The 72,089-nt window shown below is 41.9% G+C and overlaps 1 protein-coding gene across 2 annotated transcripts; it reads right to left on the reverse strand.

The window, feature by feature from the left end:
• Positions 1-7,382: 7,382 nt before the first annotated feature.
• LRRN1 (leucine rich repeat neuronal 1) lies at positions 7,383-35,855 on the reverse strand. Of its 2 annotated transcripts, none has more exons than XM_053378144.1 (2): positions 35,406-35,855; positions 7,383-10,455 (listed from the first exon to the last, which is right to left on the reverse strand). In XM_053378144.1, exon 2 carries the CDS (start codon positions 10,266-10,268, stop codon positions 8,118-8,120), a length of 2,151 nt encoding a protein of 716 aa, XP_053234119.1. In that variant the 5' UTR covers positions 10,269-10,455; positions 35,406-35,855; the 3' UTR covers positions 7,383-8,117. The 2 variants fall into 2 exon arrangements, with proteins under 2 accessions (XP_053234119.1, XP_053234120.1); XM_053378145.1 differs by lacking the exon at positions 35,406-35,855 and adding an exon at positions 33,792-33,811.
• Positions 35,856-72,089: the final 36,234 nt, after the last annotated feature.

The raw sequence follows: 72,089 nt of genomic DNA on the forward strand, positions 1-72,089 counted from the left end.
CAAATTCCACTGTCGAACAGCTCTTACTGTCAGGAAGTTCTTCCTAATGTTTAGGTGGAATCTTCTTTCTTGTAGTTTGGATCCATTGCTCCGTGTCCGCTTCTCTGGAGCAGCAGAAAACAACCTTTCTCCCTCCTCTATGTGACATCCTTTTATATATTTGAACATGGCTATCATATCACCCCTTAACCTCCTCTTCTCCAGGCTAAACATGCCCAGCTCCCTTAGCCGTTCCTCATAAGGCATCGTTTCCAGGCCTTTGACCATTTTGGTTGCCCTCCTCTGGACACGTTCCAGTTTGTCAATGTCCTTCTTGAACTGTGGTGCCCAGAACTGGACACAGTACTCCAGGTGAGGTCTGACCAGAGCAGAATACAGTGGCACTATTACTTCCCTTGATCTAGATGCTATACTCCTATTGATGCAGCCCAGAATTGCATTGGCTTTTTTAGCTGCCGCATCACACTGTTGGCTCATGTCAAGTTTGTGGTGAATTTTAACAGGGAGAAATGTAAAGTATTGCACTTGGGCAAAAAAAATGAGAGGCACAAATACAAGATGGGTGACACCTGGCTTGAGAGCACTACATGTGAAAAGGATCTAGGAGTCTTGGTTGACCACAAACTTGACATGAGCCAACAGTGTGACGCGGCAGCTAAAAAAGCTGCGACTGCAGCTGTTCCCTCACCCTCCATCTTGAGAAGGTGTTGTTGGGGGTGACTACAGCGGTCCTCCATCATAAAAAGCGTGAAGACAGGACAAATAAATCCCCCCAAATAAACCTATATCTCCCCCAACAAATGTTTGAGACTAGCTCCCCTAAATCTAAAAGATGGATCAAACTGCGCGCACCGCTAGGCGCGCGCCGCTGCCCTACAAGCTCTGACAAGCTCCTCCCACAGCTAATCACCTACCTCAACAGAAGCCCTGCCCCCTCTGACCTTTGCACAGAGAAAGCAGCTAATCAGCCACAAGAAACTCACACAAGAAAACCCTTTTTGTTCCTTCTTCAGCTGCTGCCCTACAAGCTCTCAATTATATGGGCTCTTTCTGTGATTATCACAAAAATATCCACATTTTTTTTTTACCAAGAATCTAACTTAGTGCAGGAAGCTGCCAAAAATTCTAGGACAGGACAGCTAAACTTGTAGGAAACATCAACTTCAAATACAGTTAGATGATGGACCATGGTACACCACCACATGTAGAAGTCAGCTTTTTCTTGCTCTATGTGGAAGCTGTCATCAAATGGCAAAATGTTCACAACTGTGGGTTAAAAGGCACCTAATTACATGGATGTTGCTGAACTACAACTCTCACCAACCCCAGCAAGTATGGCCAATGGTGAACTCTAGTTCAGAAACATCTGGTGAGCCAAAGGTTCAGTACACCTGCCTTAGCCCACACTTCTCAGTGGTTCTGCTCCACACTGTCCCTGAGTGATTTTGCCTGGTCAGAATGCATCCTTGAACTGTGAAAATGCTTCTTGTTTGCCTGGAAGGAGATCTGATGTTTGCACAGCTGGAATGTAACTTGCGGTACAAAGGTAACATTGCTCCACTTTCGCCACTTGCCTACCCACCGGATAACGTGGTCCTCTGCCTGAAAACATCTTCCCATCTCTGCTCTAGCACTTTCATACAGATGAAGGGCTGAATCAGGCTTGTGCCCATGTATATGTTCAGAGGAAAGTGGAGCCCACAGGGATACAAGCTCTGTTAGTTTTCTCAGCACAGACTACAGTACTGCAAAAGGCCAGACACTACTGTCACTCTGTGTAGACTGAACACATGGTCAGTTAGCACAGTCCTGTTCTCTCCTCACCTGATCAGCAATGAGACTAGGTAATCTGAAAATGATTTTGACTGTACATCAGATGAGCATGAAAGGCCTCACCAACATACAGTTAATGCTATTTTTGCAATGAGACTGTAGCTTTGCTTATTGGGTAGTGAACGAGAAGGTGGCAGATTTAGGCAGTAACAGAAAGTGGTTTATTGCATTATCTCTTGTACACACACACAGTTGCACACCCCTCCATATGGTGGCTGTTCTATATGAAGCAGCCTCAATCTTCAAAAGTTACTTCTACAGCTGCTTTTCTGCTCAGCATTTAACCGCCAGTTTCGATAGCCGTGTGTTGAAGTTCATTACTTTTACAGATGGGAAGGAAAGCCAGGCTTTTAATTGGGCATCACAATAAGTGAACAAAATTGCATTGGGCCTCATCTTCTTCAGTGCATCAAATTACATTGCACAGGAAAAACTAGAGTGGCATTAAGGGAGATAGCTTTCATTTACTCATGGCAGAAAAAGAAGTCAGCAAGATAGATTATAGTGAAGGTTGAAATTAAAATTCCACTTGCTGAGTTGCTTGTGCTTGATCTGAATCATACTGACATAATCATCAGTGGCCCTGGTCTCCAAGGGAGAGCTCTTGCAAAAAGAGGAAGGAAGTTGTTGAAGGATTAGAAGGGAAACAATCCAAAACAAAATATAAATAAGTCATTAACGAGAATCTTTTTGTGCCTTGTGCTGTCCTGCTGAGCTGCCAAACTAGGAGTTTCAGAGCTATGCTTGGGGTTTTTTTGGGGGGGGGGGTTATCAAAGCCTTTAGAAGCAAGGCAGGTTATTCTACATATGCTTAAAGTAGGGTTGCAATATTTCACAAAGTAAAAACCAGGACACCCCCAAAGTTGTTGAGCCAAAAAACCGCCCCAAAATGCATTTTTTCAATTTACTTGCCTAAAAGCACCGCCTTCGTTATTGGTGGATGCAGACAAAGCCTTCGACAGTGTGGCCTGGAACTTTCTGGTTCACACTGTGGAAAGTCTGAAACTTGGGAACAAAATTTTGAATGGTATTAAAGCGATTTATGAAAACCAGAAAGCTAAGTTAATAATTAACAATGAAATAACTGAAGAATTCCAAATTGAAAGAATCACCAGACAAGGATGTCCTCTATCCCCACTTTTGTTCATTGTGACACTGGAAACACTCCTAATAGTGATAAGAAAGGACTTAAAAATTAAGGGGATTAGTCTAGGTAACAGACTATATAAAGTTAAAGCATTTGTGGATGATGTAATTATTACTACAAAAAATCCAGAAGAAAGTATACAAGAAGCCTTAAAGAAAATGACTGAGTACAGAGGAGTATCGGGCTTCAAGTTAAATAAAGAAAAATCTAAATTATTAACGAAAAATATTGGGGTAAAGGAATAGGAAGAATTGGAAAGGGTAACAGGCCATAAAATCACCATGAAAGCTAAGTATTTGGGGATCTGGATTACAAATAAAAATGCCAATTTGTACAAGAATAATTATGTGAAGAAGTGGAAGGAAATAAAAGGATATTTAAATATTTAAATGGGATAAATTGAACTTGTCTTTATGGGGTAGGATATCCTTGATAAAAATGTCAATTCTCCCAAAAATGCTCTTTCTTTTCCAGGCAATCCCAATAAGTATTGGGACAAAATGTTTTAAAGGCTGGTAAAAGGATCTTTCTAATTTTATTTGGCAGGGTAAGAATCTAAGAGTAAGGTTCAAAGTACTGATGGAGCCCAGAGAAAGGGGCGGGTTCACGGTCCCAGACCTCAAGATGTATTTTGAGGCTGCATGCATGACATGGCTGAAAGATTGGATGTTACTGACAGATACGGAAATCCTAGACCTGGAGGACTGGGACAAAGTTTTCGGGAGGCATGGCTACCTGGGTCATGATAAAATAAAACACATAGAGGCTTTACTAATCATTTGGTGAGAAAGGCCCTATTCGAAGTTTGGGAAAGAAATAAAACAATAGTAACAGCCAAAACTCCCTGGTGGCTATTGCCTATAGAGTCATCAGCCATGCATAGAGTTCATATGAAATACAGTTGGCTAACATATAGGGAACTCGTAGAAGAGATATAGGATTGTCCGACAGTGAAGAAGTTTGAAGAATTAAAAGGGTGGGGGGGGGTGAATTGGTTAGAATATTTCCAATTAAAACAATATTTGAGAAGGATAATAAACTTAAGGGGTTTGATAAAAAAATCTTGGTATGGGAAAAGGAAATCAAATACAACAACCAACAGACTCTGTCAAAAATATGTAAATTGTTACAAAATGGGAAAATAGAAAAGGAGGAAAAAGGTGACACTATTAAAAAATGGGAACAAGATCTGGGCCACTCAATTGAATATAATGAATGGGAAAGACTGTGGACAAAAAATATAAATTTCACAGCATGTCACCTAATAAGAGAGAACTATATGAAAATGCATCATAGGTGGTACCTGGCGCCAGAAAGGCTGGCAAAAATGAATAAAACATATACTAATAAGTGCTGGGGATGTAAGAAACAAAAAGGAATCTTCTACCATATGTGGTGGACATGCCCCGAAACTGGGAAATTTTGGAGCATGATTCACAAAGAAATAAAAGAAAATACTAAGAATATCATATAGTAAAAGGCCAGAGGCATTCCTTTTAGGAATTTTAAACAATATTCCAAAAGACAAAACTAAATTTTTCTTATATGTCACGTCTGCAACAAGAATCCTGGTAATTAAGTATTGGAAAGGGAATCAGTTACCCACTAGGGGTGAATGGTTATGTAAGCTTTCAGAATATTTAGAATTAGCCAAACTGAGATATAATAAGACAAAAACCAAAAAGTGAAGTGAAAAAGGAATGGGAGTGCCTAAACGAATACCTTAAAAGCCAAGGTTCGAGGACAGAAATCTGGCTAAGTCTGGAATAACCTTGTGAAGTGAAAGGATAAGAAAGAGGGATTTATATCTAGATGCTAGGATAGAGATAAGGAAAACAGGAAGATACAATGAGAGGTAAATGAGGTGCTGTGGGGTTGGTGGAAGTCAATGTTTGTTTTCCTTTTTAGTGTTAATATTATTAATTTGTAAGATCTGGATTTGTTTTTCATATGCTTGTTTTTGTGTTTTGTGTATTCTTATTTTTCATTTTATTTTTGTAGTTGTGTGGAAAATACTAATAAAATTTACTAATAATAATAAAAAAGCACCGCCTTTCGGATATTCCCCCCTACGTCAATTCCACCTTTGAAATCCTGGTAATGTCTGTAAAAATCCAGACGTATGGCAGCCCTAGCTTAAAGGCACTCTCTTGTAATTATTAATCCACATGGTTGAGACATGAGAACATAAGAGCCAACTTGCACAAGCCAATGGCCCATCTAATTCAGCATGATATTCTCACGGTAGCCACTCAGATGCCTATGGGAAGCCCCAAAGCAACAGCACTATCCCACTCCTGCAGTTTCCAGCCATTGGTATTCAGGAGCACACTCCCTCCAACAGTGAAGGTAGAACATAATCAGCAGGGTTGGTAGCCATCTGGATTTATCTAATCCTCTTCTAAAGCCATCCAAGTAGATCACCACCACTACTGCATGTGGGAGTGGATTTCATAGTTCAACTATGTGAAGAAGTACTTTCTTTTGTCTGCCTCAAATCTTCCATCATTGAGTTTCATTGAATGGCCACACAGTTTAGTACTGTTATGAATTTGTGGTGTTAAAACTGGGACCAGATCCGTGTGTTTTAAGACACTTCTAAATCCCTGGAAATAGTAAGTGTTAGAATTCAAGGCTTCTAATTCTGGGAAATGGCCAGACCACTATAATCTCTGAATCCAGCAAAGTGTTAGAATCCAATCAAGCCTTGGGCTGTTAAATAGAGTGATAGACTACTTCAATCCCTCAATTCAGCTAGCCTCCTGGTTGATGAGCCATTAAAAAGACAAAGCATCAAAGAGCTCGTGAGAGATGGCAAATGGGTGGATAAAGCCAGAGTTTAGAGTAGAGAGTCAGAAGCAATCCGAGTTGGAATCTTAGGTTAGGAAGGAGTTATGTGACTGGGAAATGAAAAGCAGTAGGCAGAGCATGATGTTTCATGTCTGTTTGGATCCAAGGCTACACCCATGGCTGAAGCAAGACTTTCTTGGAGTGTTAATGCCATGAACCCCTCCATTGTAGGCTCAGGTTGTACAGGGTTAGTCCTTTAAAAGAGGCCCCGTGGATACAGAGTACACATGTTCCACAGTGTCTCTTTTAAAAGACTCACCCTGTATATATGGGTGAATAGATTCAGGTAGGTAGCCATGTTTGTCTGATGCAGTTGACATATATATAAAAATTGTCCGGTAGGACCTTAGAGACCAACTAAGTTTGTTCTTGGTATAAGCTTTCGTGTATCTGAAGAAGTGTGCATGCACACAAAAGCTTATACCAGGAACAAACTTAGTTGGTCTCTAAGGTGCTACTGGACAATTTTTTATATTTTTAAAATATATTTCATATGTGTAAATAGTTAGACCTTAAGAGGGGTATGAGGGTATGGCAGCGGTGGTCTTGCACATAAGTTTTATGCATAGTACTGACAACAGTACGAGGGGGGTAGGCAAGAATTAAGAGCTTTTGGTGTTTAAAATCACACCTACTGTTTCACTCTCAATATATGAAAGCACACTATCTCTATCTATTGAACTAATTTCCTTTTGTTGCAAAGGCAGTTGCACCTGCACTCTTAATCTCTCTCTTTGACAAGCTGCCTAAAATGTTCAAAGCCCTAATTCTTTGGATTTTGTGCCTTCAAATCATGTTTTCATGTAACTGGAATAGGAGAGACAGAAAAAGGGGGAAAGCTTTCAGCAGCATCTGCTGAATATCCTGATATATCACATCAATGTTGCACATAACCTCTGGTTTCTCGCTCACATCAGAAATAACTCTTTATGTAAGAGCAAAATACAAGCTTCTAGCTAAAGCTTCCCTTTAGCGCAGAGTTACTGGTATATCAACATTTTAGGAGAAGAATAACTTGTGTTACCGCAGGAGAGCAATGGAGGAAAATTTGGATCACACCTAAATGTATACATGTTGTATTGTCCTACAGAGCAATCCTAAGCCCATTTACTTAGTAGTCTGTCCCATTGAGCTTCATGGGCATTAAGCAACCCGCGATAGCTTGACTTCCTTAAGAGAATGAAAGATACCATTTGTTCCAGTTGGAATGTAGTTCATACACTACAGAAAGAAAAACACTACACATGCTTTTGATGTGACTGTAACATAACAAGTTGTGCATTCAACATACAAAGTTTTTTTCTTCCAATGAAATACCCATCCATAGATTGTTGGTTTGGTTGTTTTTTGTTTGTTTAATATATAAACCAACTGTGACTAAAACTCACATTTGATAAAATAGATTTTTTAGGAAAAAAATGAAATCTAATTTGACCCAGAGACCCACAATTTTATATAAGATTGGATATATTTTATGTCAAAACATAATCACCCATTAAAGCTGGTGATGCAACTAAAAAGATACATTATTGCGATTGTTCTAAAAAAAATAAACAGAACAAAAACTATAATTTATTATACTTCTGTCTTCATTCTATGCCAGGTGTTGGTGGATTACACAGAAAAAAATTAAGTTTTCTTTAAAAGTTTCTACTAAATATAATAAAAGAGCAATTAACATTTAGTTTGTTACATTGAAAAAGTGTACACACTTAATTGCTTTGTTAGCTTTACCTAAGTCTCTTCAGCTATAAAAAAAGAAAAAAACCTGTTGTTCATAGTCAAAAAACATTCAAATCAGTTGATACAACATTACAGTACAGCCAACTAACATTGTTCAAAATCTTGTCATTTTATCTCAAGTAAAAGAGTCCTTAGACCAGATTATGACAAAGCTGGTTTAATGTATTTTCAAGTTGGTCGAGTTAAGATTTTGCAGGACACTGTACTTTCTGTTGATGGCTTCAGAAGAAAGGGGTCATGCGACTTGTAAATCAAAGGGCAATCCCAGCCTTCCATTCCCCACCCCGCAATCGTTAGAACAGCATTGTTAAATTAAGCAGAACTAAAAAAAATTGGAAGCTAAGTGAAGCTGCCATTTGTGTGTGTCAAAACAATTGCGATACGCTATACTAAAAACATTTTGAAATATCCACCTGTCCTCACCACTCTGCCACAAAACCAGCAAAGTCAAAAAAATACAAAAGTCTTCAAACTTGTCACTTTTGCAGAATAAAGCAAAAAAGTCTTTGTGCTCCTTACTACCAGAAGCAAAATACCATCTGAGTTACCACATATAATAGCTTCTGGACGTGTCCACTTGAGTTGGCTTGGTTTCTGCAGTGCCCTCCTTGTCTTTTTCACTGTCACCTTCCCAGAGGTTAATAAGTGGAGGATAGAGTTCATTCAGAGGGATGGAGGAGGTCTTTTGCATATATTTTTTCAGTGAATGGTGGTAGTTTTTCCTCTTAAACCTCTTAGCAACATAGACAGAAACAGAGGCAAGACTAATAACAGCAAACATGGATCCCATGACTGCAGCCAGAGCTGTGCTTGTTTCTTGGTCAGTAATCTCAAGGGAAAACGCTGCATTTTTTGTTGTAACGTTAACACAGGACTTTTGAGTTTGCTGATGGATGTTAGATACAGTGAGACAGACTTCGTAATCTGTGGAAGGTTGCAAGTGTGTGAGGTTGTATTCATGCACATCCACCGGGACCCTAGCAGTATAGGTAATGTGAGGATTATCAATCTTCATTGTAGCGGATGACCATTTCAAGTTGGACGTCATTACGTTAGAGTTAACCTTCCAAGACACCAAGATTGAGTGAGATTCTGCTTGTTTGACATATATTTTCAGAACTTGAGTACCGTCCAGCAGTGTTCCATTCACTCTAATTGTAGCTACTCTTGTATCTGCTCCTTCTATGTTTTGAGCCACACATGTGTACCTTCCTGAATCCTCCGTCTGAATATTTGATATTTCCAGAGTCCCTTCACTGCTAAGCTTGTATTTGTCCGAAAGGGTTTCAGCAGTTATTTTATTCCCAAGTGGAGTTACCCAATAAATTTCAGGTTCTGGCTCTGCCATAGCCCGACAATCCAAGAAGACAGTCATGCCGATGTCCAAATTCAAATGATTTGGAAATGTGTCATGAGAAATCATTGGAAGACATTGCTCACTGGAATCCTGTATTAACACCTCCTTGACTTGCTGCCCTCTGTATTCTGGTGGCATAGCACAGAACATTGATAAGGGCTCCATGAAACGGATATTAGTCTTGTTTGAGTTTATCCAGTGGATGACACAGTCACACCTGAGGGGATTACTGTGAATGCTGATCTCACGCAAGTTTGGCAGGGATTCCACTGTTTTTTGGTAGACTGCATTCAAGGCATTATTGTTAAGCATCAGGCTTTCCAGAGCAGGAACATCCCGAAATGCTAAACGATGTATATAAGATAACTTTGGGTTGTTCGTTGCTTCAAGCTTGGTAAGTTCAGGAAGATTGTCTAGTGCATACCTGTCAACAGAGACCAGCTCTCCCATATTGTTGATTCCAAGTTCTTTCAACCGAAGCATGTTTTTGAAGTCTCCTTCTTGGATTTTGTGGATTGGGTTTTTGTTAAGATCCAAAAATTTTAAATTTGGAACTTTCTCAAGTGCAAGCTGAGGAACTTTAACTAATCTGTTGTCATAAAAGGAGAGACTTTCAAGACTATCCAAGCCTACTAGAGCATTTCCAGGGATGTCAGTCAGGTACATACCAGCCAGAACCAGACTTCTTAAATTTGAGAGTGGCTTGAAATTCATATCCAATATCCCAATCACAGGATTTTCCCCAATCATCAGAATTTCCAAGTTGGGTGTAGAATCAAACCAGCGACTGTCAATAACTTTTAATTTGTTGGAATTAAGATGAAGTCTTAAAAGGTTCTTCAAGCCTGAGAATGCATTTGCAGAAATGGTACTGATTTGGTTATGGTTTATATAAAGTTCCTGAAGATTGCACAGATCCTGTAAGCAGTAATCTGTCATCTCCGTGATCTGATTCTCCTCCAGATGTAAAGTAGTGAGCTGAGTAAGATTTGACAGCCCCACATCTTTTATACTAGTAAAATTATTCTGTGAAAAATCCAGTTCTGTTAAATTGAAAAGCTGTTGGAGCTCATCAGTGGTCTTGGCAATGTTGTTGCTTTGCAAGAGAAGAACTTGAGTATCACTGGAAAGATTACTGGGGATTTTTGTTAAACGAAGATCATTGCAGTCAACTGTTGTAGCTTCTCTATAGGTCGACTGGGGTGTAAACCACGGCCTTATTTCACAGACACACAATTGTGGACATTCATTATTCGGTATGGAAGATGCACTAAATTGATTTATGAGTAATCCCAGAACCAAATGGCAAACCCTTAATGTAAAATTAATCCCAGCCATAGCGGTTTCCTAGTAGGTTCTTCTGGTTTACTACTTGCAAGTACTAGTAGATCAAATGCTTAGGCATTCAAAAGATGGAAGATGTTCTTGTTATTTTCTTGTGAACAGTTAGCGATTCAATGTCTCTTCTCCAAGCCTCGTTCTTTCACTCTACGGAAGCTATGTTCTTCAATATATTGGGATACATCTGAAAAGAAACAAACAGATATGAAATGCATGCCATGTATTTCCTAAATTAAAGCCTTCTGTCTTCTGGAGACTTTATTTTCAGTACACTATCATTAGAGCTTTTCTATATGCAGCCAATATTGATTTAATGAACTTCTAAAAATGCCTGACTATTACAAATGTTCAAAATTGCCATTCAAATATTCAGTGGTTTGCTCTTAATCATAAGCAGAACGGACAACATTTGGATTGGAGTTCAATGTCGTAAAATATTTCCCCAACAATGGTATTTCACTGGTGTCTCTCCCCACACCGATTCTGGTCCCTCTTGACTTTGTTTACTCATGTAAACTGAACTGCTTCTAACTGCATAGGACGTCAATTTTGAGTAGTCTCCAGTGACGTGATTGGGGAAAGGGGTTGTAATTCAGTAACAACAGAGCATCTGCCTTGCATGCTAAAGTTCCCAGGTTCAACTCCCAGCATCTTTTGGTAGGGCTGGGAGAGACTCCTGTCTGAAACCCTGAAGGGCCACTGCCTGTCAGGGCAGACAGTGCTGAACTATATGGACCAATGGTCTGACTTATTATGAGCAGCTTCCGGTGCTAATGTTGTGCTTGCTTGAGCGGCCAAATGTTAACATATGGAGATGCATCAGATATATAACAACATGGAAGTTTCTATGGAGCTACTGGACCATGGATAAAGGAACCTCTGGTCCTCCAGTTGTTGCGGGACTTTAACTCTTCACCATCCCAGCCAGCAAAGCCAGTAGTCAGGGGTGATGCGAGTTGCAGTCTGACAACATCTGGAGGGCCAGAGTTTGCCCATCCCTCTACTAATCCATAGTTATGTATTTCCAATCGACGAACACACACACAGTTAATAAATACTGTACGAATGAGGGATGCCCACTGACAAGATTTCCTTCCAACCCAATTCAGAGCATTAGAAAACAGTCTGCCTTGGTCCTAGTGCTTCATAGGGTGCCCAATTCAGCTTAGGGTCCATATCTCCATTTCCCTGCCTATTCATTCCGGGAAATCAAAAGACGGCAATAACTTTGTCAGGAGTGGATAACATTTACAGGAGTAGTATTCCTCCACAGTGGATAAAGACAGCCCAATTACAGGCAAATAGGTCCAGGACCCTGTTTATGCCAAGGACCTTTAAATGTGAATGATATTATCTATAACTTCTTTATTTTTAGGTAGAAATGGATAGATTTTGCAGCCACTCACATCTTCAGAGGGAATGAATCCCGCAAAATTTCAGCTGGAGTGGTTCTCCCATTGCAGTTTTGTGTTGGTTAAAAAAAAAGGAATCACTTGATCTCCCCATACATTTTGTGGGCAAATGGTCTGAAAACTTCAGACATGAGAGATGTGCCCCCTGGGTAAAGAACCTACCAAACTGCAGGCAAATAAGCCTAGTGGGGTTTGTGCTAGGCACCTTCAAAGCTGATTTTGGGGAGGATTCATTTTCTGGGTGAAATCATTTGCTCTGAATACATGCCTGATCTGTCAATCACATCTGATTTTCCCTCTGCTTTCTTCCCACTTTGCTGCTTGCTGTGACTTCCCAACAACATCCCACGTGGGTGTGATTCTCTGTACAGTAAACTGCAAGAAATTACTATTGCTTTGAGCAAACAATTGTCTGCAGCATTTTGATGTCTGGATCATCAAACTTGTGTAACTTTTTACAGATCCCTCTTCATTTCTAGCAAGACCAAAGTCCCTCCAAGGCACTGTCTCAGGATTCAATATTTGTCCAGATGTGATGCACACTCTATGTACGTTGCATGTACACAATATTTGTGGTAGACTTAAACTGGCTATTTTGTTTCTACCCAAAAAGGAAATCAGCATCATTTTGCGAATTCAGTGCGCTCTCTCTCTCTCTCTCCCTCTCATCATCTAAGCCAATTCTCAAGGGTTCCATATTCAACCACTCCCCACTGTACATGCAGAGAAATTCATCTCATAAATATGAATGGGAAGCTTCTATAGATGTTGGGCGCTAGATGACTCCTAATAACTCTGTTAATCCACAAAGTATTTTTCTTCCTTTCAGATATCATTCACTAGTTTACAGTAATTGATTCCATAAATATAACTTCTATTCAGCAAGGAGAATGATTGTTCTCAATTACGTGCTTAAAACTGCTCTGGCTATATCTGTTTATGGAGACTTATCTTATACAAAGCCTATAGTAAAACATATAAAACACAGCAAGGTTCAGGATAAGCCGCAAATTCAAATCGATTCTGGTGTTAATATTTATATCCTATCAACTGCATAGCACATATTGTGCAACTGTACATTTCTGGCTTCAGCAAACAGAATAGCAATTATTAAGCATTTACTTATTTTTATGTCAATAATCTGAATACCACTTAATCACAGTCTTCTCTAAGCAGTGTACAGGAGACCCAAATGAGTTAAAACTAAGCCTGCTGGAATAAAAATAAGTATTCAGTAAGTACCAGAAGTTCAGCAGGGAGGGAGCCTATCTGTCCTGAACCGAAAGGGAGTTCCACAAAAATGGGCCCACTCTGAATGTGTGGCTCCTTTTGTTTCTTAAAATAAGTGATCTCTTACAGAAGGAAAATGTAATTTTCTTTTAACTGGGAAAATGTTCTTTATGAATAATGTGCATGCTAGTTTTCTCTCTCTCTCTCTAAACAATGGCTAGAAGTGATTGATTGTACATATCTATTAATGAAAGTATGTTTTAGTTTTAACACAGTAAATTGCAATTGCTTTCACATGCCATGCTCCATTTTAATTTTTGCACTCAGGTGAACTGCAGTTCAGACTGGAGTGCAAAAGCAGTTTAGAAGGAGGAGAGTAAGTCAGAAATTGTGAGAGAGAGGAAAAGAAAGAAAAAAGAACTGAACTCTACGCTGGACTTTTGCGTACTTTTATAAGTGCACTTTTCGCCTTTTAATGTATTAAGTCTCTGGTCTGTAGTCTGAAATAAAAATCTAGATGCCAGTTTACCTAGCCAACTCTCATTTAGCAATGAGTCTATAGGAAGGAGGCCAGGTTTCACAAATATACTGCACGACAGATATGGCACCAATGGAAAACTTCTGCTCAGGATGATGCTGATCTGTGGCAGACTGCATTATGTTGTTTTTGTTATTTGTATACCACCTTTCATTTGAAGATCACAGGGTGGTTCATAACATAAAAATACAAAACGAGAACACAAAATGCATAATAAAACAAAAACAAAACATCTCCCACAAACACATTTTAAGGGACATAGAATGTTTAATCAGCTAAAGGCCTGAAACGTTCTTGTCTATCGCCTAAAGATATGTAATGAAGGCACCAGGCGAGTCTCTCTGGGGAGAGCATTCCGCAAACAGGGATCCAATGCAGAAAAGGCCTGTTCTTGTGTTGCCACCCTCCAGGTCTCTTATGCAAGGGGGCACAAAGAAGGGCCTCAGATGGTGACTGCAGGGTCCAAATCAGTTCATATGGGTAAAGGCAGACCTTGAAATAAGGATTTTGAAGGCAAGTGCATGCCTATAACGGTAGGCAGTGGTTCAAAGTGGATTAAAACACTGCTCCGTTGCAGAGTTGTTGCAAAAATCAAATGGGAAAGTGATGCTGCTCTCTACTGTCCAAAAAGTGGTTTCATATTACTAGGAATCTCATGGTATAAATAATAATTACAACTCTGGCTCAATGCGAGTAGTGATCTTCATAATGTAAATCTCATTTGACAGGAGGACAGGAGGGAGGAATACTTGGCCCCAACACTCATTGCTGACTTCATGGGGGGGGGGGGAAGATTGATAAAATCTGGAATGTGATCAACCAGATGCCACAAACAAGACACAAGTGCAACAGCATTCTTGTCACTTGTGATTCCTGGCAACTGGTATAAGAGGCACGCTGCCTCTCAGTCATCTTAGCAAGTAGCCACAGATATCCTTATCTGCCATGAGATTATCTAATCATCTTTTAAAGCTATCGCATCTTGTTTGAGCAAATTCCAGTGCACTGTTGTGAAGAAGTACTTCCTTTCGTCTGTCCTGAAGACCATTGAATGGTCCAGGGTTCTAGTATTATGAGAGAGAAAGACACCCCCACCCACCTTCCCTACCCCATAATTTTACACACCCAAATCATGTCCCCTCTTGCTCACATTTCTCTAAACTAAAAATACCCAAGCGCTGCAGCCTAAGAGAACTACCCTTAAGAGAATTGCTCCAGCCCCTTCATTATTTTCATTTCCCTTTTCTGAAGCCTTTCCAACTTTAAAATATCTTTTTGGAGGAGCTGTACACAGTATTCCAAGTGTGGCCACACATGTACAATGGCACTGGCAGTTTTATTTGTAACCTTTTCCCTAATGATCCTGAACACGCAATTCATCTTTTTCACACAGCTGCTGCACACTGCGTTGACATCTTCACTATGTTATCTAGGAAGACCCTAACATTTCATTCCTCGTCAGCCACCACTTCACTCACAAGTGTATGTGTGAAATTTCAATGTTTTTGCTCCAATGTGCATCTTTTTACACTTGCTTACAGTGAAGTCTGCTTGCCATTTTACTGCTCATTTACCCAGTTCTTTAAACATTTTCAGGTGGATGCCATCCAGACCCAGTGATCTACCAATTTTTAATTTGTCAATGAGACCTAGAACTTCGTCTTTTGCCACTTCTATTTTTGTTCCTAAGGCTCTCCTCTTGCAGAAGTTAGCTCAGGTAGATCTGCCCTACATCCTCTGCTGTGAAGACAGATGCAAAAGATTTCATTCAGCTCCTCCAAAATCTCCTTTAGCACACCTTTGACTGCCCTGTCATCCAAAAGTCCATCTGCCTCTTCCTATCCAGCTTCCTGCCTCTAATGTATTTTTTTTAATGGTTAGTCATTCATATGTTCTTAACAGTGTGCTCTTTGAATTCTTTTTAAAGTATCCCTTATTGTTTATTGAAAAGTCTTTTCCAATGTCTATGTTCTTTAATTACAGCAGGAACTGGTTTCTAACTGAACAAATACGAAGTTGAAGACTTCTCTGCTACTAAAACTTTGTCTTACCCCTGGTTGCTCTCAGGATGGTAGCTTTCAGGGACTAATTTATGTTTGCATATAAATGGTTGTGTCTTTCATTTTGTGGTACTGTTGAGTTGCCTCACTTCCTCTGCATTATCGGAAATTAATGGAGAACCCAAGGAAGGAGTGGTCATGATCAGTGAGCTAGCAAGGATGGATTATTATTATTATTATTATTATTATTATTATTATTATTATTATTAATTTATTTATACCCCGCCCATCCAGCTGGGTTTCCCCAGCCACTCTTGGTGGCTCCTAACCAAATATTAAAAACACAATACAACATTAAACATAAAAAACTTCCCTACCTCTATACATTTCCCCCCATATAGACACTAAATGATAATATTAATGAATACTATATGGCAAGTTTCAAACAACTGAAGTGGGCCATCATACAGTTAGATTTTGGCCACAAAATTATTTCCAAAGCAATTGTTTTGCTAGTTACCCATCTTTGGGAGAAATTTAAAGAAACTAGATAATCAACTGCTACTAACCTCTCTCTCTCTTCCCCTGTACACACCACCAACCCCTAACCTGAATTAGAGCTTTGTAATTTGTTTTTACAGAACACGCAGTCATAATAAAGAGTCAAAACCATCCATACAATACATTATCAGCACACAAGTCCTGAGGGTTGCTGAGATTCTCAGTACAGGTACACACACAGGACCTGCCTGTGAATGGCAAGAAAGAAATAGGTCATTTCAAAACAGAAGAAACAACATAATCACAACTCCATGCAACATTCTACACAAATCCAGTCACTGAAACCACTCTTCGATTGCCACTTGCTCACACTTTGATTACACTAAATTAAAATACAAATATCAAAAAAGGAAATAAAGCAGCTTCAAAAATTATGTTAAGATATTGAAAATCTATCTATAACTGTCTGGTTAGAGCCCAGGATGAGGAAGTCTATATTTTCAAATATTATTGCATATTGTTTTATAACACATAATGTTCATTAAGGGCTAGGGAGAAAACAATTACACAAAAAAGGAACATAGTTTGCATTGGCTGCATTTGAAATCCGGTCTCGGTTTGCAGAGGCTAATGGAGTTTTCTTCAGGGGGATCATCTGTGAAATTATTAGACAATTTATTTGAATAATGGTGTATTATGCTAAAGAGTGGGAGTTCTGATGTTTGAACACTCTGGCCAACATGATTGTTAATGTAATTATTTGTACTGTTGTTGATGCTATTGAAATGGCCTCTGGCTAAAGCAATTAAAGAAACTGTATAATTTCACATGGCAGTTGTTTGTATCAAGTTGGTTTATGCAAGCCGATTCAGAGAAGCAATTACTCACAAAACAATGTATGGAACTGCTTTAACAGATTTCTGGAAATAAATAAAAGAAAACTCTTTTATCTAAAAGGCTCCGAAAATATGGATTTAGACCAAACACCACAAAATTGATCCCCGGGAAATGAAATAGGGAACTGCCTTTGCTTATCTACCTTTCTCTTCATCCTTGTTTTCGAGGAAAGAAAGGAACAGATCCAATAATGAACTCAAAATAAACTGGACATTAGTATTTCCCCATTTATCCAAGAGAAAATTGAAGGGTAGAATTGAAAACCATTACAAAACTGTATTTCTCTTTCTCTGTAATATCTGAATCAGGAGATGCTGAGCAAGCCCTGGGCTGGTGTCCAGATACAGTGATGGGTTGGATGGGAGCTAATAAACTGAGTTTGAATCCAGACATGTTAGAGGTTCTGTGGATGAGTGGTTTATGTTGCCTGCTCTGGATGGGGCACACTTTCACTTAAAGAACAGGTCCATAATCTGGGGGTGCTCTTAGATCCAGCTCTGCTGCTAGAGGCACAGGATTCTCCAGTGTCTGGAAGAACCTTACTGCAATGTGCTCTATGTGGGGCTACCATTGAGGTTGGTCCAGAAGCTGCAGATAGTGCAGAACTCAGCAGCTAGAGTGCTTGTGGGGGGCAAACTACCATTGACATATAACAGTTTTGGGTTTTTTTGCAAGATTTGCATGGGCTGCTTATCTGCTACTGGACCAAGTTCAATATAAGGCTTTATAAGGCCCTATAAAGCTCAGGATCAGGTTACTTGGAATACCACCTTATCCCTTATATACCCAGTACATCATTGTATTCTGTGAGAAAGTTTTCTCCTTGGAAGTCCCAAATCAGAGGATTTTAGTGACCACTGTGAGAGAGCAGATGCTAGACAAGATTAATCTTTGGTCTGATCGCCAGGGCTCCTCTTATGTTAAAGCCTCTGTGTTATTACTTTTATTGGACCATGTAAGATTAATGTATTGTCAGCACAGCAACTTTTGTGTTTCTTTCTCTGCGGCAAGTTCTTATAACTGGAAGTCTTAAAGTGCAGCTACTGCATACTGGCATTCTGCAAAAGACAACCAGGGAATTGCAACATTGCTCCTTTCTGTCATTCTCTAGCTATGAATATGTCATTAGCAAAGCATTACCAAATCATATTAGAAACTTAAAAAATAATAAGTGCTTGCAAATAGTGGGCTGTCAAATTATCTACTATACCAGATTGCTTTTTTGTTTTGCTTTCAGTGGAAATAAAATATGCCCTTGTTTAAAGATCACAGTGTAAAATGGCAAGACAAATGTAATTGTGTAATTGTTGACTTTACAATGAAGAACCACCTTCAACTATTGTGCTCTCTCGGTGCTGTTACATTATGGGCTTTCAAAGCAGCATCTAAACAGGCCAAGAATTTCGTAAGATGTTCTATGCAGCAGTGAGCAGAAGCCAGTTGATTAGGTGATAAATGCTGCTACAGGCTTCTTGAATTTTTCTGCACCCAACTCAAGATAGGATGTGGACTGCCATGCACTAAGAACCATCTTGAGAGAGGTACACAAAATGAAGCCTGAGCTACCCCTTCAGTTGGTACCCATTAAAAAGGAAACATATCCTAATTATAAAAGCTGTACCAAAACTTGAATGACAGGAAGATGGGTGCTGCGCTAGCTTCATGTTGCTTATATTGCTAGGTTCCAAGTGGTAGAACAGTTCACAATTTTAGCTATCAGATGCAATCAGGAACTCGTTCTTTCCTATTGCACACAAACAAGAAAGTGCTCACTTTTGTGCCTCACTCTGTCCCATTTTAACTAACCAACATGATTCAAAGTGCAGCCAGTAGAACGTTTGTCCACTCACAAGCAAGGAGACTCTGAAGTATATGAGTTGTATTTACATTAAATACTGTAGTTTAAGTTGTGTAATGACTGGCTTGGATCTTAAATTGCTTCTCTGTTCACGTAAGGAACCAGATTAACAACCTTTTCCAACTACAGCAGCTCGCCACCCCCCAATATCTAAAGTAATTTTTGAGTGCCCCCCAACAGCAGCAGATTTGGGGAGAGCAGAGGGGGCTGCAGAGGAAAGGGAAAGTCAGAAAAGCTTCATTGCATGGGTGTGTCCTCTGCACCACTCAGGGACAAAAGTATGAATCAAAGCCATTATGAAAAGGCAGATCCAATGTTTTCCTTCCTGTGACTCCCGTTGCAGTCACAGAAATGGCTTTTGTTCAGTGTGTAAAAACTCCAGGCTGGGTTTTGTTTTCAAATTCTTAGGGTACAAGAGAGTTTTTTTCTAAATGGATATTTGGAACACCTTAGACAATGTCATCTCCCTGATCTCAAAATCTGTTCCAGGATGCCTGATGCTTACATGCTACTATTCTTTTTGTAGTGACTTTCATTCTTCACTGCACTCTCTCTCCGGGGGCTTCCCCAGTGTCTAGGAAACCCTTTGCTAGGATGGCAGACTGTAAAATCAAATTTAACAACAGTTTCTAAGTGTGTGTTTATTAAATTAACATATTAATGACAAAGGCTATCGGAAAAACATAAAGCTTGTGATAAATACACGTATAAACAGTTCAACCATTTTTATAGCCTTGACTCTTCAACAATACGATAGCAAAAATGAAAGTGCACAAGGATTTATATTGGTGGGGGAGCTAAGTGTTTTCCCCAATATAAAGCCATGTGCCCTTTCATTTTTTGAAGAACAGCTGAAAATGAGGGAGGGGAAACCTAAATGGCTCTTCCTCTTATTTACAGCTCTTCTGCAATAAATTGTTCAGTATTGCAATTAAACATAAAATAAAATGAAAAATCGCAATTGCCAGAATTCGCTATACACTAGTGCAGTCATCAGGAGAGCAACTTCCAGTTGTGCCCCATAACACAGGGCTCTGCTCCATGATGACACAGAGCAGGGCAACAGTTTAGCGTTCTGGAAACTCCTTCTGGTGCATATCAGATAGGTGCCAACCATTTGGGCATCTGTTGAACATCTTTTTCTTCCATCAGGCCTTCCCAGAAGGCCTGGATCCTTTATTGTTTATATACTGTTAATTTTGAAACAGTATCATACTATTTCAATTGGCTTTCATGCAGTTCTTAATCTACTGTATTGATCTGGTTCCTGTTTGGTATATTTGCCTTGAGGTTCTTATGAATAGAAATAGATTTTTAAAAATTTGTTTATAAATAAAGACCCCTTTATTTACTGTAACTACGTCATTATGCTTGCCAACAAAGGTCTGTATAGTTAAAGCCATGGTTTTCCCAGTAGTGATGTATGGAAGTGAGAGCTGGACCATAAAGAAGGCTGATCGCCGAAGAATTGATGCTTTTGAATTATGGTGCTGGAGGAGACTCTTGAGAGTCCCATGGACTGCAAGAAGATCAAACCTATCCATTCTGAAGGAAAGCAGCTCTGTCTGCTCACTGGAAGGTCAGATCGTGAAGCTGAGGCTCCAATACTTTGGCCACCTCACGAGAAGAGAAGACTCCCTGGAAAAGACCCTGATGTTGGGAAAGATGGAGGGCACAAGGAGAAGGGAACGACAGAGGATGAGATGGTTGGACAGTGTTCTCGAAGCTACAAACATGAGTTTGACCAAACTGCGGGAGGCAGTGGAAGACAGGAGTGCCTGGCGTGCTCTGGTCCATGAGGTCACGAAGAGTCGGACACGACTATAAACGACTAAACAACAACAACAACACGTCATTATGAAAATAATAATAATAATAATTAAAGGACTTGACTTCTAGAATTCAAGGTTACCGGTATTTTGCTGGTTATTAAAAATCAGGTGAGTCAAAGGTGATGCCTACATATTTTCCCATTATCCGTTACTGAAAATAGTGGCAAGGTAGCCTGCATCTTATCCCATAAGTCGATGTGCAGTGTTATGAGTGCCACACTTCCACAGCTTCCTTACATGACAGTTTATATCTTAAAAAAAAAATGAATTCAGCTTCCCACAATCTATATGCTTTTGTCTGGAAAAGACCTGAGCTACCCCTCATCTATTGTATAGCTCTGTCCGTTTTAATTAATTCCTGATTGCTTGACTGATTGCTTGATTTTGGGGGGATAATTTGTACATAACCACCAATTAACCCCGTCCATCAACAAAGCTACCCCCGTTTTTCATAGACTTCATCTGCACATTGTCCACCCACTCACCAAAGACTAATTTCTTGTGAGGAATACATGGTTGTTTCTGACTATGCACATCCTCTGCTACTTTACAAAAGCATGGAAATCTCCTGAGGTTCTCTCCCCCCCTTTCCTGCTCATCTCTTGGATTAAGATAAAATGTGCACAGGTGAAACTATACATATTTAGCATACTTTGTGAAACAGGAGGCATTCTTCACAGTCTTCCATGGAGGAAACAGGCACATGGTGATAAAGGTTTTAAGATTTAATACCAACCCAGATTAAGGGATAAACTGAAAAATAAATACATTACAAAGCACTGGTAGATACATATCCTCTGGGCACACCTAACTCTATGGCCATGCCCAATGAAAGTAGCACAAGCCCACTGATTTCAACAGGTGATTTAGTTCACTATTGTCCAAAGGCACGGTAAACATCAGCCGGACATCCTGAGTATAATTAGGAAGTGTTACCAGCACAATTGAAACTGCGCATTTGTTTTGCAGAACACCTACATAGGTGTAAGCAGCAGCTGTGTGCCCCTGTCTGCTTCACTCATCAACCCCACCTTGCCTAAGACACTTACTTCCCTCCCTTCACACCTCACCAAACCTGGGCCTCCCGCCTGCCCGCTCTGCCTTCTGTGTTAGAACTTTGTAACTCTGCCTCCAAATCTTGTCTGAGCAAAGCAGGCATCTTGAACAGGAATTGGTACAAATGCTACAACCAAGGGGAAATGTCGTGCCTGCTGTACGTAATCAACACAGGCTAAATAATGCTGTGGCTTAAACTGACGTCCTGGAGGAAGTTATTTGAAGAGGCCTTCTACCAGTGTGAAAATATTTACTGCTGCATTTTGCCACTTGCCAACATGGACATACACATCATTTGTAGGTTTGCAACCGTGATAAAAAAGGGTATTCTGTGAAGGTAACAAACTTCTGTGCATTCATTTGGGAACAGCACATACAACTGACAGTACTCAAGTTTGGTGTATTTTTCTTGTTTGATTGGCTTTAAATCACTGCAATCTCCATATATTCTAGAAATACCCGATATAGTGGCTTACAAACCAGCTTAGCTTCATTAAGGTTTAAAGGATCCGGTCTGAACCTAGATGGGAGACCAGTGGGAATTCCTGTTTGTCACCACCTTGAGTTTCCCAATGGAAGCAAAGGCAGCCAGGATATAAGTGTACTACAATAAAATAAAGTAAATAGACCTACTTTTTAAAGAGGCTATTTTCTGTAGAAGATATCTATCTTTAATCTTTTATACCAAGACAGATAGCACCTGCCCTGGGAGCTCAAGAATAAAAGGGTGTATGGGGAGGACTGCCATGGCTATCCTTGTGCAACTTGTCTGTTTCACTCTATGTAATAGGAGTTTCAGCTCTGCATAACAACCCTGGGAACTGAACTGGAGATCTTAAACACACACACACACACACTAAGCATTTTACCCTATGGCAGTCTTCCTCAACAGTGCCTCCAGTTGTTTTGGACTACAGTTCCCAACATCCCTAAACATTAGCTATGTTGGTTGGGGCTGATTGGAGTTGGTAGTCCAAAATATCTTGAAGGTACTAATTTGGGGAAGGCTGCCCTTTAATATGACTTGATTGTTTGCTGATGCTTAACACCTGATGCAACAATGCAAACCTATTTGTTGGAGGACAGAGTTTTGTGTACCACATAGCCTGGCCTGCACTCTGTAAGGTAGCCTGCTGTCCTCAAGTGTGGTGGATTACACTGACCTGTCACCACAGGGAAGGTTCAACTGCCTGTCCGGTCATTCTCTATATGTGAAATGGAGGGTGAAGATGCCATCCTGTCCTTTGCTTCAGACAATTTGTCTGTGTGTGTGTGTGTGTGTGTGTGTGTGTGTGTGTCTGTGTGTGTGTTAATGGTTCCTTGTCATTCTGGGGGAAAAGTGACAAGTGGGGTGCCACAGGGTTCCGTCCTGGGCCCCTTTGTTGTTCAACATCTTTATAAATGACTTGGACGAAGGAACTGAAGAGATGCTCATCAAATTTGAGGAGGACACCAAACTAGGAGAGGTAGCTAATGTCACTGAAGACAGAATCAAGATTCAATATGACTTTAACAGATTGGAGACCTGGGCCAAAACTAACCAAATGAATTTCAATAGGGACAAATGTCAGGTTCTGCACTTAGGCAGGAATAACCAGCTGCACAAATATAAGATGGGGGACAACTGGCTTGCCATGTGAAAAGGATCTAGGGGACTTAGTGGCCCACATGCATAACATGAGTCAACAGTGTGATGCAGCCAAAAAGCAAGAAAACAAACAAAAACCAATGCTATTCTAGGCTGCATCAACAGTAGTATAGTGTCTAGGTCAGGGGAAGTTATAGCACCACTCTATTCTGCCTTGGTCAGACCCAACCTGGAGTACTGTGCCCAGTTCTGGGCACCACAATTTAAGGAGGATATTAATAAGCTGGAATGTGTGCAGAGGAGGGTGACAAAGATGATCAAGGGTCTAGAAACCAAGCCATATGAGGAACTGTTGAGGGAACTGGGTATATTTAGCCTGAATAAGAGGACACTGAGATACAATAGTCATTTTCATGGATGATGGCACGAGCTGGTTTTCTCCTGCTCTGGAGGATAGAACCTGAACCAATGACTTCAACTTACAGGAAAGGAGATTCCAACTCTGTCAATAGAGGTTTTTAAGCAGAGGGTGGATGGCCATCTGTCATGGCTGCTTTAGTTAAGAATCCTGCATTGCAGAGGGTTGGATTAGATGGTCCTTGAGATCCCTTCCAACTCTACAATTCTATGATTCTATGCTACTTGCATAGCCAGAGTCCTGATTTGACAATGCATGGAAGCACCTTACTCAATGCATGTCTACTTAAGGCCTGTCCCTGGTTTTGCTGTTCTATCATTTCTCAGCAGTTGAGAAGCACTCCGGTAGATTCACAGTGAGGTTCCTTCACTTACAAAATTGGTAGCCTTTCATGAACCTTCTGTTTAAACATGACTGTTACCTGCAGCTATCTACTTATGAAAGCATGTCATCACAGTTACCTAACTTTCAAAACTCTTTTGGAAGTTATTTGGAGACCAGAAATAGTTTTATTTTCACCATGACATAGAACTGTTTAGCTGTACACCCACAGCAAGGGGCAATGTGTTGCCATGAAGTCCTGTTGGTTAGCAGATTAGCAAAGGTTGCAATGAAAGAATACACCAAAGTTTGCATAAAAGACTGGATCCCTGGGAGCACCTGCACCACTTCTCCTGACCTCTGAAGTACTCTAATCTAAGCAAAGTTCTGCAAGTGCTGTTGACAAATGTTTGGTGTACAGTGCAATGCCACTTAAGGTGAAAAATGGAGGGCATTAATGACAAAACTGCCATTGATTTCATCCTTTTCAGTATTTCATTTCTTATACCCTTTAAAGGATCTCTCTCGCGAACAATCTAAAATATGATATAGTGAGATAAATCACTTTATTGCAGGAGAAATTATGTGACAGAAGTCACAAAGTTATACAACAAGTACAAGAGGCTGAAACAGTGATTTACGGTGTTCAACACATTTGTATGCCACTCCTCAGTTAGCAAGAATGCCCAAGGCTGATCACAACAAAATGAATGAATGAGCTGCCAAATGAATGAATGAATATTAGACGCATGATTGGCTTGCATGAACATAAGCTTGACAGCGTCAGCATCACTACTGAATTTGCATCCTAGGCTTTCTCCTGAAGGAGCCCGTGGCAGCAAGTAATGTACGGATGTTACATGTAACCAAGACATGAACCAAGACTACAAATCTTTCCTTGCATTTTAGCTGCAGTTCTCCAAACGGCAGCTTGTTTTCTTTTGACACCACAAATTGTTAAAGAAGTGAACTTGGAAACTGCACGTGGACAGCAGTAAAGCAGCCGCGAAGGCACTTTTTTTTTTAAAAAAAGTTACTGTTCTTATTAAATATAGAAGTTCCTCACTGGCGAGGGAGGTGCACATTGTATATGCTTTTTCTCTTTATTTCTGAGGCACAGAGTTTGTAAGTAGGCCTCTTCTGCCTGCTTAAATCTGTATGAAGATGCTGTGGGTGACCTGGAATGGGTTGGTCCTTCATCTCTGTTATTTGCACATTTTTCTTTTCTGGAAGCCAACTGGCAAGAGTCTCATCTTTATACTCCCCACCCCCAAACCAGTGCACTAGGTAATAGAATGTTGATCGGGGACCATAATTCCTTTGCTATAGCCTCTTTGTATGGTGCTACTGTTGGGTAAATTACTCTCAGTATTTATATATAAAATTGTCTGGTACACTTTCAAAGGGGTAACTATCCACCTAGTTGCCATCTACAGCAGAGTTGAAAACCAGCAAATGTCTTGTTGTAGGATTGGGTGTTTGTTTGTTTCTTTAGATGATATACTGGCTCTCCTCCAAGCTTGTGGATTTGTTAATGTGGAAGCACTGCTCTTTCCGTTTTGCTAAAAATTGCATGGTGGCCAACTTTGCAGGGTTGTTGTGAGAAATATATATATATATATATATATAAAACACACTCTGGCAAAATTAAAATGCTGTTACAAAAACCAGAAAGCTGCAGATGAGAACATTGTGTACGGAGCCTAAACACAGTATAGGCACATGTATTACATGTGCCTCGCACAACTCGCCCAGTCAAGCCTGTCCCAGCAGACATCCATCCACACATTGGAATTGCTATGGAGTTGCATGTAATATTTAACATGACTAGGCCATAATATTTTGGTTGTGCCCCAAATTATTTGTTCTTTGATTTTTTAATGTTTCTTTTAATATTTTTCCAAACCTGCCCTCTCCTGTTGCCTTCAAAAACAGGGCGAAACATTCTGAAGATCATCTTCTTCTTTGCATTTATATCTCCCCCTTTTCTTGAAGGAGCTCCAAGTGGCACTCATGATTTTCCTCTTCCTAATGTTATCCTCACAACACTGAGATGCGTTGGGCTGAGAGACCATGTCTGACTCAAGGTTCATGGCCGGGTAGTTTTAACCCTGTTCCCCCAGATCCTAATCCAATTAATATCACACCACTTTACAGCTTATTCTTTAAAATTAGGTCTAGAAGTGAACAAGCTGGAGGAGGGGAATAATATTTTCCTATAGGTCTGGAAGTTTATGGGTTCTATGTGGCACACTTTGAACTGTGTGGCACACCACTGGCCCCATCTATGAGACCTCCTAAGTCCTGCCTAGCTGCCTGACGAGGTCCAGCGTCCACCAGTCACCCCTGGCTGTGGGTATATATGTGGGAATATGTGGGTATGCACATATATGGCTGATAACTGCTAAAATCAGCTTAGGTGACATACTGGAAAAGGCTGGCCAAATGAAGTGGTCTTAGTGACAACATAATCAACTTCAAGATATTTCTAATGGAAGGCTGCACCATTGCAAAGGTCCTATGATTCAGTCACAACCCACAGAATTTGCCAGGCAGGAGAACACTGAAGAGAGCCTTGAAGATTACTTCAGCATTCAAATAAGAGTCCTGCAGGACAACATGGTGCTTGTTTAGACACCTGGATTCTAAGCCATTTAAAACCTTAAAAGGTTAGCACCATCACTCTGAATTATGCTCGAAAATGGATCGGAAAACTGCACTGTTGTTTAAGAACAGGGAAGGTGAATTTCTTACAGGCAGGCCCAATTAGAAACCTAGCAACTAACTACAGCTTCTGGGTGGAAAAGTACTTCAACAGGAAGACCAACCATAGCAGTGGGAAGCTCCCTGAGAGCTTTCAGGATTTCATCCAGATGCATCAGCCTCTGAAAGGATGGAAAATTATAAGAGGTCCCCCACCTTTGCAGAAGGAAATTGTTACTGCAAGTCTAAACCTCACCAGGAGATGATACATAATAATGGTACAGCTTATCTCTTCCTGAAATGTGGGGATTTCCTGTTAGTATTATATTACTATTAAGAATTAGGAATCACCTTTCACCCTTGCTTTTGCCATACAAAATAAGTCCAAACATCATTTACAGCCTGGTGATCAAGAAAGCACCATTTTCAAATCAGAGTTCTTACTTTCAGCTAAAACAGGATATCATGCCCTACAGCCAGTGGCGGAGGAAGCCGCTCAGGCGCCTGGGGTGGTGCGCCCAGGGGTGGGGTGAGCCACCCATAGGGGCTGGGTGCACCGCAGGGCCTCCAGAGTCTGCCTTCCTCCTCTCACTCAGCCGCCCTACAGCTGAGGGGGAGGCAGCAGGTGAACCATTTGGGCAGTGTGGAACTTGTGCGCGCCCAACCACTGCGTCTCTCCCAGGAGAGACGCATGGCTTGGGCACACTGTAGGCCCTGCAGTGAGTGTTGTCACCCCCTTCAGTGGTGACACCCGGAGCGGTCTGCACCCACTACACACCCCTTCCTCTGTCCCTGCCTACAGCCATTCTTGGCAGTACCAAATCAGAACTGGATGAGATCCTGGAGGAGGAGGAGGAGGCTCTAATTACTTGTTATTTATGTTGCATTCTTGTACACCTTTTTTCATTTTAAAAAAAGACCTCAAAGAAGTTTGCAACACATCGACAGAAATCACAAAGACTTGATAGAAATATTAAAAACCAGCAATAAAACCGCATATAATTATAAAATGCAGAAGAACTAGAGGCTAAAAAAAGTTAAGTCAAACAAAACACAGGGCCTCTAAAAGCTTTTAAAAAATCAAGTAAGTCTTCACAAGGCAGCAGAATCCCATCCATTTCATGGCCATCTGTGACTCCGTGAAATTCCAAAATTGGGCACCACCGTGGAAAAGGCCCTACTTTGGGTTCCCACACAATGGGCCACACACATTAGGAACCCCCTCCCACTATTGATCTCAGGACTTGGCCTGGTTGATATGGGGAACAGCATCCCTAGTACTTAAAGAGGATGGAAGGGAAGGTGACCATTACCATTAGCCTTCCTGAGCCCACCCCCTGAAATATATCTGTTGGAGGATGTTGCACACTTGGAAGAACAAATCCAATCTGATTAGTCTCACCGCTGCCCCCCCCCCAAGTCCTGAAACTGACATATTGATTTTCCCTTCCACTGTTGTCAATGGGAGGCTTCAGAAAAACCCCATACTACCCCTCCACCATCTCCCTGCTTGGAGCAAGCCAGCAGACTTAGGAAGTGGCAGTTCTTCCACAGAATCCTTTACCCAAAACCTTAAGATTTTAAACCTCTGGGCACAGAGGCCAACCCCACTGTGCTCAGTACTTTTAATATTTTACCGAACAGGGAATGGAGACGGGTTGTGGGCAGGTGACTCTCTGTCACACGATGAAGCCAGGAGCCAAGGAGAGTTTTAAACCCCAATCCAAGTTCACCATTCCTTTTGCTGGACTATGCGACCTCTTGGGAGTCAAGCTGAACATCTCATATATAAATATCCTGTAAATCTTGAATGCCAGGTAAGGCTTACTTTGTGACACAACAGCATTAATCAGCCCCAGATTCCTGAGCCTACAGGACACCTGCAAACCTACATTAGTGTGGCAGCTTGCTGGATGAAGTGCTTAATTGGCTGGAGGCCTGCAATTAGCTTTTGTTAAACTGAAAAGGAGAATTGCAATAAATTAACATTGTAGAAAGTGAATTAAAGGGGGTGCTTTAAAAAAAATGTTTAAAGTCACCCTTCCCATAGGTTTGTCCCCCTTGCCTGGCAGACATTTTCTAGGCACAGAACTGAGAAACCCTTTTAGCTTGGAAGGATGAAGTATCACACGTGTATTGTTCATGTAACTATGGTAACCTACAAATGACACCAGTGTTTCTATTTCATACACAAATGAGAGGACAGCTGTGGGGACCACATGCCTGCCAAAGAGTATTACTGGTGAACTGGGATGGCTCGAGTCTGAAAATTACAGTTTGTTTTTATTAAGAAAAGCTCCAAAATTAAAGAAATAATAAAGGAGCTTAAAGGAGCACTAGAGAAGACAGATTTTCTTACTATAAGTATCTTCATTATTTCTGTTTTTTTCCTTTTCCTTTTTCTGAATGAATGTGTATATTAAACTAATATTCTAATGTCCTTTTTTAAAGGTTATTCACCTGTTCCGTTTCCTGTTCCCTTTCTTTAGAGCTATTCTCATGCCCTGACCCTACCTTAATCCTTCCTGGGTTTTTTACCTATTCAGATTGCAAATACACATACTAGGAAAACTAAATAGATTATTTTCCTAGTATGTGTATTTGCAAGCCAATTTCCTTAGAAGAAACACTCTCAGGCCATCCTCCAAAGACTACCGTATTTTTTGCACCATAACACTCACTTTTTTCCTCCTAAAAAGAAAGGGGAAATGTCTGTGCGTGTTATGGAGGGAATGCCTACGGGTGGCATGCCTATGGATTTTCCTCCTCTAAAAACTACATGCGTGTTATGGGCGGGTGCGTGTTATAGAGCGAAAAATACGGTACTTGATCTACAAAGGGTTGCAGTGACATCTGAGAATCAGGTCCCTAAGGCTAACCAAAAGAACAGAACTAAAAAAATAAAGGTGCAAACCTATACATATTTATCAGAGTAAATCCTATTGACTGCAACACCTCAAGCACCACCTGTCCCCATATGAACTGACCTGGACACTGTGATCATCATCTGAGGCCCTTATTTGTTTACTTTTTGTTTTTATTATGTTTTATTATGCTTCAAAGCAGATATGCACTGTAAAACTGAAACTCCCTCTTTGTTAATAATTTCAGGCATACTTACAGGGTTTTGGTTTTTTAAAGTTCTTAATATGTGCAATAGATTTCAGTTCAGCTCTAAGATGAGTACAAAAAATTAAATCCAGCTTTTCAATAGTTTGGGTTCACAGTGCTTTTAACTACATATTTAGAAAATAATGGGGCCTGAAAGAATAAGGGACCTTTTCCTCTTTTTAAGAAACCTTGCTTCAGAAGTGAACGGAACAAAACTGCATTAAGGAAAATAGTTTCTCCTGACCAAATATGCATCTGATTATGTTAAAAGGAATGCCTGACTTGACATGTAAAGTTTGCTACTTGTCTTAAAAGTTTCAGAAAACTTAAATGGTTTCTCACACTAAGCTGCAGTTATGCAAGTTGATTTACATTTAATCTTGAGCTTGTAATTGTTTATTTTTAATACTTCCCTTAATGTTTGGACAGTTCTAATTAAGGCTTTTCTTGTATTATATTACACTTTACAACACAATGTATTAAGAGAAACAGACAGCAGAAGAGGAAGTTTGTGTACTCTTAAATTGTCTCGATATATTGTACTAAATTACAATGCTATTCTAGTACTTTTAGCTTTGACTCACCTAAAGTACTGCTGAGAGAAATACACAGACCATCACATTTCTTCGAAATAGAAATAGCAGATAAAGCAGTAATTGTGACTACCAGCATTGAAAGTGTCTAAGCCTGTGACCTGGATTGTTAAAATTAGTCATACAGGCAAGTCTTATGAGCAAGTATGCCACTTTATTTTCATGAGCCATGAACGACATCTTCCAATGCAGGATTTTGAAGTCAAAGCAGATTCTATAAGGTCCAGTTAGAAATTTGGGTACTTTAGGGGCAGAAAAGCCTACTTTCACATTGTTGCTTTACTGAAGAGCAAACACTTTAAAATTAAAGCATAAGTTGGGAACCGATGGCTCTCTAGATGTTGCTAGACTGCAAACACCCACCCTATCACTGACCATGCTCGCTGGGGCTAATGGAAGCTGGAAGCCCAACCACATCTGGAGGGCTTCAGGTTCATCTGTCCTGGGTTAGAGACCATTTGTCTTGTTCTGCTGGGGCTTGGAGACCACAGGGAAAGTGAAAATGAATGCCAGAGCCATCAGCTCTGTGCCACTCCACTCCAGCCCAGCAGGACGAGGGAAATCAGAACCCTGGGCAGCTCCCAGGGGCTCTGCTGGCTGGGTTTTGCAAAGGTTTGGAGCCTTTAAAAGATTGGCAGGGTTTGACATTGCAATGGCTTTGCCACATCTGCCCCCCTTTTGCAATATTTAAAGGGGAAATGGCTCATCTAGGGCAGTTTATTCCATTTCCCCATAGTTTCCCTAACTGATCTTTTCCACATTGCACTTCACCTTTCTCAGAATGTAAAAGCCACTTCTGGAAATATAGTGGAAAACAGCACAAGTTTAGCACTCTTTCCATGTTATTTGGACCCAGAAAAAAAACACAACTGTTTCCAAATGACATGGAAATGAGCACTAAATGTTTCAGTTAGGCATGTGAATACAGCCCAGATCGGCCAGGAAGTAAAGGAGAGGGGCTTGTGTGCCCTGTGAAGAATCCACAATCCAGAACTCACCACAAACACTGCAAGCATAACTTTTCAGGCTTTCATAAAATATTGTTTGCAACATACTAAAAGTAGTTGGAAACCTCAAAAACAAGCCAGACTTCCAAACAGAGAGTCATCCATGGGGAGGGAGGAAATGCATCTTTATACAAGTTGTCACTTTTATGCCACAAATGTTGGACGCAGCTACATAAGGTGAGGTGGGCTAGTAACTTTTCTGGATTTATTTGCAAGGCTGAAACAAGAGATATGTAGAAACCCTATATGGGATGGCTCTCTTCTGACAAGCTTGTGTACACCCTCACCTTAAAACAAAACAGGCCAATAACTTCAAATTCACAATTCACTGGAAGTATAAAGGTAAGATCTGATTGCATGAAATAATAGTGCTCTTTAGATAGGATTCCTGCGAACAGGGGAAGTGTGGCAAAAAGTGCTTGCTTCAGCCTACCATGGCTCTACTTGCCATTACTGTTTGGGACTATAACTTTGAAAACAGGGAGCCTGCTATACACATGGGGACTCCACAGTTTGGAAAACTGATCATGAAGGATTCTAAATTGCACAGGAAGTCCTCAAATGTAGAGCAGATGTCATGCTTCAGAAGTCCAATGCAGCAACAACCGGAGTTGCACAGGTTTGGGGGTGGGGGCGGCTAAACGCAGCCACATTTACCCCACTAATCATCTTCTTGAAGGCAACCCCTGACGACGTATTTAAAAGCACTTCCTTTCCACTTTTTAATAAGTTAATGGATGCATTGAGCAGCGAAGTAATTTCATGTGGGATCTCACAAAGAAGAAAGTAACATACATCCTAAAGAGTTTTATGATGTATTCCTTGGCAACTCCCAAACAGTTCAAAGGGGGGGGGGGCGCTGATCATTCAGTGGTGATGTTTCTTTCTCCCACCTGCAAACTGTACTGCAAACTCTTCATTTGATTCTGCCTCTTTTTCTAGCCAGTTGCTCGCTGGGAAGCACGCAACGAACCGGCACTAAATAACTTAGCGAAACATGTAAAATAGCAGGCGAACATCTGTTGTCCACCCCGAAACAATGCCAATACAACCAATACAATGCCTTCTTTCCCGCTAGCTCACTGAAACGCCTTCTTCAATGAAACCATGGAACCCAAGGGTTAACTGCTTTCTTGGTGAATGGGGTCTTTTGCTTTCGCCTATGCAGCTAAACAAAAGAGGAGGCAACTGGTGCCTGGCACACAAGGAGGTATATTCATCCATGCTCACGTGTAGTCCACACCACAAGTCTGTGATGAGGGCTCCACAAAGCCAGAAGGTGAAATGCGCCAGCTGCTGTCTACCAAACTAATGCCTGAAAGGGCAGAGGAAAGGGCATGCTTTGAAGACGTATAAATTGCCTTGCTATTTTCTAGCATTTCACACTGAACCACACTGAATGCTTTGTGGATGTGGTTTTGCCCCCCCCTTAAGCACATCAAAGTCTTTAGAGGTGCGCACAACAATTTAAAAAGATTAGGTCACCATTAAAACCCACTGACTCAGGATCTTGTCTTATCTGGCCTGAAGGCAAGGAAGCTTACTGCATCCTTTATTTGATGTCAATGTCATGAACAACACAGAGAAAAGGAGGGAACTGCATTTTGTCTTTAAGGGCAAAGCTACATCAGCTCAAACTTAACGGAAAATAAAGTAATACTCTGGAAAACAAAGTAATCTCTCCCCTCTGGATTGCAGTTGGAGAGAAAAAGTTCTGAACATCTGGAAAGATATGAAAGAAGTAACTCTACCCTTTTACTTGAAGCTCTCAGATAATGATAGCACAGTTTTATATAGAACAGTAATACAGAGAGATAGATTGAACTCCTACTCATTTGAAGGTTTCCAAAACAGGCGGCTTATTGCTGGAATAAGACTAGGCAGAAACTGAAAGACCTGGAAATAATGTCTAAGGGTGGAGCCCTGCCTCAATTCATGACAGGAACATAGGAACATAGGAAGCTCCCTTATAACTGTTCCATCCAACTCAGTATTGTTCGCATTGCCTGGCAGTAGCTCTCCAGAATCTCCAGTGGAAGTATTTCCCAGTCTTATCTGGAAGGTCAGAGACTGAACCAGGGACCTTCTACAACTTTGTTAGGGCCCATCCCCAAAAGGATTACTACATTCCTCCCCTCTGGGTGTGATTCAGAGATCTCCTTTCCCTCACTGGAGAATGGCTTCCTTCAGAAACTGGATTCTCTTGAGGACAGCTCTGTACCTCTAGCTTATTGGCTAGGTGACCTTGCAGAGGGCCTAAAGTCCTCACTGTCTAAAACCTCAGTAACAACTCCAGGACTTTGTACTTTTGGATGCTCCTTCTTCTCACACAATGGCTCAGACACAGGCACACCAGTTTGTATGTGGATGTTGGTCTTCAAGTTGCCAGGCTCACTGGCCATCAGTTTCAACAAATTTGGGGGAAGAAAAGCCCCTGTTGGATCTTGTATCCTACCTGGAATCTCGCGGTTGCAACAAACTTCTCCAGAGGGAGCATATTTTACCCTATCATGGTCAGATTACTAGAGACAGCTTGCCATATAAATGTCCAAAGAGCAAGGAGGGCTGGTGCAGAAGAGTGGGGTGGGGGAGCAAGCCTCACACTAAGCCTTTATACCATTTTCTTAAGGTCTATTGTTAAACTGAAGACTCCTTGTTTTTTCGAATTCCTTCATGTGAATGGATGAGGCAAGACATCTGCCAGGGTGCATTCCCATTTGCATGCAAATCAGAGATTTAGGGGGACACACAGCACCAGCCTCCTCCTCCCCATGAGAAATGGGAATCACAGAAACTTCAGCCTGGTACTTTTCCCATTGCCTGCGCCTTAGCAGCTCAATGCAGAAAGTCCATTAAAAATCAGAAGGAAGTAAAAAAGAAAGGAAGAAAGAGGACAAAGTAAAGTGTTTCTTAAGAGCAAGACAGAGGAAGGTAACAGAAGTCATCCAGGCATCAGAGGATATTCCAGAAAACATCTTCTTGACTTTGACTAATTTCACACACATGCTTTTCTTCTTCTTCTTCTAAAGAAGAAGCCTCCCCTGGAGGGTACACTAACACAGTCCCAAAGTCATGAAATAATCACTGGGCATAACTTTCCTGACAGCAACCAGCTCCCCAATGCAGAGCATGACAATTGCAGATAAAGCACATGCATCCCACTGAAGTGCTTCAAGCCTCTGCAGAAAAAGACAAGGCGGGGAAAGAGTTTCATGCTTCGGCTGAAACCACAAACTAGCAAACTGTCTGGCTCAGGGAAGATTGGGGGGTGCAGATTTTCATCATAGCTGCTACCAGCCAGCATCCTCTTCACCCTCCTGCCTTGGGAGAGGACAAAGGACACTAGCTGGCAAACTTTCCATACTTGGTCTGCCTGGGCTAGATGAGAGACGGCAACACACACACACACACACACACACACCCTTTTTAGTCTTCCAGCCAGCTGGATGGGGGCAGCGAGCCTTTGGAATCAGCACACCTATTGCAAAAAAGAACAACAGCTCCCTTCCTCCCCCCCTTAAACCAGGTTAGATTGACCTTTGTTTCTTCTTTCTAGGGTCTCCAACCACCCGTCAACACTTAAGAAAAAGAAATTTGGGGGCAAGGGGGAGGGGAGAGAAGACAATCGCCCCCTTGTTTACCCTCCTTTCCCCTTCTAACCATGGCCAGAAATCCAGGGCCAGAGGGCAGGGGGCTGTTTGCTCCATCTGTTTTGCCCATTGCTTATCAGCCTTTTGGACGCTCTCCGCTAGGCAACGCTCTCTAAGCGTCCCAATTCCCTGCGCAGCCTTTCCAAACAAAAGCAATCCCTGCTAGGTGACATCTCAGCCTCTGCTCCCTGGAGGGCTCGCTTATCGTTCTGCCCAGTGAAATGCCATCACCTCCCAGCCCACAAATTCCCGGCACTGGTGGCTTGGTGGAATGCTAGAGATAGAGCATATATACTATAGAGCATTTCTCTCCCTGCTTACTACTCCATAGCAACTTGGCTTCCGCTTTAACCCCTTCCCCGCCCAGGTAACCCATCTCCCTTCCCACCCGCTGCCCAGACGGAGGAGGACACACTTACCCAAAGAGAGGGAACAGCGGCCGCTAGGAACGAGCCTGGCTGGCCCTCCCCCCCATGCAGGACGCAAGAGAGGCTCCTTAAACCGCGCCCGGAAAGGCACAACAATCCCCGGTGGCGAGGGGGAGCCGAGGAGGCTCTCTTAGGCAGGCTCCGGCAGCTCGAGTTTCAAACGCCACAAGTCTGCGGCCAGAAGGACGGCGGGGCGCGCCCCCCTCTCCTGCCGCCGCCTCTCCTTTCTCCGAGGCGACCGCGGCTGTAATTTCCACTCGGGGCCCCCGCGGGCAAGGCGCGCGCTCTTCTTCTTCCCCCCCTCCTCCCCCCGCTGGCCGGGGGTCTCTTCGTGCTCGCGGGCGCCTTCCTTCCTCCCGCCGCGCGCACTTGCTGCTGCTGCTGCTGCCTCTGCCTCCTCCTTCTCTCTCCTCAGCTCGGCTTTGCACAGCCCGCAGCCGGCGTGCACCTGGTGTAAGCAAAGCAGGTCAGCTGACGGGCTGCCTCGCCATTGGCCGCTCGCCGCGCGCCCCCCCCCCCCCCGCGCGCCCGCTTCGCAATACACCCGAGACCCGAGCAGGGCACCATCTGTAGGGGCTGTTAACAAAGGGGGAAGGCGAGGGAGCCTGCTCGAGGGGGCCGCGAGGGGCTTCTGCCCTGCTGCCAGGGCTGCTATGGGAACGGCGGCGAAGGGTGGGGTGGGCGACAGGCAGCGACAAGAGCCCCCACCCCCGCCGCGTCTCGCAGACCCCTTTTCACTGGGGCCTGAGCAGGGGGACGGAGCGGGGAGGGAGGCTGCTTCTTTTGGATGCTGGAACCAAGCAGACAATGAGCGCACAAAGGAAACCGCTTCTGCTCGGCGGATTTACCCCCCCCCCCCCATGGAAGAATGTGCAACACGTTAGCTCGGTCTCTCTGTCTGTATTTGCCTTCTGAGCAGGTGGAATTGTAGGGCATTTGGCACTTCCCCTTTCAGTGTTTGCGCCAAAGAGATGTTTCCTATACATGGGTAGCAAGTCCCATTGAACTCAGTCGCGCTTGTTGCCAAGTAGACACCGCCTCTAGGGTTGCGCTGTTGCCTTTGTGTGCGTTTCTGGCCCTCCTTTTAGGTCAAGGCTTAAGGGTAGGCAATATTTTAAAAATGTTGAAAGCAAAGCAATCTGACCAAACCAAATAGAAACAACATCAGAGTGTGGGTGCCCGCAATAAAAAGCATGTTGGAATCTACCAGATCCATCCATCTATCATCTATCTATCTATCATCTATCTATATCTACTTTAGGAAGTGCTTAAAGGCTAAAGAGAAGAGGGGGTAACTAAAGTTCTCAGGGGAGAATGGTGGGGCCACTTCTAAAAAGACCCTTTCGTTGGTTTCTGCCAACCTTAAAAGGTAAAGGACCCCTGCCAGTTAAGTTCAGTCGCGAACAACTCGGGGGTTGTGGCGCTCATCTCGCTTTACTGGCCAAGGGAGCCGACGTTTGTCTGCAGACAGTTTTTCTGGGTCATGTGGCGAGCATGACTAAGCTGCTTCTGGCAAAACCAGAGCAGTGCACGGAAACACCATTTACCTTCCCGCCGGAGCAGTACCTATTTATCTACTTGCACTTTGACGTGCTTTTGAACTGCTAGGTTGGCAGGAGCAGGGACCAAGCAACTTTAGGACCATAAGAACAGCCCTGCTGGATCAGGCAGATGGTCCACATAGTCTGGCATCCTGTTTGCACGGTGGCCAACCAGATGCAAATGGTAAACTCATAAGCAGGACTCACTCAAGTGCAAAAGCATCTGTGAGTCTCAGAAATCAATTTCTTACCTCATCATTCTTTGTGGTACTGCCTAAAGCAGAACCACCCCTTCAGCCACACTCTCCCCACTTGCGATGCCCAGAAACTTGTGTTCAGAGGAGAGGAATAGTGATGTTGCTCTTACCCTCTGCTCCTACCCTGCGCTCTTCCCCTCCTTGTTTAGGCCGCTGGGGTGTCTGCATAAATATAGGGCGTGCACTGCAGTAATGTGCAATGCAGTAATGATTGCTGTGCATTCAGCCTATTAATAAATTCTTCCACAGTTGCCTGTCTATAAATGTTTTTGCTTGCTTGCTTGACTACACATATCAATGTTAGTCATTTGTGAAAAGGTGTTAAAAACAACATCAACTTTTGTAAAGTTTCGCTGCTTGCATACCTGGAAGCAGTTCTTAACTTACTATACCTGGCCAGGGATGCAGCTATTCCCAAGTCTAATTTGGCACTAACAATGTGCTTTAGGGGGAAGTGCCATAACTCAGTGGCAGACCATGTGCTGTGCATGCAGAAAGTCCCAGATTCAATCCCCAACATCTCTATTTAGGACTGGGAATGTCCTGTCTGAAACCTCATGTGATGGCTTGGGAATCTGATTCAGAGGCTGAACCTGAGGAATCCCAGCCTGCACAGGAGTCCCCGCCTCCAGGGCCGGCTGAGCCGGGGGTTGGGGCTTGAACCTGAAGGGCCCTCACCTGTGCCAGATCCTCAGGAGCAGACACCAGCTGAATCCGCTCTGGCTCCGATCGAGGACCCATTGCCTGCAGGTGCGCCTCTCTCAGCCCTGTCAGGGGAAGGTGAGGTTGCCTCTGGGTCCAGTAACCCTCCTGCCTCTCCGGAGCTGCAGAGGCTCAGGGCAGAGAGGTGGAGCGAAGTAAGTTCTGGCAGGAGGAGTGCTCGCCTCCAGGCCAGGAGAGGTGAGTCACCTGTGGACCGGGGCCGCCCTATGCCTCAGAGGAGATAAAGGCCAGTCAGCCCAGACCCAGGTTGCTGGCAGCGACGCGGACTTATAAAAAATATTGGGGGGGCCCGGGAAAGCTCATGAATAATAAATAAGCTCATGAATATGCAAATAAAGTGGCGCCGCCTCCTCGTGAGCGAATAGGGGAGAGCGTGCTGCGCCTATTAATCAGCTCCAAAGGAAATTGGGTGGAGCTTTTGCTCGGGAGGGAGGGCAGGAGGCATGCAGCCCGCCCCCCCTGTGCATTTTGGGCTGGGGGAGGGGCGGCGATGGCGCTCTGCTGGAGGGGCGCCGGAGATTATTGGGGGGGCGGAGCCCCCCCAAACGAATTTTTGAGGGGGCTCGGGCCCCCTCAAGCCCCATGGAGTCGGCGCCTATGGTTGCTGGAGCAACATCGTTGGTATCCTGTTCCTGCCAGCACCCTGACCTGCTCTCCTGAGTTCCTGACCATGCCCGACTCCTTGCTTTGGACCTTGCTACGCCTCTGACGGACAGCCTCCTTACCCTCAACCTAGGACCGGACTTAGACCACGCTGCACGGTAACACCCCCCCCGGGCACACCTCAGGGAGCCACTGCCAATCACGGTTAAGGTAAGGTAAGGACCCCTGGACGGTTAAGTCCAGTCAAAGGCTACTATAGGGTTGTGGCACTCATCTCGCTTTCAGGCCGAGGGAGCCGGTGATTGTCCACAGACAGCTTTCCGGGTCATGTGGCCAGCATGACTTAACTGCTTCTGATGCAACGGAACACCGTGATGGAAACCAGAGTGCACAAAAATGCCATTTACCTTCCCGCTGCAGTGGTACCTATTTATCTACTTTCCCTGGTGTGCTTTCAAACTGCTAGGTTGACAGGAGCTGAGACAGAGCAACGGGAGCACACCCTGTCGTGGGGATTCGAACCGCCAACCTTCTGATCGGCAAGCTCAAGAGGCTCTGTGGTTTAGACCACAGTGCCACCTGTGTCCCAATCACTGTAGACAAAACTGGATGGACAAAGGCAGTTTTCTATGTTCTCTCATTAATTTATTTAAAATATTACTAGTTCACCTCACCACATGCTTGTAGTGGTTTACAACAAGAGAAGGAATCTCAGCAACAAATGACTAAAACCTTATCAACTATAAAAACAAATATATAATTACAGGTTTGTGGGTGCCCTGCCACCCTCTAGGTTTCTGGGTGCTGAGGTAATCAAGCGCTGCTAGGAAGGAGGTCGAGGAGCAGAACTCCATGCAGGGACTGAAGGGCAAAAGCTATTGCGGCCCGACTGGAACAGGCTGTTACAAAGAGGCTATGAACGATGCTAGCTTCTGCTTTGAATCCATGGTTCAGGACAATGCTGCCTGCCTGTTTGGATAGGTTGCTGCTGCGGAAGCTGGCTCCTTTTGGACTGTGAATGCTGTACACCCTTCCATCCTACAGGCAGCAATCATTTTGTGCACATTTGATTGCTGCACAACAGCTGACGTGTGCGCTGTTTTTGGCCCCAAAAGGGGGCAGAACGGACTTATGCACACCCCACTGATGCACATGATGATCCAGAACGCAACCCTCACACAAACAGGGAGTTGCCTGTATATGTGTGTATAAAGACACCATAGTCTCCAAAGGAAACACAAACCCTGGTTAAATGCCAAGACCTTTGGAATCTCACACTGCTCAGGGAATGGGGTGGCTTGTAACAATATTGTATCAAAGCACTAAAATTAGCTAAAGAGGTTAGCTAAAGGGCCAGTCTATTTGCTATGATAAACACACATCTTAAAAACCTGCTTAAAACATGTTTTCATGCCAGATCAGGGGCCCTCACCAATTTCCTGCTGAAAATTCTTCCCCTCTGTTTCTGCCCACTGGCTGCTGTTTGCTCCCAGTGGATGAGTAAATACTACTTTTGGGGGGAAATAGCAGCCTGGGGATGATTTTTAGCAGGACCCTACAGTTTTTTCTTCCAAATAAAAGTGGCCAGTTTCACTGTGCTTTTAAAATGTATGCTTATTATAATGTGTAGCGTGGCTCTCAGTGTCACCAGGCCAATACTTAAAAGGCAAAATGCTCCTACCAGTCCAATATTACCATTCATTACTTGCTGCTTTAGAGGTTTGCAAAAGTTCACAAGCACAGAAGAGTGAGGGTACGGCACAGGGCTGGAAGGGGGTTGCCCAAATTATGGGGGTGGGGGAGACGCTTCATTATCTTTCAGTTCTGTGCTGCAAGGCTGTAGCACAGCAAGGGAAGTGAGAGGAGAGACCCGTCTCAGCAATACAGAGACTCATTCCCTCCCCCCTGTCCACTCCCTAGTATATGAGGAAAGGAGGAGGGCTGCTCTGTAGCCTACAAAAGAGACTGCAAAGTTACCCGCATAGCCCTACTGAAAGTAGCAGCATCAACCAGGAAATCCTAAACCAGTGTCAGCAATAATTCAGCAGTGTAGGAAGGCTAGCCTATAATGACAAAAATTGTGTAAACCAAGTGGACCTTGTATTGTTTCCTAAAGGCTAAAGTAAATATTAATATGCAAACCAGTAACAAGAGATTATTGAATAATTTAGGGCTGCAGCTGATAAAGCCCCACTCCTGGTTGTGGATGTTGTGACTTTCCCAAAAGAGGAAATGTTCAATAATGCTCTATACTATTACCTTACGTGGTGAAGGAAGGTTCATAATATTACTGGGCATATACAAAACACAGGAGTTACGTATTTGGTCCATGCCTGGAAGACATCCAAACCGGTGCTATTTTTCTAGAAAAAGAGGTGTGGGATCTCACCATGAACACCTCCCTTGCTCTCTTAGAATGACAATGGTGCCCAGTGTGGTGTAGTGGTTAAGAGCTGGGGAACCGGGTTTGCATCTCCGCTCCTCCACATGCAGCTGCTGGGTGACCTTGGGCTAGTCACACTTCTCTGAAGTCTCTCAGCCCCACTCACCTCACAGAGTGTTTGTTGTGGGGGACGAAGGGAAAGGAGAATGTTAGCCGCTTTGAGACTCCTGAAGGGGAGTGATAAAGCGGGATATCAAATCCCAACTCTTCTTCTTCTTCATCTGAGATGTCCGGCAAGTTCCAGATTGAAAAAAAGCCTTGCAGGTGATGCAAAATGGTAGCTTTCGCAGAAACCTGAGGAATTCAATGTTTTAATGTTTATAAATGTCACACACTGTTATCTTGCAAAAGCATGATTATGGTGTACTAAAAGATTTGAATGGTGTATTGATTTGAAGGCCATCAATTCAGCACACTTCACAGTCCCCTAATTCACTAACCCCTGAGCCTACAATTTTAAAATTAATCAAACTTATTTTTTTGAAAGAAGTTAGGACGTAGTTCTCAGAAATACCACTATGTTTATAGGCAGCTGTTGCTTTTGCCATTGGAAAGATAATGAAATCGCCAGCAAGGTGCTTTCTAGGAACCAATTAGAGAAGAAAATCAGTTCACCACTGATATTAAGGAAAGTTCTTCCTTTTAATCAGATGAAGATAAATTAAATCCACAGCCAATATGGTCTTGGCTTAATTATGCTTCAAGCTTTGAGGCAGTATTGCATGCAGAGCACCAATTTTATTTTTTGAGGTTTGAAAGGTTATTTGGGCTATGCTAAGAATGCACTGAATTTTAACACGTGAGCATATTGAACAGAAGTCATCACTGCCTTTCAGAATGCTGCTTTCTCTTCCATTGCCACTTGAATTCTCATCAGTCAGTCTCTGTGTTACTTTGCTACTATCCATCATGTGTAATTGGTATAAACGGATATCATATTTGAAGCTTCCTTTTGCAAAACCTTCTCTGTTGTGAATAGATTTTCATCCCAGGAGCTATCTTTTTTGGATTTATTATACCATTTTTAATGGAATAAATTTCCCATTTCTGTCACAAAGCATTAGATGCATAGCATAACAGTGCACTATTTTTTAGACCAAGAAAAAGAATTGTGTCGCATAGAAAGCAAAAGATATGCAATGCCAGCAAAAAGAAAGATGTTGCTGCTTCCTTGTAGACCTTTTACAGGCATTGCGATGAAACCTTTTTGTATTACTTTCAAATCCACAATCTAAACATCTGGAAAAAGCAGCCCCTATTTTAAATAATGCAATGCATGTGTGTGTGTGTGTGTGTGTGTGTGTGTGTGTGTGTGTTTAGCAATCGGAAACAGCTGTCAAGCATATTGCTATAGGGGAAACGTTGCACACATATTTGTTTTTAATGAAGAACTAAGTACTCATCTATGAAATCATTGGGGAATATGCATCTACTGAATTATTTTTTCTTAACTTTTAAATTTGCTGTGCAACACAGCATAATCTGAAGCAGCTCAGATAAAGCTCATATTAAATGGTCAAAACTGTTATGGTAGGCACACAAGGAAGCTGCCATACACCATCTTAGTTCATTGGTCCATATAGCTCAGTGTTGGCTACACCAGGAGAAGTCAACATGGTCCCCTCTGGGGGCTTTGGACTATATTTCTGTCAGTCCCAGTCAACATGGGCAATGTTCAGGGATGATGGGAGCTGTAGTCCACAATATCCTGAATGCACCATATTGGTCTTCGCTAACTGGCATCTGCCCTCCAGGTGTTTTCCCCCAGCCCTCCTACCTGGAGGTACCAGTGATGAGAATCTGGGACCATTTGTATGCAAAACATAAGCTCAAATACCGAGCTAATGAGAAGGCCAGTGAGAAGGCACACTGCTGGCTACTACATTGAATTCATATTATTGCTCTCATAAATGTTTCTGCTCTGAACCCCTGGAGAAAAGCCCATTTACCACCATTCATTGGCTCCTTATGTGCGACAAAAGACTCTTTACAATGGGCATTAATATAGCCAGCCTAGCTAGTACTCCTGCAAGATAGTTTGGATCTTTGCATGGGTTCGTACTCAAAGGAATTTGCACACGAGATTTAGAAAGCGGCTCTTGCTTTTAATAGATTTCTGATGCAAATGTAATACCTACCAGTGGCTGGAGTGCTCATTCACACTACATATAAAATGTGTCTCCTCCATTTTCTCTCCTGCATTAACAGTGGTACTGTAGCTTCACACAAGAAATACTTAACGTATAGTAAAGTCCTATGTGAGAGTGCTTGACGATTTCTCACCTTAAAGACTAATCTATTTCTTCTCCAACTTTCATACACACATTGAACATGGCCACGTCAGAAAACCTTTGGTTGGTCTGTTAATCACAGTTATGAAATTAAAAGTCAGCCAGTGAAAGGGCCACACAGGGCCCTTTACACAGGATCACACACAATTCTCTCTTTCAGCCTACATATGGATCTGGGTAAGAGTCTTATAACTTTCTTTGTAAAATTAACTGTTGGTAAACTAGCAGCTCATTAGACCAAGGGCCACCTGGAATAGCTCATTCCCTGGGTCCCTTCCAGCTCCATTATTTTATGACTTTTTTGTGATTGGAGGTATAATAATTGCTGTTGCATGCAGCTGTAACTGTCTGACACTTCAAAATGAAGAGGGTGTATTCGTAAGTATGTATGCTGAAGGCTCTTTCACATATTGTACACTAACAAGCCCAAGTTTGCCATTGACAGTATGTGTAGTCAGCTAGGAGCTGGATCCAATCCCAGCTGTCAGATGTGTGCTTCTGCAAAATACATGGGCTTCCCATATTCACACTTAATATTTTTGGATGTTTTAAAAATCCATTTGGCATATGCCTAAACAAATGTAATTTGTGAAGAGGCCCCATGTGTTTGATGAATGAGCTGGCCTTTATGACCTCCAGATGTCTAAAACAAAACATGGCTCTAGTCATATGAATAATTTTTTTCTCTTTTGTGTGCGTGCTGGTGTTCCACAAGTAATGTTTGTGCAGAGTTCTATGCAACAAAGAAATGCTGCCTCAACAAAATACCTCAGACTCTCTAATGAAGGTGAGAGGTGGTTCTGATGTGTGTTTGGTATAGGATAGCTCCTTGCTCCTTGCCAAAACAGTGGACAGTAATCTGCATAAAATTTGCGTGTGCTAATTTATATGTATAGATTAAATACACATTTAGAAACAGAATTTTTAATTTAGAGTTTGCTGATCAGAAATTCTGAAGAAGTTACGGTATATTTTCCCTTCTCCTAGGCAGCCCCCTTCCCCCTCATCTTCCCTTTCTACTGCTAGTTTCTTTGCATTATTACTCTTAACTATTATCATTGCTGTTATCGCCACCATCATTTAACATTTTACTTCATTTGCTAATTTCCTTCAACACCTCCCTCTGGCCCTTTCCGCTCAGAAGAGAGAGATCTTGCCTTCCTGCTCCCCAACTCCCCCAAACTTCCCTGTCTCCTGGCCACCTTTACCCAGAATGTAAAGTTGCTGCTGCTGGCCCTGATCCAACCAAAAGGCCTATGGCACAGATAGGTGGGGCGGGAAAGTGAGGCACTGGGTGGCTGTGGCACTGAAGCTGGCCCACAATTTGCAAACACTGGTCTAAAGATAACTACAATGCAGCCATACTAACAAACTTACTAACACAGGCTTTTCTTCTGCTTCAGTCCTTCTCATTTCACTTTCTATACCATACCATAAGGAGTGTATTAAGGCACTCCTGTCTATTTAGGATCACATTTCACGACATCAAGTAGGACACACAGCAATCCTGTGGAAACTAGGAAATTGGTATATCCCAGCTCCTGGTTATGAGTCCCTAGCCAAGGCCTAGAAGTCACTTTAAGAGTTTTCAAAGCAGTTCAGACAATTCAGGAAAGCATCATTATCTCTGTTCTATCAACATGCCTGAAGCTTTTCCTTCACCTGATGTTCCTATTCCCCAAACGAACATGGCCCTAACGTTTCATGAACAAACCCCATTTGACTCTATTAGTAGAAACTCCATCAGCTCTCCAGATAGGCACTTAAAAACACCTAGCAACTTTAATTACACCCCTATCTTTTAAATCTAAGAACAAAAGCCATGATAAACAGAGCATAAATGCTGCTTCTCCCTTGTGGCCTCCCTGCATGCTTACAGCTAGCTGAACAACATGCATGAGATAATTTCAGCAATATATGGAAGTGGCAGTGATTCATTTTATTTTGCCAAAAAAAGTCCATTTCTTCTTATCATGAGGCAGTGCTTACACACATACATATGCCACACACACACACATCTCTCTAGTCTCGCTGCAGGCAAGCAATGGGCATTATCAGAATCCAAGGACATATTACAGCACACAAATGGCGTCGAGGACAGTGAACCAGGATAGTTGTGGGTAGGTGGCCTGTGGGGGGAGGAATCCTGAGGGATGGCTGGAGAGGGCCTTATTCAGTTTGCAGGCCTGAGAATTGGTGAAGCCATACTGGTTAAGTTTTATCTGCTACTCTTTCCTTCCTTCCTTCCTCCTTCCTTCCTTCCTCCTTCCTTCTTTCCTTCCTCCTTCCTTCCTTCAGTTTTGTATACTGCCTTGTACTTGCAGGTCTCAGGGCGGTTCACAGGATATAATCACAATATAAAAACACAAAATGCATAAATAAAATAAAAAACAAGAACAACCCAATAACACACACACACACAACTTAACATAGTGTTGCTGCCAGGAGACTTTTTTGTGTAAGAAACAGAAAACGTTGCCTTGGGTTGGTTTAAAAAAATAATACAGTAATCGGCATCTGAATTCCAGCAACATCTGTAGGGCTGTAGGTTCCCCATCCCTGCTCTGATACGTCCTTTTGTTGTCATAAACCTGCTTTTATCAGTTTCAATGGATTGCCCTGATTTTTTTGTATTTCAAAGGAGTGTGGTGGCTAGGTGCATCCCTGGTTCAACTTCATCCTAGCCACAAACTCATTAGCTGCTCTTGAGTAAGCCACTATTCTCCCTGCCCCTTCCTGACTCCAAAATGGATTGCAATGCTATCCTACTTTACAGAGCTTTTGTAAAAGTTAATGGCATAATATATATTTTGCACACTCAAAATGCCCTGTAGTAATTCTAAATATCATTTCTGCTTTGGTGCATCCATGACTGAGTGTCATCAGGTAATGGGGGGGGGGGGGAGGGCAGAAGGAGAAAGAAGGTTCAGCCAAGGTAACCTGTGCCCATTCATTGTGTGTCCATCACAAACATTGGCCTAGCCAGAGCTATCTTGGCTTATCTTGTGATGCAGTTTGATGGCTTTGTCTTAGAACCTGGACGTGCAAATACTGTCTGATTTCAAGCAGTCTAGTGCAGAATCAGAGACCTTTTGATATGACCTTTAAAAACTCTGTCCATGTGTTCCCTTTCAGTTTGCCACATTTTGGGAGAGCGGTTGACAAAATTATGCTACCTTATTTTATATAAAGTTTTATATAAAGTCAAGATATTACGCTTTTGGAAGTTGCGGGAAATTCTAATTAGAGAAAAGGAAATGGCATCTTGATTATTGGAGCTTTACCAAAATTGCAACTCTGAACAGGCTCTGACTCCAGCGTAGCTGCACTAAATACATAATACGATGCTGCGTTTTCATAAACAAACACCAAAACAAGCATATTTATAGTTTAAACACTATTTTGCATTTAATCCATCAGTCTGTCTAGGCTGGTATTTTACTTGTAGAGATAAAGCCAGCAAGCTGAGATCATAGCAGTCGTGTCCTTTAAAGCTTTATAGAAGGCTATTGCTTTTTAAAAATCCTCCTTTCCCTGTTATTTTCCTACCAGTGGGTAAATCCAGTGGCAGAGAAAGCTGGCACCGTGTAGGACAGCTGCGTAATGCTAAGAAGGCAATCCTTCTGTTTGTACAATACTCAGCACACATTTTAAATGTCAATGTCAGCTGAGTGTGTGCCCTGCATCATTCAAAATAACTCATTAATACTCAACAGAGAATTACGCATGTGTGCGCTCACCTCTTCAGACCTCAATATTAAATCAGAATGTATAATCGTACTTATCAAATATAGGTTAGGTAGGATGCTAATGCAACCCCCCAAAATGATGCCTCGTGCTGTATCACATACAATGGTTTATTTGTGATGGTTCTCAAACTTTTTTCTCTGGGTCACACTTTTCAAATAAAAATTTGCTCCTGCTACACCGATTTTTTTATTGATAAGAAATACATTGGAAAACAAAAAGGAGGAACGGTGCTTGAATTTTAACATAGAACACAACTGCTTTATAACACGATCATGGGACACCCAGAAAGTATTAAAAAACAAGGCAGTTACATAAGAACATGAATCAATCCCAAAATATAATTAAAAACTAGCCTCTTGAACATGTACCTTAAGTATATATACAAACTCAATGAGAGGCGTCAGCTTGATTTTGCTGGGTAATATTATTTATATTAGGTCTGATTTGAGACAAGCAAAAACTCTCACCTCATCAATTTGTCAAGAGTTGAAAATCCCTGCTTACAACAATATGTTGTGGAGAACTGTGGAAGAATAGCCAACGCTCTTGAAGAGAGGTGTAGATAGTGTTCCTGGTTGTATATCCACACTACACTGAAATGTTTACATGTTTCTTTGTCCTTGAATCTTCCCACCTCACTTGCCATCCTCTCCTGCCGCACCAGTGTGGCACACCACACCCTGGTCAATTGACTTGTTATACAGATGATACCCTGCTTTTTCATCAAGAGCTGATTAACAGTTAGCATATGGTTCCAAGATGGTTGTTACATCTAGCTTACTGGGAATCACCTGCTTTGCTTCAGCAGTAGTGCTGTGTTCAGATCCCCACAAGACCATGAAATGCGTCAGGTAACCTTGGACCAGTTCCTCTCTCTCAGACTATCCTGTACCTCACAAGGCTAATGACACATAATTCTGAGCTCTTTGGATGAAAGCTGAGTTGTTAAATATAATACGTATCCACCTAATCTAACCTGATGTTTGTTACATGGGAAATTAGCTAAAGAAATACAGAAGCAGAACTTGCCACAATAGATTCAGATGGCGCTTCACTGCAAATATGCTATTTTTAAAAGTGGAATTCTTAAATAAGAAATGAACTTCTATAAATACTTGATTTAAAGCCAGTTTTATCTCGCCCTAATTTAAATATTAGGAATTCAACATGCTAAATGAATCCTCTAGGCTATGTGCTTTGAAAATAGTGAGTCAGAAACTCAGAGAAACTGCAGTCAGTTTTGGATTATAAGTGTGTGTTCCTATGAAATGCAAGTGATGCCTTTCTGAGTGTTACAGCTGGCATTGGAAAATACTGCAGCTGCTGGTAAGTCTCTGAAGTTATTCCCTGAAAATTCCACTATCTGCAACAACAAATAGGGTTTTGAAATGACTGGAGAAGAGTTCGCCATATTGTTAAATGTATTTGGTCCCCATGACATTTAAGCATGTTCAGTTGCTCACTGGATTCCATTCTTAGGTTCCAGTCATATTTTGAGGTTACGTGTGAAACTGCTTTAATGTCTCTAGTGACAAAAAGTGGTATATAAATATATTAAATAATAATAATAGCAGTGGCAGAATCTGGGCTTTAAAATTTCAGCAGCAAGCTTTGTGACAACAAAATTTGGTGCCCTCCTACCTCCCGCCTTCCGTTCTAAGACATTGTTGCAGCACCCCCTGTGGCGCCCTCTTTGCTCAGCAATTAATGTGGGCGAACTAGTTGTGCTCCCTTAAATCCACCTCTGACAATAGTAAGAATAATAGGTATTAAATTCTCTTTAAGTTCAATGGACATGCATTTGGGTTGGAGATCCTTCAAGGGAATTAATGCATCATACATGATATTCTAGGTCTTCTTCTTTGGAGATCACTCGTAGCTGAGTAAGATTGTCTTCCATAAACACGGTTTTAACAGTGAGTCCATAAGTGACTGTGGAGGCCAATTCTGGATCCACATGTCCTTCCACAGTGGGGACATTGGTTTCTGGGCAGGAGTTGATCACGGTGTGGATTTGCCAAGCGTGTCTTCCTCTTAGCTCATTTCTCCCTTGTGCCCTGAGTTTGAGTGTCTTCAAAGCCCATGACACCTTTGGTAAGGCTGTTCTCCAACTGGAGTGCTCGCAGGCCAGTGTTTCCAAGTTGTCAGTGTTTATACTACATTTTTTAGATTTGCCTTGAGGTATAGGTAACTGTGTACAGCTTCCATCATCCACTCGCCATGATAGCAGGGGCTGATGGGTACTGGAGACCAACAATATCTGGATTGCCATAGGTTGTCCACTCCTAAATTATCCCTTATGATCTTTGCAATGGCCCTGGGAATGAGTAGTTTGGATTCAGGCCTCTTGAGTTAGTCTAATACGCTATCAACTTTCTTTATTTAATTCCATAAGGTGCAGAGTCAGAGCAGCTTGAGATCATGCCTTTGGATTATGCTATTTTTTATATAGACGTTATCAGTAAGGAACAATAACTGTTTTGAATGGGTTAATAAAAATAAGGTTTAATAGACCCAGGTTGAGAGTGACATATTTGTTTCAAAGTATTCCCTGGAGGGACATAACTTCTTGAGTGAATAAGAACAGAGCATGGTCTTTTAACCTAGAGCTGAAGGGAGCATCAAAGCACTATCCATTTAAGAATGTGACAACAAAAATATGTATTCTTTCAGCCATAATAATTTAAAACAACATTTTGTTTTCCTGCTTTTCCTGACTATACTTTTCTTACAGATTGCCTGAGGGTGGCAGGTCCCCAGCTTTTCTCAATCACTTAAATTTTTTTTTTATCCCCCAGGGAAATGACTTTAAGCCTGGTGTTAGAACCTTCAAAGTCAGTATTCTACTATCAGTCAATCCAAAGTTTATCATATTAACCAAAGGCCATAACAATTTCAACCATTACAATTTGCCACACTGCACATCATCACACACAATATACAGCAATTACATGAAACAAGGCATCCATAGCTTGAAGAAAGAGAGTCAGAATTCATAAGTATCATCTGCTAGCCCATACCAAGCTTAACTTCCATTAGACCTCAAAATGTTCTGCGCAACTTATTGCAATTCTGTCTAGCTCTCTCTTTCTAATCTGTCTTGCAGACAGAGCATGAAGTGCCACTATATGTGTCAAATATGTTAGTATCACACACACAAATGAACTGTTTCTGCCATAGTGAGCCTGCTTCCCAGAGTTAGCAATGGTTTCAAGAATCGATCTTTTAGATTTAAAGTCAGATCAAAATGTAGCGTGTGATGTCTTCCACCTGAGGTTGGCTACATATTCAGAGTCTGTCATCGTATGGAGCCCTGTTCCAGCATCCATCTAAAACTGCTGTGGGCAACAATTGGAATTGGAGCTCTGTGAAAGCATGAGTTTGGTCAAAAAACATGATCTGAAACGCTCTGTTTTCAGAAGTGGGAACCGTGGCAAGAATCTAGAATTCCTAATTAATTGCAAATCGCTTTTGGATTCTGTCCAGAAGAGCCAGTCCTAATGTTTGTTATTCACAGTCACAGCAGAATTCAGTTCTGAGATGTAGTAACTATAAGGTTTTGACATATGGACTTCCTATGTTGATTATTACCCTATTCCATATAACACAGAGCAGGAAAATGTTCAGTTGGCAGAGTTGCATTTTGTTTGATGCAATTTAGCATGGCGCAGTCAGCTCTTGCCTTAAGTTTTGGCCACTCCAATTCTGAACATAAGAGAGCTCCTGTCTCAGTGACGTCTACACTGGCTTGGTCATGTCCACAGAATGGAAGGTGGCAGGATCCCCAAGGACATGTTCTACATGGAGCTGGCTTCAGGCACCAGGCCAAATGGCAGACCAACTCTGCATTCCAAAGATGTCTACAAATGTGACATGAAGCTGGCAACATTAACCCTTGCAGTTGACTGCAGTGCCTGGAGACAAGCAGTCAAGTTGTGTATCCACAGCAGTGACCAGAGGAGGAACGACTGCTAGGAAGAGTGCAAAAAGAAGAAACACCATAGTTTTTCTGCAGCAGCACAACTGGATACTTTCATCTGCCCCAACTGTAATAAAACACGTCTTCACCCCTGAAGGCACACCCATCTACTGCCTCCCGAGGCAGACAAATGCCAGCCAGGAACCAGGAGCAGACTGTCTACAACTGTGGAAGCAAAGCATAGCCATTGATAGACCTCCGTTTCCTTTCCAAAGTCTAACACCATTTAAAACTAAGGGACGTTTAATGCTGTGTATGCTCAGCTGCCTGTAGTCCAGGGCTGCTCTAGGTTGGAAGCTTGGCAAGGTCTCATCTTAAGTGGTGTCTTCAAGTCTCAACAGCAAAGTGTATATCTCCTCCCCTGTCCAAATGTTTAGATTTTAAAATTACAATTGGGCTTTTTACGGTGGCAGCCGGCTTTTTTAAACAAAGCTACTCCTTTTGCCAGCATTATTTGCTTGGAGGCTCTTTCAGCATTCCTTGGCCTGGACTGTGAAAAAGAAAGAAGCAAGCTGGCAAAGGACCTATGTTGTAGCTCACAATATGACGCCACCTATTGCTGGAGGCAGCACTGATTCTCAAGAGTGCTGGGTTTATGGTAAACTTTTTCTTATATTGGCTGAGGGCCAAGCTTGGCCATGCCTGGCTTATGGCAAGGGCATCATGTGATTGATGCATACCACTTCAGCCCAGGTCACAAAGACAGAAGCTTTTGCCTATGGTAAAAGCGTCATATGACTTGTATCTGCCTGCAGATCTGTGTTCAAGTATCCCTGGTTTTTTTTACAAAAATATTTATCTGTCATTAAGGCTGAAGTCCTATAGAAATGCCTGCCATGAAGTAACAGGGTTTGATTCTGAGTAGGTAAGCACAGGATTGTGTGATTCGGATTCTTTAACAAAACCTACGCTTCTGTCCCACTCCAACTTTTAAGACGTGAACTTTTAAAGTTTCCATTCTATAATCAAATGCCATTAGCTGTGATATTTCAAGTACAGCGTATGCTTCAGCGTAGACCGAACTTCCAGCAGAGACATTCATCCATAATGGTCTCGTATGACCTTTTTTATGATGAAAGAAAATGCCCGAGTATATAAAGAGGAATAGGAATTCAACACTTTGGGCAAAGCTCCATGCTCTCCTACTCACTCATATCTCAACAAGTGGTATGCTTAATGGCAGTAGCCTGGTAAAAGGGCATTTGTGTTGTTTACCTGTGAGAAAATGATGGATTTTTGGCTTTGCCAAAAATATCGTCAGATTTTACATTAGGAAATGAAATGGAAAAGGAACTCCGGGGCGACACATGAACCGAGTTGAGCGGAGTGGGGTGAGGATTGTTTAAGGGTCCACTTATCTTTAGCTCTGTCTGTCAGTTCCTATCCCTCCCCCCCCCCAAGTCCCTGTGCATTGTGTTTATGCTGGTACGATTTTCAGAGCTTTTGAAATGAATGCTTCCTGAAAGAAATATGTTTCCCTGGGGGCTTTGACTGCTTTCAGTCCTGCCTTTGTGAAGGTGAAGATCTCTGCTTTCATTTAGTATTTATGAGATGGGGCATTCGTATTACCCAGTGACTGAGAGATTGTGTGCACTTAAGAACCTGCAAATGAGAAGCAGCTCATTATTTTTTAATGTAAAGAGGATGGTTGCATATTCTTCAGCAAAGTTTACAATCAACAATATCGAACTTGACTGCAAAATATAACCAACAACCTCCCTCGGCTCCCAATAATTCAAGTAGCCAGTATGCGAGGCACAGTCTTCAGCTTGCTTGGCATTAAAAAATAGCGCTCTATTGCAATGAACATTGAACGGTTTTGTTTTGTTCTTGTTTTATTGCCAAACATGCAAGGGCTGTCGTTCAGTGATACAGCATCTGCTTTGCATGCAGAAGGTCTTTGGTTCAATCCTCTGGTGTCTGAAATCCTGGACAGCCGCTGCTACTCAGTGTAGATAATCTGAGCAAGTGGCCCAATGGTGTGGCCTATGTCCCTTTTGTCTCTAACTAGTTTAGCCAGGATGGGGCACTAGACGTATCCAGATGGCAGTTACATGAATGAGTGGCGGACTGGTTTTGTAACCGTTCCAGAGAAGTCGGGCTGCTCTGCAGCACAAAGCACAGCAAGGAAGCTAAATGGCTACTCTTGACGGGAGGGGGGGAGGATGGGGAGGGGGAGTTGGTTCAGTTCACATTCAAAGGCGAATCTATCAAAGCTTCACTTTCTAAAGCAATATGAGAACCACAACACAAACGTTCTTCAAAATCCACGTTTATCCAAACTTTGTGATGTGGTTCTCCAAGCAAGAGATGTTTACAAAATGTCAAGGGCAAGTGTGTATAAAAATGTGTATATAAGTGAAAACGACTTCTTTAAATGCAGTAAATTAGGGGGAATTGGGTACCTTAATAAACGGCATACAAAAATGTATTCATCAGGAGAAATTTACACTAAAATGTTGATGAATTTTCAATGAGGATTTTTTTTTAAAAAAATTGCAAATTGCTTCAGATATGTGGAGAACTGAATTTAAGATTGGAGAGATCATAAATTGAGAGAACCAAAATTGACGGATCCTTCCATCCCTTGATGAGAAGGACCATAGGTCAGTGGAAAGAAGGCGCTATGTATCCCAAAGGTCAAGAAGCAGGTGATGTGGAAGATCTATGTCCAAGATTCAGGAGAGCCACTGTCAATCTTAGTTAGATGAACAAATACTCTTGACTGGTATAAGGCAACTTCCTATGTTCCACTCAGTGCAGCTTAGATTGCATGGCTTCTCACTATACTGAAGACAAATGGGTCTCTGTTGCAGAATGGACGACATCGTACCAAAGACAACGGAAGCCTTCTCCACCACACACATTGCCACTATACAGTAGTATATTGTATATCGGAACCTGCTGTGTGTGTATCTATCTTCTATCCATCTGTATGTGTATATGCGTGTAGAGATGGTACAACAGAAAAAGAAAGAGTCCACCAGGGTTTTATTAAGATATATACACAGGCTCTGTAGACTGTACATATCTCTATTACACAGACGTTGACATCTCATGTCTTGATAGATTAGGCAGGCACCGCCCGCTATATATCTTCCCTACTTTTCATTCTGCGGACAGTGCTAACACTGTGCCTTCTTTTCTTCCGCTGTACAGACAATCTTTTCTTTGGCAGAAGTGTCAACAGGTGTGATCATGTAAAGAGGGAGCAGTGGGTGAAAAATGTTTCATACCGCAGAGGGAAAATACAGATGTACAAAGAAACTATCGAAACATCGCAAACGCTGCAATGATTAGAAAAAGTGTCCTGTCTTTTGCTGGGTGCCCTTAAAAATATATCTTTATATTGTGGCTTATGCAAAGTTATTTTGTGTGCTAGATGTGACACATCCCTCACTGGAAAGGATCTGCACACTTCTTCAGATACCACATGCGTGCACACAAAAGCCTATACCCAGAACAAACTTAGTTGGTCTCCAGTTGGTCTCTAAGGTGCTACTGGGCAATTTATTTATTTATTTTTTACTGTGTCAGGCCAACACGGCTACCTACCAAAATGGAGAGGATATGGTGGTGATGTGGTGGTGGTGGTGCCCAGTGCTTTAAAAGAAGCAGTGGTGCATCCACTCCTAAAAAAGTCCAGCCTGGACCTAACTAGTCTGTGATAGTTCTTGACCAGTTGTTGAAGTGCTGGTTATGACCCACACAGCTTAGGTCCAAGCTCTCTGAAAAACCTTATTCCCTCATAATGAACCTGCCTGGGTTTTGAGATCTTCAAGGGAGGCCCTTCTTTTTGTCCTACCACCCGCACAGTCACGCTTGGTGGAAAAGGTCTTTTGGGTGGCTGCTCTCAGACTTTGGAACTCCTTTCCTAGGGAAGCGAGATCAGTTCTCTCCTTGTTGTCCTTCCTCCAGCAGGTGAAGACTTTTTATTCTTACAGACTTTGGGGAACTGACTGCTTTTAATGAAAGGGCTGGTTCCATGCTGGTCTTATTGTAATTGTTGTTGTTGTTGTCTAGTCGTTTAGTCGTGTCCGACTCTTCGTGACCCCATGGACCAGAGCACGCCAGGCACTCCTGTCTTCCACTGCCTCCCGCAGTTTGGTCAGACTCATGCTGGTAGCTTCGAAAACACTGTCCAACCATCTCGTCCTCTGTCGTCCCCTTCTCCTTGTGCCCTCAATCTTTCCCAACATCAGGGTCTTTTCCAGGGAGTCTTCTCTTCTCATGAGGTGGCCAAAGTATTGGAGCCTCAGCTTCAGGATCTGTCCTTCCAGTGAGCACTCAGGGCTGATTTCCTTCAGAATGGATAGGTTTGATCTTCTTGCAGTCCATGGGACTCTCAAGAGTCTCCTCCAGCACCATAATTCAAAAGCATCAATTCTTTGGCGATCAGCCTTCTTTATGGTCCAGCTCTCACTTCCAGTTTTTACTGTAATTATTTGTATGGTTTTTAATAGATTGTATATATGTATCTACTTTAACTTCTAACAATGTATAATTGTTTTTTAAATTATTGTTTATTTTGTGTTTTTAGCAGTTCTCATTTTTATATGTAAGCCACCTTGAGCACTGTCAGGGAAAAAGGCGGGGTATAAATAATAATAATAAATAGTAATAATAATTGTGACTACCCTTTTTTTCGGGAAGATGATTGAGAGGGTTGTGGCAGAGCAGCTACAGGCATTTGTATAATGATGAGGATGTAAGTGCTCATAGCCTGCTGCAATTAAACAGGGTTTGCCTCATTATGTTATTTCTACATTAGGATTTCACTTTCCAGAGGTATCTTGAGAGATGAAAAGAGCTCATGGGAGCCATGGATTTCAGAAAAGAGCAAAACAAACTATTTTTATAGCACTTCTAGTGCACAGAGTGACTTATTCCCATTTTATAGATACGGAAATTTAAACAGAGACATCAAGATTTTCTCAAGTTGATCTGGAGAACTCATTGCCAAGAGAAAGCCAAGGCAGTAAGCCTATGGGGGATGCCAAGCAGCAGGCTTCTAAGGAAGGTTCTAAGGCATACAGATATGTAAGAGGTTGCTCTTAGAAATGGCAGATTAATTGCACCATTAATTGCAGTCCTGAGGTTATTCAGGGAGGCTTTTTTTCACCTCCTTGGTCTCCCCCCGCCCCGAACCAGCATTGTCACTCTCTCTAGGTTGCCTTTATAGTTTGGAGCAGTGGTGGATAACCTTTGGCCCTCTAGGTATTTTTGGACCACACCTCCCATCATCCATGACCTTTGGCCATTGTGGTAGGGGCTTGGCTACTACTGCTGCCATTACTAAAACAATCAGATATACTCTTGTTGCTACTGCTAGTAGTGATAATCATGACACTTGAATGTTCATTCATATAGAATATCAGTAATCAAATTGGGCCAAAAATTCTATCACCATTCACTAGCATCCGCCTGGGAAAGAAATGGTTGAAAAGAAAATGATTGAAAATATTCTGATATACTGGGAATGGCAAGAAGAATATAGGGAAATGGCTATAGGTACTTTAAATTAATTTAGGACTTTGGTTTTACTTGTGATCCTTGAGATCCATGCATGGAAAAGGATTGGACCGTAAGTCACATTTGCTGTACTAATAACTAAAGTAATATAATTTTCCCGGCTCAACATAGCTTAAAATGATTGGGAAAATTATCAGGGGAAAACCCCCACCCTATCTCTAAACTTTCTGGTAGGAATCTGATTTATCTTAGAATCCTTAGAAGACTAAAACAGCTTAGAATCATGGAGCATAAATTTATCCAGTGAAGCAGAAGCTTCTAAGAGAAATGGTTCTTCCAACTTTGACCAATAAAGGTATTCCACTTTGAAATCTGATACCACTTTTCCCACTTGGCACTTGGCTGATAAATGCAAGGATATTATTGTTGTGGGAAATTGGGAAAGAGACATTTGTAGTCATTTAGTCATTTGGGAAGGAAAGAACTGATATCAAAGCAAGCTGAACATTCCTTTGCCACTTCTAGAGTCCCATAACATCATTATATTTGACCTTGTGTCACTTTCTGCATTTTTTAAGTCCCTCGGTTGAATTGGATAAAGATTTGTCTGCAATGAGCCTTATGAGGAAAGGCAGCAGACTGAAAATTAGAACAGGTTGTTAACTGCTCAGAGAAAAAGCACTACCAAACTGTAGTCTTCAGGTCAATGCTGCACTTATTAAACTACTTGTTCTGAAGACATTTAAACTGTCAATCCACAAAATGTAGTTTGAGGGCTGCTGAGCTTTAAGTAAAGGATGATGCACTAATGCTTTCTTCTTTTTTGATAACTAAAAATAAACACAAATTATTGCACCAGGCTGGTGATCCTCATTCTATGGCAAGAATTTCCAGAAGGGTAGCTGTGTCAGTCTGTTGCAGCAAAAACAAGAAAGAGGCCTACCGTGACAGTCAAGGAGTACCTCAAGATACGTACACATCTGTTATTATGAGTACAGGGTCTCTTATTCCAACAGATTGCCCTCAGTTTGTGGGAACTAATCATTTTAATAGGTTATCTGACCCTACAGGGGGACGTTGCCATTACCAGTCAAATCTATGGTCTCCATGATCATGAATTCAGCCCTGCTTTGTTTTTTATACCTCAACATGTTGAATGTGGCCAAATTAAGTTGCAGAAAACAAATACCGGCATGCAGCAAACAAAAATCTCATTCATATGCACAGGCAATTCCATTTGTGTGATTGTTGAGCTGATGTGTCCCACCATGTCCAGATATTCTAAGCAGAGGATTGATTCAAGTGATTCTCCTGTGTCAAAAAGTAGAAGAATACTGTGAATTTGGGTTATGCACAAATAGACTGTTTATCTGAAAGCTGGCTTTGTATTTTAATCAACCAAGTCTTGTGGCATCTTAAAGATTAACAAACGTATTGTGGCAAAACCTTTTGTGTCCATCAGATTTATTTGTTGGAAATTATTGGGAATCACCCAAAAACTTTTATGTACTACAGGCCAATTCATCAGATGCCCAAAGTGTTATCTTAAATTTCAGGATCTAGATACTTGGGGAGGGGGGGGGTGTATTCCTGCAACTCATTAGTCACTTGGTTGGACGTTTGCCTGTGGTGAGTTGATCTTCCGTTTTCAAGGATCTTTTATTATTTACTTATTTCAGAATTTACAAACTGCTCTGCATACAGAGAATCCTTTCTAAATGTAGACAGGGGTAGCTATTCTATCTGTCACAGAGCCTTGCAGTGCTTTATCCACTTTGCTAGAGGAGTGGCCTTTAGTCCACAATAGGTTGTGCCCTTTGTCTTTAAAGTACTACAAGCCTCTTTGTTGTTAACTGAAAATGGGAGATGGGGAAGGAGGCGGGATGGGCAGACAGCCGCAAAGTGATGAGTTGAGAACGAAGATCACAAATCAAGAAGCTTTACTTTCTTTTCGGTTTTGGAAGGCACACATGGTAATCCAATTCTTCAAGAATATGTGTGTTCCCCTTTACTCAACAGCAGCAGGATGTTAAGTATTTAACTATATAGCTTTAGGCTGAGGAGAGGCCACAGGAGTGAGCTGTTCCCACTAAGGCCCTTAAACCTCCATGCTGAGACATAGGAAGTATACTGGTAAGTGGCAACAACTGCAGCTTTAGAGATAGGAGTCGGACTACCCCATTATATTTTTATTTCATTTCCCACTCATAATTCCCTCTTCCACCTTGACTGACGATAGGCAACCCCTCCGAGTTTCCCAAACAAAGAAGCACAATTACAGCCTCTGATTTAAAACAAAAAAACCCCTCCACAGCACGATGCTTGCAAATCAAGATAAACATTTATCTGCAGCTCTTTGTGCCCTGGGGAGGTGGGGGACATAGGATCAATCTTGGTTCAGATTGTGAGAATATTTGCTTGGGTCAAGCTTTAAGGTCCAGATGGAGAAAGGCCGAGGCTAGTCCTGGATCTGCGAGTGAAGATAAGGGCTGGATTTACTGTGAAGTCTGAATTCAGAACTTGCCAATTGCCAGCTGCAGATAATAATACATTTCTACAGTGTCTAATTTAGTAACTGGTGGAATAACCAGGATTGATTTTAGGTGTGTATTGTTCTAATATGTAGATTATTGGCCTTCTAGAGCTTTGTGTTTGGCCATTAATTTCTAAATACACAAATTGATATTTTAAAAAAAGATATCTAGTTCACATTTTACACAGGAGATGTATTTGTGTTCCATGTTGATGGGTCCTTGTGGCACTTTCAAAAGTAGCCCATCTGTATAGTTACAATGATATATCCAATTTTTTGGTGAAACTGTTTATGCAAAAATTATTTTACAGGGGGAAACCTATTGTTGCTAGTGTGGAAGTAAGAGTCAGTGCTAGTCCACAGGAACTGGGAAGGGAGCATCTTCCCGAAATACCTTGTACCAGCTCTGATCCCACTAACTTCCATTTATTTTAAAATTCAGTAAATGCCTGAGGAAGCAATGGGATGTTTGCTGTCAATGCAAGAACATTTCTTTCTAATCAGATGGTTTGGGGGGGGGGATTTTTGCTTGCCTAGCTTTCTAGAAACAATAGAGCAGGTGATTTTTTAATAGGGCAGAGTCTTTTGCATCTATATCATTTGCTGAAATGCCGACAAGGCAGAAAAAGTGAGAATCATCTCTTGTCACATTGCATTAGTTTGATTTCAAAACAAAGCAACAAGATTGTCAAATCCAATGTCCAAAAAACACATTGCAGAAACAAAATTCCGCTAAGTTATTCACATTTTCTGAAATCCATGGCTCCGTTTAACAATTGCTCTCTCTCAGAATGAAACTAAGGCCAACTAAAACAGACTGAGGTTAATGGAACTATTTGGGAATAACAGATTTCCAGCGTTTTATCTACAGTATTGGTGGCTACATGAACGGACCTCCAGAATGAATTAAGTTCTTAACCCGAGGTACCACTGTACACCTGGGAGACAGCTTTGGTTCCATACAAGTCTAAGGTTTCAATCCTGTAATACTTACTTAGGAGTAAGCCTCATTGAACTCAGTACAGGATTGTGCTATAAATTAATTGATGTTTATGTCTCTGTTAATGAAATAGAGCACACTGGCAAAAATAATCCAAATGACATTTTCCTTTTTTAAAAAAAGAAGGGAGGAGGAAAAGGCTGATTTTTGACATTTTCAAAATGCTATTCATCTTTACATTTTAAATCATTTGGAAAACTTTAGAAATGTCAGAACTATTTAACATTGACACTGTTAATTGGAAATTTTGCTTGCTGCCGTTTGTGGTGCCTCCAGACTATTTTGTGGGAGAGATTCAAGAGCATACCGGAAATTTAGGTTTGTACAGTTATAGTGGGTTAAAGTACTCTCTCTGCCTAGTGAATGCAGGGCTCAGTCCCAAGCCTTCAGATTTTGGTTTAAGATTCTTTATGCTAACACATCTTCGGGATATTTGACCCTCCTTCAGGAAGATATTTATGTTAGCTTCTGGTCCAAAGCTTTCAGTAATAAAAAAACACCTGTTAGTCCTTCCTATAAATTTTCTTCATACTCAGGGCCATTGCCAGGCAAAAGTTATTGCGTGTCGAGGTCCCCAATACACTCCAAAGGAAAACACAATTGACACTTAATTTTTGTTTAAATTTTTTGGCATAATTTTGGCCACAACTTTATTCAAATACAGCAATGTGAGTGGTTGCTTAGGCATTGGTAGCACTAACTGCCCCCGCACGGGGACAGCTCTGACATTCGCACCCCCCGCGAAGTCAGGAAGGGTAAGTCACCTGGGGAGAGAGACGGGACTGGGAACCATGCCTCACCTCTCCCCAGCATGCTCCCAGGGGCTTGCATGGCCCTAGCCCCTTGCCAGGGGGTTTCGGACAAAAGCATGGGGGAGCCACTGGGTTCCTTTAACGGTAAAACCCTTCAGCAGCAGCAGCATTTTGGAGGGGCAGGCACAGCCGAATCCATACCCCTCCACCAGCAGCAGCATTTTGGGGGGCAGGCACAGCCGAATCCATACCCCTCCAGCAACCAATTCCAGACCAATGCCTAACCGCAAACCTTACAAGTTGTGACGATTTACTACGCGGTAGGCGAAAAGCAAGTGGCACACACTAATCAGCCAAATGGCAAAATTCCTACCGGGCCCCTGCCCCAAAGCAGACGACCCCATGACAGGCAATAGCAAGGTCAAGCAAACAGCCTAACATTAGGGAAGGGAGGGCGGGTGATCTGAAGCACGCAGCGAAAGAGGACGTCCGTTGCTGCGTGCCTTGTATTTAACAAATAGGGCTGTCAATCACTAAACGGCAACATCTAATTTTCCCCAGTAACAGCCCGCCCCTGCTTACGAGTTGGCCAAACCATCTGCCCAGAAACAGCAAGGTGTCTTGGAATCCCCAACCGCAACACGTGCTCTCCGTGATGGAGAACACGCTTTCTTAACCTTCACATTAAGGATACCAATACACTGTATTCCATGTCAGCTGCTAGTAAAATCCGGTCTCTTAATTCATCTTGGTTTGTCTTTTGACTTTTCTAAGGGTCATGTCAATTATTTGGATAATCTGAATCTCCCAAATATTGGCTGGTCTTTTCTAGGGCTAAATGTAATTGTATCTCTTCTCCCGCAATGGATGGATGGTTTTAGGGTACTCCACATAATGAATGACTTTGCTCCGGTAAGGAACAGAAACGTTAATTCATACTCTTTTTGTATGTAACTTTAACAGAGATGAGCAAATTAGATTTTTTATTCCAAGCTAGAGGTTGCACCAATAAAATTAATACAGTATCTTTGCTACATAGTTATCCCAGTTCACATCACATCAGACTTCAGAAGTTTCTCAAAGTCCAGCTGTGAGAGTTAATAGTGAAATTAAAAAATTGCCACATATAAATCTAATGGAAAATAACAGCGGTGCTGTGCATAGCTCTGTATCTTTTCAACATCCAGATCCATAGATTTTTGTTCTTTGAAATAAAATGTCATGAATATACTATTTCCAAGAATATTCATTCAATGAATGGCCTAGAATCTCTTAGTTGACTTAAGAGAAACAATCAAATCTGGGTCAAAGCTAATAAGTAAATAAAATGCTGTGCTGCCTAAAGAGTCAATAATACAATCAATAACTGGTCATTTGAGAGTCCTATACAATTATTAGAAGTTCCTGTGCTTTGAATCACAAGAGCACTCACAGATGCAAGATAGAGTAATCCATATTGATACTTATTGTATTTCGAAATCACATTTGTCTATTGGCCAATAAGTATAATTGTACACTTACATTATGAAGGAATTATATACATGCCTGCCAAACTTTTGTTCACTAATTTCAATAGAAGCCAACATCTTAAGTGGAAAAATAGATGGGCCCATTCTCTATTATGGATTGCTTCCTTTCTTGATATGGACAGCTTTAAAGTACGACACAAAAAGCCTCTGCCTAGTGGCAGGAGTTTGCTCCTTTAAATGCCTGAGAGGTTGATATTGGATTAGATTTAAATTTATTAAATGTATGAATTGCTTTATCTGGCAAATCTCCAAGTGCTGAATCATATTAGCCTATAATAGATACAAAAATCACATAACATACCAAATTAAAATGCAATAAAATAATCCAATCTTTTGAACACATAAGAAAAACATACTTCACTCTACAAAGATCTTCCACAGCTATGACAAGACAGGAAAGGGATTGAAAATAAAACTGCTGATATCATAATGCTGTTGTATATTCCTACAGTATAGCCGCATTTGGAAAACTGTGTACAGTTCTAGTTGCTATACCTCAAAAAAGGATATTGCAGAGCTGATCAAACTCATGGAGTGAGTCTCCTATGATGAGAGGTTACAGTATTTGGGACTTTTTAGTTCACAGAAAAGGCAAGTAAGAAGTGGCATTCTAGAATTTTCTAGAATTACGCATGGTATGGAAAAAGTGGAGAAAAGTTTTTTCTCCCTCTCCTAACACTAGAACATGTGGACATTCAATGAAGCTAAATGTTGGAAGATCCCGGACTGACAGAACTTCTTCACACAGTGCATAGTTAGACTATGGAACTTGCTACGAGAAGAGGCTGTGATGGCCACCAACTTGGATGCCTTTAAAGGAAGATTAGACACATTCGCAGAGGATAAAGCTATCAGCAGCTACTAGCCATGGTGGCTGGTTTCCATCTCCATGGTCAGAAGCAGTAATGCTTCTGAATACCAGTTGCTGGAAATTGGAGGAGCAGAGCATGCTCTTGCGTTCAGGTCCTGCTTGCTGGTTTCCCACAGGCATCTGGTTGGCCACTGTGAGAACAGGATGCTGGACTAGATGGGCCCTGATTCAGTGGGCTCTTTTATGTTCTTAGTATCAGTAAACATATCAGAAACATGCTAAACAAAACTAAATCAGTTTGGGAAGGTACAAGCAGATACCCTGACTCAAAAGTTTAGGATTTGGTGTTTATGCTTATCCACCTTTCCCACTACTATCGCCCAGGGGAAAGAGCTCTTTTGCACTCAGAGCAAATGGCAATTTGGGTTTTCTCCAGATTTGCTCTGATTTAAAGCTAATGGATGGGAAAGGAGTGGGTCCAGGGGGAAACTGCTTGGATCGATGCTTTCTAAGCATGAGACAAGTGGAGGAATGGAAGAGCCCTTTGTCTAAACGCATTCCACTTTTTCTGGAATATTCAAATCACCAGATGATCTCCACCATGGTTAGCTTTTATATGTCATAGACAAGTTGGCTTATCAGACAGTGAAGTGTTTAAGCACCAGCTGTTGCAGAAATGATTGTTTTCTTCCAGAGGGCAAAATAATTGGCAACCTTTGGCTCTTCTTTGAGTATCTCAGTAGGTTCAGAAATCATAAACAAGCTTGAGAGCTGAGAGATTCCCCCCTGTGGCTTCTTTCTTAAAAAGAACTAATAATGCAAAGAATGAAGGGAAGCATCCAGCTGTCTGCTACTCTAATGGGGAGTGGGTGAATTATATTTAATTAAAATACACACTTATTTGTTTGTGTTCCAACAAACATTCATGAAGGAAGACCCAGGTAACTACCGACTGGTGAGCTTGACATCGATACCAGGGAAGGTCCTAGAACAGATAATTCAACAGTCGGTCTGTGGGCATTTAGAAAAGGATGCTGTGATTACAGCATGGGTTTCTCAAAAAGAAGTCATGCCAGACCAATCTGATTTCTTTCCTCTTCTTCTTCTTCTTCTTCTTCTTCTTCTTCTTCTTCTTCTTCTTCGATGGAATTACAAACTTGGTGGTTCAGGGAAATGCTGTGGACATAGCATATCTTTATCAAAGTCCCCCATGATATTCTCATGAGGAAGCTGGTAAAATGTGGGTTGAACAAGCTCACTGTTAGGTGGATTTGTAGCTAGTTGACTGACCGAATCCCAAGAGTACTCATTAATGGTTCCTCATCATCCTGGGGAAAAAGTAGGGTGCTGCAGGGTTCTGTCCTGGGCTCGTTGTTGTTCAACGTCTTTATAAATGACTTGGATGAAGGGATGCTTATCAAATTTGCAGATGACACCAAACTGGGAGGGGTAGCCAATGTCACAGAAGGCAGAATCAGAATTCAAAATGACCTTAGCAGATTTGAGAACTGGGCGCAAGCTAACAAAATGAGTTTCAATAGGGACAAATGCACGGTTCTGCACTTAGGCAGGAAGAACCAGATGCACAGATATAGGATGGGGGACACCTGGCTTACTAGCAGTACATGTGAAAAGGATCTAGGGGTCTTGGTGGACCACAAGCTTTACATAAGTCAACAGTGTGATGCAGCAGCAAAAAGAGCTAATTGTATTCTAGGCTGCATCAGCAGAAGTATAGTGTCCAGATCAAAGGAAGTAATAGTACCACTCTATTCTGCCTTAGTCAGACCACACTCGGAGTACTGTATCCAATTCTGGGCACCACAATTTCAGAAGGGTGTTGACAAGCTGGAACGTGTGCAGAGGAGGGCAACCAAGATGATCAGGGGTCTGGAAACCAAGCCTTATAAACAGTGTTTGAAGGAGCTGGGTATGTTTAGCCTGGAAAAGAGACTGAGAGGAGATATGATAGCCCTTTTCAAATATCTTAAGGGCTGTCACATGGAGGAGGGAGCATGCTTGTTATCTCCTGCTCTGGAGGGTAGGACTTGAACCAATGGCTTCAAGCTGTAATAAAGGAGATTCCGACTAAACATTTGGAAATTTTTTCTGACAGTAAAAGCTGTTCAGAAGTAAAACAGACTCCCACGAGAGGGGGTGGACTCTCCTTCCTTGGAGGTTTTTAAACAGAGGTTGGACGGCCATCTGTCATGGATGCTTTAGCTGAGATTCCTGCATTGCAGGGGGTTGGACTAGATGACCCTTGGGTGCCTTCCACCTCTATGATTTTATGATTCTGTGTCTTGAATTCTGCTTCAAAACAAATTGCCATGGGAAATTATTTGCTCTCTGTTGCTTATTTAGCAGCCTGGGTCAATAATTACCGGCCTTTTAAACTATTATCATTTGATGATTACCAGTACATGGGCAGCGTTTATAATAAATATGACAGGTAGGCGCTATATTTGCACAATATTGGAGTCTTGCCTGGATATGAACAGAACAGTAGCTCCAAGTTGCCATTATCCCAAATGAAAAGTTGTGACATGATCTGCTTATAAGTGGTGGTGACAGACAACCATTTACCAAGAAGATCATAGGTTTGGAAAGGACCTTGGAGGTCATCTCATGCAACTCCCTGCCCAAGGCATGATCAGCAATGCAGGATGCAACTACAACATGTGTGATCCTTCCTCTTGTTGAAATAACCCTTGTGAAGGACAGCCCACTAACTGTTTAACTGTTGAACAGTCTGCCTTGAGAGGCAGTTTATTTCCTTTGCTGGAGGTCTTTAAGCAGAGCCTGGGTCTATCAGGCATGCTGCAGTTGCATCAGAGATCTTGCTTTGGGTAGGGAATTGAAGCTTCCTTTCTACTCCCAAAGCCTATGACCTGCTTGGAAGATGGCTGTCTGTAGCCACATTATGTAGTCGATGCACAATTGCCATCTTACTGCATGTTTACTACACACAAATAGCTGCTGTTAATATGGGCAGCATCTGAAATGGAATAATGGAAAATGCCTCAGCAGAGTATTGTAAGGTCTGCTGAATCCCACGAGTACAACATAGCTTTCTAACTAAAGGAAGAGAGTGTTGAAATCCTTATTGGTTCCTCTTGCTGATTTAATGAGAATTACCACAAATTGATTTTCAGAAGCCACCAGGTTGCTTACAGCTCTTGGCTATTTGTAAAATATGCCAAGTCCTCACAATTGTGCTTTAGTGAGCTTCTATTAGCAAGGCAGTTATTATTATTTTTTGCAATTCTTCAAGTCTAAGTTATTTGACTTGTTCATAGCCTTGGATTAAAAGAAAAAGACAATTAAAACAACAACCTCCACCCCCCAAAAAATCCAGACATTCAAAATATGTAATGGTTTATCACAATCAACAATAGGATCTCTAGATGGACAGATGTTTCCCACGATGCACTTTGATGTTATGTTGATGTATGCAGTGATCTGCCTGTACCAAAATAACTCCTGTTCCAACATTTACTCGTAAAATGTCACAGTGGGATCCTTTGTTTACTATTTCTCATTTGTTTGCATATAAGCTCATGCTCAGGAAATGAAATAAAATGGAAGAATGTGGGTACTTTTTAATTCGGCCTACCTCTGAAGACTCCTTTGGCTTATTTTCATGGCTGTCTTTCATTAATTCTGATTTGATGGGGATTTAATGCATATCGTACCAGCGCCTTTTCATGCAGTGAGACTTGGCGAGTGAATGTGCATAGTCAGTGATTCTTGGTGAACATGCCTCATCTTTCCTTTTGGCCTGTGATGGAGGAATAAGTCCTTTCTGTGACAGACTGGCCCTGGGTCTGCCTCCTGGTAACCCAGCAACCAGTGAGAGCTGGTGAAACCATCAGCTAGCCAAGAGAGAGAAAATGGAGTTTGAAGTGAGATTCTGATAATTTAATGGTTAGATAGCCTGGTGGAGCCAGGAAGAGCAGCTGGGCAGAAGGACTCTTCTGCTCCGTCCAACCCCTGCTTCCAGCACAGTGGACTGGGGGGGGGTTGGGTTGATCTGATAGAACATTACGTGTGAGGGCTTCCACTGTGCCCTAGAACGTTTGATCAAGGAATTGACCATCGAGGAATCAAAATGGTGGCAGCAGTGCTATCAGATTACATGTCTATTCAAGGCACTAGCGCACAGTAGTATTTGACTTTGAAAAAAGAGAAAGTTCAAAAATAAATAAATATGGGAATTAGTCAAAAGAAAGCTGGAAGGGAAAGTCACAAGGCTCATAAATCTCCAGAATGCTTGGGATTCTTCAAAACCACAATAACAGAAGTTCAACTGGAATATCAGGAAAGGCACCACTAGATACAGGAGGATGCAAAGATGATTAAAACTTAGGGAGTGATTAGAGGCAAGAAAAAAATGAAGTCTTGCTCAAATATGGATGGGGAGGGGCACAAACTTGTACACAAACTTGCACCCCTTCACACAATTAATGTATGAAGAAGCTTATACATTAATGCACTGCATTGACTGTCCTTTGCATTCATGTCAAATCCTGCTATCCTCTGAGCATTCCTTTTATCCATGGGATGGATACTTATGTTTGCTGTGCTGGCAGATAATATTGATTTATGTCTCAATGCAACAAAGGAGCAAAGGAGCTGCGCTTCTTTTACACAGGATCTCACACAAGTGAAAGGAACAAGTCAACCAACAATACTTTTATACTGTTCACTAGTGATGATTTGAATGAAAACAATACTAAGACCACCGTATTATGTGTGTGGACCAACCTGCCTCTAGGAATGTACACTTCGAACCAGCAGTTTGTTGCATTTGCAGTTTTGATGTATGTAGATGTCAAAGCACACCTTGGAAAACAGACTCAGATATAACTCAGTGCACCTGCGCTTTCACGTACGGGTCTATGTAAGGCAATTGCCTATCTGGCAATTTTAATATGGTAGTATTTGACATAGCTGCAACACTATATTATTAATAGCACCCTCAAGAGCAATCCTTTTAATTTAAGGGCTTTCTGCATTGCAAATTCATTGTGCTGGCAGCAGGCACAATGTAGAGTATGATGATTCACTTTTCTGTGGCGAACAACAGCTACTGATACACTGCTTAGATGAAAAGATCAACCGCCACTCACCACTGCTTTACATGCATGCTATAAGCATATGTGTTCTTCACAAGGTATGTTCTGCGAAGTGAAAAGGCCAGTTTAAAATTCACACCAGTGACTGCTTCCTGTATACCAGTGAGAAAGAATAATGAATTTTAATACTACCACTACCACTAAATAATTTTCAAGAGTCAGAAATGAGAGAACCGGCTGCTCAGGGCTATTCCAGAATTCCTATATCCAGCTGTACCACAGTGTTTGTATAAGAACAGTGGCTTTCTGCAGCTCTTGAACTGCTTCCTTTTGCCACCATCAAAGTATTCTGGATAAACTTAAAGTAACAATGAACAATGTTCCTTTCTGACCTTCATTAAGAGGAGGGAGCAAAAAAATGCCCATGTTAGTTTTCTATATTCTTTAGATTGGCACCCTCAAAAAAACCTAACACCAGTGTACAAAAGCTTTTAAGGGAGAGGAGAACTCCTGGTGGTTTGAACAGCTCCATACAATTTGCTGTTCAAATCCTCAATTCCTTGAGCATCCTTGTTAAGGCTGTGTCAACAGTTATTAGTTCTATAAAAGGCGTCATTTCACCTATTTGTCCCTAACTTAAAGTGTGTGAAACTGCCCTTCTTTTGTCAAGACAGAGCAGCTGCTGACTTGCTGAAAGTCTCCCACTCATAACTGCCAAGTGTTTTACTAAAAATATTGTTCCCATTTTCTTTTTTCACCTGATGACTCAGGCTAGCCTCTACACTTTGGCTCGCTTCCGTCTGCCTTTGTCATCAATGGATGGATGGTTTTTTTTCTTTCCCATCACTGCTGTCCTGTCAGGAGAGTTTTTAAGTCCTTTACAAGCAGGTCATTGATTTTGATGGTCTAACTTGCAGCAAGAAAAGTCCTTGCTTATCAAAGTGACCTCTTTGTTTTGTTTGGGTCAGGAGGGCAAACTTTCCCATGGGAAGCTTCCTCATTAGCTTTTTATAAAGAAGGTAACATCAGCACTAATGACAGACACAGAGGTAGCTGGCAGAATATGGTGTTTGCTGAGGGTTTAAGGCTGAGTGAGCTGTCTTAGCACAGCTTCCCGTTCGAGAAGTTAAAGGTTAATCATGCTCTTCAGTGGAGACACTTCAGAACTTTGTCATATCATGCGGTTAGATCCTGAATTTCTGGAGAATGGGTGTTTAAAAAATAATCTGCGACTGCACTCCTAAGAACATATACTGCAAAAGCCTCATTGAGTTCACCAGCATTTAGGGGGATGTAATGAATATACACATGGCACCTAGGAGGAAGGACACACTCTTATTAGCTGATCTTAATATCTCCAATGAATCAGAATCTGGTATTACTAGCACATGTCCAGATATCTATCAGAGACCAGGCTGAGGAGTACTGCTCTGATGAGGAATGGTGGGAGCCTCCCCCTCCCCCTGCTCCTGACCAGGATCATGAAGCTGCCCAGGAACAGTGGAGTGGTATAGATTCGGAACAGTGTTTTGCAGATGGGCATAGTTCTGAAGACAAAAGTTGGGAAGAACTGGGGGTGAACAGCAAAGTGAAGAAGAATAGGAAGAGAGAGAGCTAACAAACTCACTCTCTCTGGAAAGTATTCAGCATATCAGTCCAAGATCACATAGAGCAGATAAGGTGGCTGCACAAAAAGGTTGTGAGATCAGGTTGCAAGCAGTGGTAGTGACTCGGGTGGGGAGTGGGTGGAAACCTTAATTGGGAGCACCTTTACTCTGAGATGGACTCTTTGTTCTTGAGCTGTGATCATTAAAATCTCTTTAAATGGTAAGAGACAATTTTTGCTTTGTCCTGCTTATCTACGGCCAAAGGGGGGGGGTGGAAGCCAAGTCCCCGGAGCCTGGCAATACCCCATGGACATTCACAAAAACAGTCTAATTCACAACAGCAACACATATTCACAACAAACTACAGGACTCTTTTCTTTCAGTAGAGGGTAGATATTCCTTCTCTCTCACCTAATGTCCAGGACTTAATTAGAATCTCAGTACGTATTTAAGTGCCAAGGTTGAGCACAACATCTTGAAGAAGCAAAAGCTATCTGAGCTTTGTGAAAAGTGTTGTAAGGCCAAAATAAACAACACACTGGGATAAGCATAATACTACTCCAAAACCCTTTCAAACGAAAACCTGAAATGCAGCTATAGGGATCTATGAATGTGCTCAGGACACTGTAGAGTTTAGTTTGTATGTATGAAAATATGATAATGTTCCTAAGATAATCGTTCTTCTTTACATTAATAAATCACAAACCACTGCAGCTTGTTTGGGTATGATTACAACTAACGTCTTCAACAAATCTCTGAATTGTCTACTTCAGAAAAGAAGCACAACCACAGAAATTCACAGCTGACTGCAAAATTCATATTTGGCTAAATTTCTGCTTTAGAAACAATTCGTTTCTTTCTGGAAAATAATTTCAGAAAGTGTGGTAAATAAAACTTGTTTCAGATTGTAAAAAGTTTAATGGGACTTTCAGATTTAGGATGTAAATAACCTACAATTTAGTCTGATTTTTCTCCTACGTTTGAAGGTAAAATTTCTGTTTCTTTTTTCTAGATGTAATCTCCTGTAAATAACAGCCACAGTATGGATGAGCTTGTGCATAGACTCTAAGAGTGTGATGTGCATATTCAACCCTAATGCAAGCAACTCCTGCTTGGTGCCAGTGTAAGCAGATTAGATTGAATTTGACATTAATGTTCCAAAAATCTTACTTCAAACATTAGGTGCTAGGAAAAGACAAATCCAAAATATTAGCAGACCAAAAAGCCATTTTATTCTCCCACAAAATTTTGGAAAAGTGGAAAAAACCCACACACATTATGATGGAACACAGATTAACCAAACTCCAGTAAATGAGTTACATTTATGAGTTTCCTCAGTGTCACCCATAATATGAGAGTGGAGCTTCGGGTGAGGTTCCCAAATTACAATGGATTGAAAAAAATATAGACTTTTATTTGCAAAAGAAAATGTGGCAAAATAATAAAATATGCCTACTTTATTGGCATTCCTACTATATATACTTCCCCTCTCCTCTCCCTCTGTCTTTCCTCCGTGATAATAAATCGCGTGACCTGAATAATTGCATGTCTAGAGTAAACATCTTGATAATCACGCCTCAAGAATGGCAGCTGAATGCTGTGGATAGTTCAATCCATCCTAGTTTCCCTGCAATATCTCCCTTGTGTAGCACATTGTGTCCGTTCCTTAAGGAAAGTACAGATTTATACCAGCATATGGTCAGTTTGAAATCAGCTTTAGGACTGTAAGAGTCTTAAATGGGAGCCTGGTGTAAGGCTTTCTGCAGGAAACACGTACACAAGAGCGAGCCTCAAATCTCAGGACAAAAGGCTGGCAAATTGAAAATGCTGCAGAAAAGTGGCCTTTAAAATGGTACTCACACAGGTATGAGTGCCAGTATGAGCTAGTGGTTAGAGTGTTGGACCAAGTTTCCAGGAGATATAGGTTCAATTCTCCCCTCAGCCCTGAAGCCCACGGTGTGATATCCAGCCAGTCATTTTCTTTTAACATAGCCTACCCCACTGGTTCTTGTGAGGATAAAATGGGGGGGGGGAGAGCATCATATACACCACTGTGTGCACCTGCTGGAAGGTTGGAAGGGAAATTAATGAATAGTTTTGCAGAACCAGTACATTCTCTCAAACAGTAGGTGTTTTCAGGCATGGTCCATCACTACTGTCAGCCGTTGACCACATGTCATTTTAAAATCCAATGGTCAGTTGGATCCTGGGCTGTGGGGGGTGCAACATCCTTCTGGTCAGAGACCAGCTAATCACACAAACTAAAAGTAGTGAAGTCCTTATTACCACATCTGTAATTTATCAGC

This window comes from Podarcis raffonei, chromosome 2 (genome assembly GCF_027172205.1).
Source record: "Podarcis raffonei isolate rPodRaf1 chromosome 2, rPodRaf1.pri, whole genome shotgun sequence".
Lineage (NCBI taxonomy): Eukaryota > Metazoa > Chordata > Lepidosauria > Squamata > Lacertidae > Podarcis > Podarcis raffonei.

Excerpts from the sequence above, each read along its gene's own strand:
- LRRN1 (XM_053378144.1), bottom strand. The coding sequence starts at position 10,268 with ATGGCTGGGATTAATTTTACATTAAGGGTTTGCCATTTGGTTCTGGGA.